Source organism: Equus przewalskii, chromosome 26 (assembly GCF_037783145.1).
Source record: "Equus przewalskii isolate Varuska chromosome 26, EquPr2, whole genome shotgun sequence".
NCBI classification, from domain to species: domain Eukaryota; kingdom Metazoa; phylum Chordata; class Mammalia; order Perissodactyla; family Equidae; genus Equus; species Equus przewalskii.
The window spans coordinates 10,332,626-10,404,714 of NC_091856.1; the positions used below are offsets into that span (position 1 = coordinate 10,332,626).

The 72,089-nt window shown below is 36.6% G+C and overlaps 3 protein-coding genes across 3 annotated transcripts; 1 reads left to right on the forward strand and 2 right to left on the reverse strand.

Moving 5' to 3' along the window:
- The first annotated feature begins 31,088 nt into the window (after positions 1-31,088).
- On the forward strand, positions 31,089-32,048 carry OR13F1 (olfactory receptor family 13 subfamily F member 1). Its single transcript, XM_008507897.2, has one exon. The coding sequence runs from the start codon at positions 31,089-31,091 to the stop codon at positions 32,046-32,048; it is 960 nt and encodes a 319-aa protein (XP_008506119.2).
- Positions 32,049-49,785: 17,737 nt separating this feature from the next.
- LOC103541171 (olfactory receptor 13C4) lies at positions 49,786-50,742 on the reverse strand. The gene has a single exon (XM_008507901.2). The coding sequence runs from the start codon at positions 50,740-50,742 to the stop codon at positions 49,786-49,788; it is 957 nt and encodes a 318-aa protein (XP_008506123.2).
- Positions 50,743-68,922: 18,180 nt separating this feature from the next.
- LOC103541170 (olfactory receptor 13C3) lies at positions 68,923-69,876 on the reverse strand. The gene has a single exon (XM_008507898.2). The coding sequence runs from the start codon at positions 69,874-69,876 to the stop codon at positions 68,923-68,925; it is 954 nt and encodes a 317-aa protein (XP_008506120.2).
- Positions 69,877-72,089: the final 2,213 nt, after the last annotated feature.

Genomic DNA, 72,089 nt, shown 5'->3' on the forward strand with positions numbered 1-72,089 from the left:
AAGACACAGGATGATTATGTTAAAAAATATTTTCATCCCATCCCTATCCAGAATGGATTATTATGTATTTGGAAGGACATTTTCAAAAAATTTTAAGACTTACTAAAGAAAAAGTAAGTTTAAACTTAAAAACTACCTTTTGTTAAAAGCATATGTGCCCAGCGAAGTAATTATAAAGACAGAAAAAACCCACACAAAGAGGTTGACTCAATAACAAAGCCGTAGTCATTGAAGAGGCAAAGAGATTCCAAATATAACATGTTGCCCATTCTAAATGTATTTTCTAGCTCAGTTTCTATTGTATACATATCTAAATCCCATGAAAAGGCAATAGATAAAACTGAAATAGCTAGTCTATAAAAATCCTTATAAATGAATAGGGCACATGTTGTACTCCTTTATGGACCTGAAAATGTAATTTTAGGAAAGGAAAGAAAGCTTTAGCTTCTGAGAGGAGGACTTCCTCACTTCTTTGTTTTGGCTCCAGAGTACCCAAAGCTGTCTTGTCACCCTGGCCTCACCACGGGAATAGAGGCACCCAGGAAAGGTCTGCGGTGCTGAAGGCATGAGAAAAGTGATTATAGTGTCCCTCCAGAAGAGGTGGCACTTTGTGGAAGTAAGCTCATAGTCAGAGGAAAAAAAACAAAAAACCAGGTGGTACCCAGTATTAGTATGGCACCAGAGGGGAGGCAGCCCGACTGTGAGTACAGGAGGGTTAGGCAGGGCAAACTAGCCTGGTTTACTGGGCAAAGGCAGGGCCATTGGAGTCCAGACAGACAAGGGAGCAAGGAAAATGGCAGATGCCATGTGACAGTGGGCCAGACTTGGTGATAAGCACATCTGAGATATATATCCAGAAGGTTACAGATGATGATGGAGCAAAGGGAAGGTGGGATTCTGCACTAGCAGAAGCAACATGAACCAGTGAAATAAAGCCTATTACTTATTACCATATTATCATGGTGTACTAAGAAAGTGCATGTATATGTGTATATTTATTTATAACCAGAATGCATAACAATATTTTAAAAATATGGCTCATATGATAAAATACCATGCAGCCATTTTAAATAATGCTTTAAATAAATATTTAAAGAGCTTATGATAAAGTTTAAGGAGGAGAAGAAAATTAAATTCTGTACACAGTATGGTCCAAATATTTATTTTAAAAATATGTAGAGGCTGGCCTGGTGGCATAGTGGTTAAGTGTGTGCACTCTGCTATGGCAGCCCGGGGTTCACAAGTTCGGATCCCAGGCATGGACCTATACATTGCCTATCAGGCCGTGGTGTGGCAGCATCCCACATACAAAATAGAAGAAGATTGGCACAAAAGTTAGCTCAGGGATAATCTTCTTCAAGCAAAAAGAGGAAGATTGGCAATGGATTTTAGGTCAGGGCCAACCTTCCTCACAAAAAAGAAAATACGTATTATATATATATATATACACACACACACCCCCTATATATATATATACATATATATAGGTAGGGATATAGAAAATATACGAAAATATTAATGCTACTACTTTATCATAGTAGAATTATGTTGTTTGCTCTTGTGTTTGTTATTATTTTAAAATAATAAACACAATGGCACTAAAAGACCAAACGTAACAAGCTGGACAGACGGACAAGTGTAAACAGTGTTGTGATTAATATTCTCACACAGACCTTTTTGCTAACTGGTCTCATAATTATTTTACGTAAAATGATATAAACTTAAGGCAAAAAACAGCTGCAAAAACTGTATAACAGGTACTTTAAAAACAGATGAATATTATTCAGAAAACTGTTAATGAAGTTTATTTCTGGACGGAAGTCTTACAGAAAATTTTTAAAAATAATTCTTCTCATGTTTTTTCCTTCTCTTCTTCCTTTTCCTCCTTTCCCCTCCGCCTCCTCCCCTTTCTGCTCTTCCTCTTTCCTCTCTCTTCTTCTTCCTGCTAATCAGGAAAATAAATATTATTAATCCCCTTGAATGTATCTACATTTTTACTTCATGAATATTTTTCTGCCTGGTGTCTTTTTGTGGCATTGTAGAAAGCAAAAATATCACATTTTTTAAAGGAAATTTGAGTCTCATCCATTCCGTGAAGTGTCCCAGGTGACTACTTTACCCTCCACCTCACAGAGTACTCCTGGAACACTCTGATATGTATAACATGTTGTGTCCTACACTGCCACTGGATTATAAGTCCTACGAAGGCAGAGTTCTTCACTCAATCTTCTCAGTTCATGGAATATAAGAGCTGCCTAATATTATTTGAGCAATTAATATTGTTGAATGCTCAATAGATATTGTTAACCCTAGGTTAACCATCTTAATACTAGGTTATTTAAAACATTAATTAAGAGAAAACCCATATATTTTTCCTCCCATTGATCCAAATTTAGGATTTTTAAAACACTTACCATATCACTTTCCAATTAAGAAAACAGTAAGCTGAACTGGATGCCTACTAAATTCCAAGGACTCCTGCTCAACTGTTGCCACTCCCATGTCTAGAGGACAGTGAAGTGTTTCTGGATTTCAGGAGGGTCAAGTTTACTTTACTCTTCTCTCTAACTCCTGTATGCTTGTGGAGAATGGGCATTTTATGCAAACATTTGGCAGTGAAGTATTTCTGCAGATCAAATATTGATTTCGTGTACATTTATTTACTCACAGTCAATCCATATTAAGTCTGCAAGCCTTGTTTAATGTCTTCTTAATATCTTTCCAGTCCATTCCCATCTCTCTCATTGTCATTTGCCCACATTACCATAATATTTTCTCAGACTTCAATTGCATTACCACACCTTTAATCATCCTTCATAATGTGATCAGAATGGCAAAGGAGTTTTCAAATATGCAAATCTGGTCTTTTGATTTTGATCCTTAAAATCCTTCAGTAGCTCTTTGTTTACAGGATAAAATTTAAATTTCTCATTTCACTGAACAAGACTTCTGTGATCCGCCCCTTCCCATCTTTCGTACTCTTTTCAGATGCCCACTACTCTGACTATACTTAATTACTATATTTATTTGATATAAATTAAATATATCCAGGGTATTTAAAGTGATATACTTAAATACTTGTGGTTATCCCAGCCGTTTTATGACATTGAACCTTTTCCCCTGATCCCATCTGACTGAAACATACTCCTATAGACACCCCCAAGTTAACTTAACTATACAATCATTTTTTCAAGATTTGGTTTAAGCATAATTTGCTCTGAGTTCCCCTTTTCAATTTGGGTTAAAGCTCCCACTCCCTACTGCCATCCTCTGTCTTTGTGTGTCTTTGTCTACAATTAGAAAGTGAGTGGATTAAAGATAATTTCAATTGTTTAACTCATCTTTTTATTGCCAACAGGAATTACATTGGATTATACTTTATGGGGTCTTCAAAAAGTGTTTATTGAAAGGGGCCGGTCTGGTGGCACAGTGGTTAAGTTTGCACGTTCTGCTTCAGCAGCCTGGGGTTCCCCAGTTCAGATCCCAGGTGTGGACCTATGCATCACTTGTCAAGCCATGTTGTGGCAGGCATCTCACATATAAAGTAGACGAAGATAGGCATGGATTTTAGCTCAGGGCCAATCTTCCTCAGCAAAAAGAGGAGGGCTGGAGGGAGATGTTAGCTCAGGGCTGATCTTCCTCAAAAAATAAAAAGTATTTATTGGAAGAATATACACATAGTCAACATCAAGTTTTTAAAAAATACCTCACTGCTAAGTGTTCTAATAAAATTTCCACTTTTCATGAGTGCATATGGTAGGAGAGAAAACCAAAGTGGTACTTTATTTTCTTAAAATCCAGAGCCTTTTCCCTATTGCCTGGTACATCAGATGGCAAAAGCTATGGAGTAGCGATTCTTAGCCTTTGGTTTGTATCAGAATCACCTAACTTCTCTCTCAGAAAATCTCATTCTTTAGGGTTAGTGTCTGACTTGGGCATCTACGTTTTAACAAATGATCCTGGTACACATAGAAATCTAAGAACCAGAGCTATGAAGAGTGCCTTGAATATTTTCTATTTGTTTTGCAATGTTTAAGAGGTCTTAAATAGTAATAAAATGCTGCTCCATTTTTACTAACACATTGTATTCTATCCTCTGTGACTATCATCTTGTCTACTTTCTTTGTCTTTGAAGTCAATAAATTGTTTTCTTTATGCTCTTGAAAAAATTTACGCCTCCATCCATTTTAATTAAATCACAAATTCTAGGTCTTTGAAGATTTCTCATGTCTTGTATTAGACTGAGCCATCCCTCCAGTGGCATCAGCTATGGGATCAAAACATCTCCCAGATGACCCTCTGGGATGCTGCTGCTCAGTTGCAGAGGCAATTGCATATGGCATTCCTCAAGAAGCTTTCAGAATAACCGGAGCATTTAGTATCTAAATGGACAGCAATCTGTGAATTTAGGAGCTCTGTCTCTCTAACATACAATATCTTAAATGGCATGTTTTCCCCTGAAGCAGGATTTCCATTAATTTTTAAAACTCATACAAATTGACATAAAGGAGTTCTTGGTCTGACCCAACAACATAATGCCCTAAGGGAAAGCATTTTCAGAAATATAAATCGATGGTATTCTACTTTATCTTTGTAGACTTAAAAGATGATTAAAAGAAACTCCAAGAGGTTTTTATATTTTAACTTTTGTAGTAATGATTGATTTGGAATTTCACTATCACTCTTACAACAGTACTTGAGAGTATTTATAAATCTATTATGCAGAAAAGTAGTTCTCATGTTTCATGTGGAAGCACTGATGGCTTCTCTTTACCACAGGAGAAAAAATGGTAAGGAATGAGTAGTTAACTATTTTTGTTGTCAAAAGACATTCACATGAGATCTATGTTTTGTTATAAATTTGTGAATTGTGTATTTGTTAATATACAAATGCCAAGTATCAGTACCAACTATTTAAAATAGTACAGATGCTTTTATTTATTCATTTATTCATTTATTTATTTATTTATTTATTGCTGAGGAAGATTAGCCATAAGCTGACATCTGTGTCAATCTTCCTATACTTTTTATATGTGGGTTGCTGCCACGGCATGGCTGATGAGTGAAGTAGGTCCATGCCTGGGATCCGAATCTTTGAATCCGAGTTGCTGAAGTAGATCATATGGAATTTAACCACTAGGCCATGGGGTTAGCCCCACTGATGATTTCTTAAAGCCAATAGTTCATATCATATTTGCGGCAACAAGGACTTTGGCTTGAATTCCGTGTGGTGCTCTATAAGAAAAGGGAAACATGTAACTTGGTTTGAAAAGACTAAGAAGAATGTCTGCTTCCTGATGATTCCCTGTGTTATAAATGGAAAAAAGATCTCTCTCACTCCCTTAAGATATGAACTCCTGAGGCCAGCCACAGTGTCCAGCCACTGTTTTCTCACCTGAGGATATAGGAATCCTAGGCACCAAGGATTCACTCCAATCCTAGAAGCCTAGAAGCCTATCCTTTAAAAATCGCTCAGGCAATAAACATTTTAATAACAATTTCACCCCTTACTGAATGTTCATGTATCCACAACCATGTTAGATGTAATTTGTACAAACTACATTAATCTGTACTGTATGACATAGACGTTGTACTATTCTCATTTTGTAAATAGAAAACAAATATTCAGAGAACTTCAATGACTTGTGTAAAGCCCCAGAGTTAGAAAATAGGGAAACCTGGGTTGAACCTTCATCTGTCTAACTCCAGCTCTTAACCTCCTAACCTCTGAGCACTATGCTGAGTTCAGGTATTATTCTCTGGATCTGGAACAGCCCGATCCAGTTTCCTCACTGCTGACAGTGAGCCTGTCTTCTCATTAGAATGTGAGTGTAACCACTGTCCTTGCCTATTTCTTGTTTAAATTATTTTTCTATGTAGAGTTTAGTCTACTATCCTTTAGCCAATTTTGGTATTCTTTAAAAAAATATTTCTGCTGCCTAGTTCTGAAATTTCTTAAGACCTTAAGTCCATGGAAAGTTTTGAAAATAATTCATTCCCTCAATAAGAAAAGTAGATATGTATTCTCTTCAGATAGCTACTCAGTATCCATCAGTAATCTATTTTGTAATTTACGTGAACCACTGAAGGAGAGCAATAGGAACTGCTGTGAAAATGCAATGCAGTAATATGTGTAAAAGGTAAATCTTGGTGCCTGGCAGAGAAGGCATTCTGTAAGTTCCCCTGTGCACCGCACTAAAGCTTCCCTCCTCATAGACTGGTCTAGAAAGGCCTGAGGCTCTCTGACCACACCGAATGTCTTCTTGAGTTATTTCTGAACAATAAGAACATAGACATTGAGATTCTCCATGTCCATTTCATTGAGAAGCAGAGCAATATGCAACTGGTATGTGCCAGAAAACTTAGGAATTGTCCTTTCGACATTACCTAAACAATCATGCTGTCTTTTTCTTTTTGTAGCCAGAGCTACACTGAAATAAAATTATAAATAAAAAGTTCTCAAATATCTTGATCATTGGGCATTGTGTTCTCTACTATTCAGGTCCATGTAATAATGTTAAAACAAATGTTAAATAAAGTTTAAGTTCAGAAGGAATTCTAGTTTTCTGGCACTCTCCACTGAAATATCAGTATTAACTAATACCTGGAATGGAATTATCATTGGTGTGCACATTCCAAAAGATCAGGAAAATGCAATTTTGTGTTTTCTCGTGGTCACTGATAAGTGATTCTATAGTTCATTTTTGGGAAACAATACAGTTAGTTGATTTGGAATAAGATCTGAATTTCCTAGGAAGTCCATGAGATTCACATAATTCCTATTTTAAAATAAGGAAGCTGAGCCCTTGAGAAGTTAATTTGTCAAAAGGCACAAAGCAAGTACTAGTAATGACTTTGTGCTTTTCTGCCTGGGTTTCCCAGAAAAGAAGCAGATTGAGAAACTGGTATGGGCTCGCAATAAAAGGAGCTCATGCAGGCTCAGTATCCTAGGTGTTAGGCTTCCTTCCCCCGAGAACTGCAATATTGCACAGGTCCCAAGGTCTTCAGGTACTGGGCCCTGAATATCCCAGTTGACTCCTATAAATAGCAAGTCCTCAAAATTCAAATGGTCTGTTTATTCCTCCCTCGATAAGGTCTACTTTCTCATGTTTATCCATTAGGAAGGAGGACGTAGAATGTCACCAGTGGAACCCTTGGTTCTGGTGTATCATTCTGTGCAATAGTGAAAGACTGGCAGACTGTGTAACTCTGTGCCACTGATTTTGCCTTGTGAGATTTCTTTTTCTCCAATAAAGCCTATTCCTTATCCCCTACCGCAAATTGATGTGGAATTCATCCCAGTCCTTTGCCGTACAGGGAGCAGCCTTAAAGGAGCCCACTCAGCCCATACTGCCTTGCTATCTCTTTTGGCAGAAGAAAGAATTCCTAAATTGATTATGAGCAAAAGAAGAATCCCCATTTGTTCAGAAACGTGGCCATGATAACTATGCCTGGAGTAACATCATTAAAATGCTCTACTCTTACTTCCTCTACTCTCCCCTGCAAAACAAAACTCATATACATTCATTCTAATACTGATTACATTTTGGACCACTTTAACTCATTACAAACAAGTTATTTTACCTTTTAAGGAATTTTAAAGATTATCGTATTGATCTTCTAGGAAATCACCAGAATTTTCTCCTACTCCACCTCTCATCTTGCTGCTATTTCACTCTTCCTTGCACTTAACTTTAAGTTGCTCTCACAATTTCTTTCCTGCCTGGGTTCCTCAGATCTTTATGGCTTGTATACTTCCAGAATTTGGAAATGGATTAACTTTTCAGCCTTCTTATTTTGTTAAATAAATATTTATTGAGAGTCTACAATATACCAGCACTGTGATAGATGCTGGGTACATATCTGAAAATAAAACTAACACAGTCTTTGCAGTCCTGGAACTAACATTCTACTGGAAGAGAGAGATAATAAACAATTAAACAAATTAGTGTTTATAAAATATTGAATTGTAAAATTTTCTATGGGAGGAAAAGAAACCAGAGAGAGGTAATAGAGAATGAGAAAAGTGAAAAAAATCATTCCTTCCTGGTGGCCTCTCTGTATCCTCTCTCTCTGTCCCTCTTGCAGACTTCTCCTGAGACACTTTCCCATCTCGGTGTCACTTCATATGGGTACCTCTACCTCTAACATGCTTCTCCTTCTCAGCCTTCTCTCCATCTCCTAACAGCTTCCAAAAAGATGCTTTATATTAATTTTTCCAATTAATTTTAATGGAATTGAAGTTATTTTCAAGAAATTAAATGCTACCATATTGGAAACAATTCACAAAGGACAGGAATTTGATTTGTGAAACATCATGGTACACTCACTGGGCCTCTAAGCTTATAATGCTCAAAAATTCACATGCACAATTCCATCTGGACAGAGAACTATCAGCCAAACAGGGCCAAATTTACACATTCTCTTTAGAACTGGTGCTGAAAAAGTAATTTCAAAGACTTAAACTGTGTTACTTTTTAAAACTTGATGTGGGCGAGTGCAATTGAAGTGCATAAATGACTTTCAGTGTAGCTTTAACCTACATTAATCAGAAGTAGTCTCGTTGTTTGCAGACGGACTTCACAGAAATGGCTTTGCAAGGTTTTGCTTACCCATTCTGGCAGTTGGAAGCAGCATAATTTATTTGCAAAGCATCCTTTATGCAAACTATATCCATTCCCCAAATGTTCCCTTGAATTAAATAAGGCAAGAGTGTAGATAGAATAAATTAAAGAAAATCATAGCATGCAAATATTATAGAAGGAATTAATTAAAACCAACATGGCATTTGGCCAGAAAAAGAGAGGGAGAAACTAATAAGTACATTCAAAACAGGAAAAATAACTTTAGATGATATTTGGAGGAAATGCAATGTTGATAGTGATAGAGAATAGCTGAAACTGGCATTATTATAAAGAGGTGATAGAGTATTTTACCAAAAAGGGAATAAACAGAATTCAGAGTTAAATGTCACTTCAATGTCAGATTAGTCTGTAGTTGAATATAGAACAGGATTTTCTTCTAAGAAATTACCACAAGTTACATTCAGCTAAGATGTAGTTGTAGTATTTCTGATAGGAAGAATTTTAGTAAAGTAGATTTCTAGGTCTCCTGTGATATATGCAACTTCATTTCAGAAGTATAATCACAATAATGGAATAAGAAAATTGGGGAAAAAAGAATGCACTGCACCTACTTGAAGAACTCTGCCTAAACATTTGTGAGTAAAGTCAAAATGGCTTTGCATTCTTCTAAACTAATGTCACAAGTTTTACTACTAAGATAATTAAGGAATTGGGTCTTTGGGATTATTAGATCTTCCATCTAACGTGAATTTGAGAGGATACTGTATATATCAAGCCAAGGTAAAAATTTCTTTTAAATGTTAAGTACTGAATAAATTTATACTCTAGTGGTGGAGATTTTCAAGTAAATAGCTGATTATAGTACAATGAGATAAGAGGTACAAGAGAGTTTTGCAAGTTGTTGGAGAGCAGAGGAAGAACTCTTAATCCAGTCTGGGAGGAGTCAGGGAAGATTGCACAACTGGTATGGTATTTGCAATGGGTCTTAAAAGATGGCCAAGAATATCAAATTGACAAGGACATATTAGACCTAAGGGAGAACATGTGCAAAGACACGGAGGTGTGAAGGTCTCTGTCCAACCACCTCCCAATATCTGGCAATGTTTGGGCATAAGGAGAATTGAGGAAAGAGCAGGAATGAAACTGGAAGTCAGGTAGTGGCCAGATGTGGAGCAGCCTTAATTCAGGAGACAGGACAAGTTCTGTGGTACAGGTAAGAGCCCAGGCTGGAGCAGGCTGAATGGGGTCTATGGTGAACTAGAGATCTTGGATTCTTTCCAGAAGGAGGCACCCCTAACTAGTTCCAGCTGTATATTGCTTTGTGTGAATGCCACATTTTGTATAAAATGTTGCAGTGTTGATATGTGGAAGTTAATTGAGCTTTTAGAAATTAGACTATAGGTCAAAACGAACATTTCTGTGGGCAAATTCCAGTTGAATGCACTTTCATTTTGTAGCCTCTGCTCAAATGTATGTAAGAATAATACCTAAGTTGAATTAATCCTAACCCTTGTTGTATACAGCTTTCTAGTTCTAGAAGCTATACTTGTAATTCTATATTAATGTCATCAATATGTTGTCTTGTGGTTTCTTTTAAAGTGAAGAAAAGTTTGAGTATATGAAAGTTCCAATTAATCAATGTAACTGTATCTTTTTGAGTTTTTTCTTATAGACAAAGGTACCCACATTTTTGTATGTAATAAGAATCTTGCAGAATATTTGTTAAAAATTTAGATTCCTGGGGGCTGGCCCCGTGGCCGAGTGGTTAAGTTCGCGCGCTCCGCTGCAGGCGGCGCAGTGCTTCATTAGTTCGAATCCTGGGCGCGGACATGGCACTGCTCATCAAGCCAAGCTGAGGCAGCGTCCCACATACCACAACTAGAAGGACCCACAACAAAGAATATACAACTATGTACCGGGGGGCTTTGGGGAGAAAAAGGAAAAAAAAATAAATAAAATCTTTAAAAAAAAAAAAATTTAGATTCCTGGCATTAAGTCAGACCAATAATATCAGAATTCCAGCATCCAGGAATCTGCCTTTCAGCAAGCTCTCCAGATTTTTTTGATACAATGGTCTTGTAACCACACAATGACAATCTCTTACCTAAAACATGCTCAGTGTGACTGAAAGGATCCATCTTTTTCTACTGCATACATTGACCCTGACCTGAAGTAGAAGCTAATCAAAGCCAAGGAAACTATCTCAATCAGAATTTAAAATTACAACATACTTGATGATGAAGGACCTCAGTGTGTCTCATTGAGTCTCCTTCTTTAGAGTGGAAGTCACTCATGGAGAGAAAACCTGTAATCAACAGAGAGTCAAGCACTTTGGCGAGTCAAGCATCATGATCTGGCTCTGGCTTGCCAGCTACCTATCTTAACCTCTAGCCAGTGTGTTCATAATCTCAAAAATCAACAAATAAAAACCTACCACATTGCATTTCTTATCTTCTATGGTCTTACAGAACTTTTTCACATGTTAATGCTTTTGTAGAATATAGGTTCACTGCCTGCAAAGCCCTTTCCCCTATTCAATTCTTCATTTGACAAACACCCATCTACCCTTTAAGGTTTGACCCAAATGATACTACTTCACTGGCAAAACTCTTCCACAAGCCCAGGTGATTCGTTGCTCTCACCTCTGGCTCCCACAGCAATTTGTTCAGATGGACATAGCAACACATTTCATTACAATTATATTTACCTTCCTATTTCTTTCATTAGACCTCAAGCTACTGAGAAAATTCAGCCTAAATAGTAAATTTAGTAGCCCTTCACAGACACCAGGTAATGGACTCAACTTTAAATATATTTGTGAAAAGACTGCCAGTGAGAAAGGTGCTGGAGCAATTAAGCCTGATGATCAACCCAACCCAACCGTGGCTGAGTTAGTGAATAGTTAAAAATCTTTTAGTTAAATGAAGGTCTTTTAGGATATCCTAAATTAGTTTAAATGCTGAATACTACATTTTGTATTTTATTGTTTTAACTGGTGAGATATATTCCACCTTAGCATCTAGATTGTTTACAATGTAGGAGTTTTCTTTATACCATAAAGTTATTGTACTAGCAAAGGACACGATCTCTATTAAAACTCATTTAATAAATTAGAGAGAGACAGCAGGCAATGCCATAAAGAGTATGGATCTTGGAGTCAGATATTTCTAAGTGCAAACCACAAATACACCACTGTGTGACTTTGAGTAAGTTACTTTATTATCCCAAGCCACTATTACTTCACCTGTAAAATGGAAATTGTTTCACAGAGCAAAGAGCTAATTAGATGACTAAATCTATGAGAAAGTACCCAGCATATTGGCTAACTCACAATAATTACTCACACAGTTTTTACTGCAGCTGTTGTTATTCCAAACGGTTGCACCAAGGCTAAGTCTTTTCCCTTGTAAAGCCTGGAAGAGCTAAAGCATGAAGACAGGATGTTCGCTGATTGAGCCCAGCTTTACACAGAGGACCCTAGCAGAAGAACTAACTGACATGCTAGGATGTGTAGTGTCAAAATGTTTCTTGTAGGGGGCCAGCCCCGTGGCCAAATAGTTAAAGCTCCACTTTGGTGGCCCGGGTTCATGGGTTCAGATCCTGGGTGCGGACCCACTCTACTCATCAGCCACAATGTGGAGGCATCGCATATGCAAAAGATAGAGGAGGATTGGCGCAGATGTTAGCTCAGGGCTAATCTCCCTCAAACAACAACAACAACAAAAAAGAGGACGACTGACAATGGATGTTAGCTCAGGGCAAATCTTCCCCACCAAAAAAAGAAAAAAATCCTTGTAAATGAGAAGAATTTACAAGGAGACTGTACCTCATCCATACATTTTTAAGTTGGTAGGTTTGCTTTAAAAACAAAAATCTGTCTCTGAGAAAATTTGGATGCTTAAAGTCACATACTAATCAATGGATGGATGTAATTAGATCATCCTGACTTTGAAAGAGCTCAGATATAAGAGAAGAGTACAAGCAGTGGGCCCTAGCCAGGCCTCTGCAGAGCCTCCTCAGAGCCTGCTGAGCTTACAGGGCCTAGAGTCTGGCCCTTGACTTTTTTTTAATAGCTATATTGAGGTATAATTGATATACAAGAAACCGTACACATTTGAGGTATGCAACTGGATGAGTTTTGACCTACATATACACCTGTGACACCATCGCGACAATCCAGATCCTAACTACATCTACCACTTCCAAAAGTTTCCTCCTTTCCAGTCCCAGAACTTTGCATTTGTCAGTGTGCCAAGTGTTAATTTGTCTTTGGGTCTGGTTCGTAACAACCAAATTCTCAAGAGTTAGATGGTAAAGCAGGTCTGGTAGACTTGTTAGTTTCCCACGCTAGAATAAACACTTCCAACAAACTCACACTCTTCACCTGGTATTAGACACCGATACTTCAGTAGTCTGGAAATAGATGTGTCATCAGAAGTTTGCTCGGTAACAAAAGAATCAGAGCAAAGGAATCAAATGCTCTTGAGGAATATTTCAACAAAAATATAGAGAAGCCAACAGTCTCTCCTTGTCCCCCAATCCTGTTCACTTTTCTGGTGGTCAGACTCTGTGTCTTTTGGGTAAAGGGTTTCTATCTTGGGTAAAATTCCTCTTTTCTAGAATGAAGTAGACTGCTTTTTTGTTCACAGGAACAAGCACACTGCAGATGATTCAGTGACAGCTTTCTCTTATAATAGTCTGGTCTCTTCAGTAAGGCTTGGACATTGTCCACAACCCAGTCCGTTGTCTTTGTGCCTGTTTGTAAACTGCATAGTTATGTCTACAGATGGTTAAACTCTAGGATATTGTGTGCTAAGTCCTATGAGATACCCTTACAGAGGATGATTTTATCCACCTACAGGCATTGAAGTCACCTTACCATGTCTCTTATGGAAATGGCAGTTCCAAAACTCACTGGTCCCATTAAGCCACATAAAACATTTTCATTTTACACTGCAAATGTACTGGCATCTTCGACTCTGTAATGTGACTTCACAGTGAACACTGTGGTCATTTCTCAAGGATACTTGCTGTTATGAGTAGTATTCTCTTCACCTTTGATAGATGATTTATAGTAATACTTAAATGTGTTTCAGCAAGTTAAACATGTCAGCACATGTCAAAACACTTACATTATAAAGAGAGTCCATGACCTTAGCACAAACATGATGTCAATATCAAAAGACCTCTTGCTATAATTAATGTCCCACATGAACTGAGTCTCTTTGAAATGACTTTTTACCAAGATTTTAAACAAGTTAACTGCTGCATATATTTCCTAATTGAAATATTCCTGGCGTTAATTTTTTATGAAATTAAAGAATTTTAAAGGCCAGAAATTATTTGATCTTTCTCACAGTGGGAAGGATTTTGTATCCAATAAAAGCTTAATAAAAGAAACTCTTGGTCTCTATTAATAGAGAATGATATACAATTTAATTTTGTATCAACATGGTAAGAAAAATTATTATTGTTGAATAATGAATGAAGTTCAGAAAAGGAAGTTAACATCTTAAGTCTGGATATTTGGTACATAGTAGGAACTCAAGTAACGCTAAATGAGAGCTTTAAATCTGTCATCACGATGTAAAGTTTTGATTACAAAAGGATTTTCATTGCTCTTGACTTGAGATTACTTTATGGACATTTCTCCTTAAATTTCAAATCGATTAATGGTTCCTGAGCACTGGCTAAGCTAGCAAACACTGTGTGCTCATTGTGAGCACTATGTTAGGCATTTTGGTGAATTAACAGAAGTTAGGGTTGCAGAGAATTTAAACTTATTCCATGATATACAACTTTTCTAGCTTATTGATTTACAAATTTTCAAATCTTATTTTATAAATCCTACTTCAATTATGTTTGTCAATTTCTAAATGATTTATTCTTAAAAATAAAATCAACGATAAAAACATCTGGACTTATAGTCTCAGGACTGCAAGGTCTCTTGCGACTTGCATGAAAATCAGTTGCCAAATACATTGCTGTTCCTTTAATTGGGACTCCGATTCCAAAACTTCTGTGTTCACTGTTTTCAATATGTTCAGTCATACGGTCAGTAAACATGTATTTATGTTGTGCTCCATGCTGGGAACACAGTGTGAGTGAAAACAAATGAGTTACCACCTTCAGTCTGTGTGACTCCTTGAAGGCTTTGACTATATTTTGTATAGTATGTAGACCTCCATTTCTGGCTAGGTCCTGCTACAAGGGCTCCTATAGGTGCCAGGTGTTTGGCAGATCACCTGAAAAACACAGTGTTCTCTGAAGAAGTATAGTTGATCTGGCATACAAATTAGGAAAAATTTTTCTGCAGAAATATGACTATTGCATGAATAAATTGTAAAATTATAATCAGGAATACGTCATTTCATATATTAAAAAGCTGTTGAACAAAGCAAAATTGGAGTTTTGAAAATAAATTCAAGCCAGTGAAAGAAGTCAAGTATTTAAATAATATTATTTGAGAATGCTAATGAATTGAAGAATTAATGAGCACATTGAGGTTAATAGAGGACAATCAAGAGTTGTCCTTCATTGGGGAAGAGGACACTAATTATGATGAAAATCATACTCAGCAAATGTGCTCAAAGATTCACCCAGGAGGTGTTCTCCAGGTGTTCTGCCCACTCTCTCTTGTCTGACCCATAAACGTGGCCAGCAGAATGGTCAGAGAGGTTTGAGAAAAGAGGCAATGACAAGAGTACAAGAATTATTTATAAGCTGGAACGGGATCCCCATCAACCACTTGAGGAGTTTCTAGTACTTGTCCTAGATTTGGCACTAGTTTCAGTGGATGTTCAGATCATTCTTCATGCTGCTGTAACGCACATGTGAGTATCCAGGTTGTTGAGTAAGCTTAACTACGTGGGGTTATTCTCCTGAAGACAGAATTATCTGAAGACAGGCATTATCCAGCTCAGAGTTCTGTGCTGAAAACTGAGCCTTCACAACAAAAGTATTCTTCAACCATAGTTAACACTATGTGAGCAAAGTCACTCGCATCTTGTTTTTGAGCAATCTTCCTCATGGCCACTTTGGCTGCTATAGACCACATCATTCCCTAATGGGCTTCATCTTAGATAGCAAACAGAATTCAGAATGATGTTACAAGAAGCACTTTGCCTTGCCAATGAAGTAAGCAGTTGGTGTCCTTCAAAGCTCAAAAAAAAAAAAAAAAGAAAGAAAGAAAAGAAATGGAAAGAAAGAAAAAGGCAGGAAAGAAAAATTGGGTCCAGTTGGCCAAGAAGCCTTAGACTATCTGTTATAGGAAACTTAGTTATTCAAAACTTAATGAGGCTCTATGTTGTTGTTTTTGGTTAAAGCATGAAGTATGAGTGCTAATATTTTGATAAATTATAAACTTCTTCTCCTATCCTTTCTTACTTTTATGCTCTTCCTATTTTCTACTGATTCAATATTTGCCAGTCATGTACCAGTTGTAATTTCAACATCATCATGTGAAAAAATAATAATGAAGGAAGGAAGGAGAAAAGAAGCAGATAATTATCATTGCATTTTAGAATAAAGACTCTGATACATTTTATACATTTCTACACAGGGGTATATTAGCCACCTTATTAAGTTTAACACTCATCCCCCACAAAAGAAGAAATCAACCAGAAGATACTTGTAATACCCTCTTGGGAAATAGTTTTAAAGCTTTCTGTTATGAGTTGAATTGTGTCCCCAAATATTCATATGTTGAAGTCTTAACCCCCTGTACTTCAGAATGTCACCTTATTTGGAAATAAGGTCATTGCAGATATAATTGGTTAAGATGAGGTCATACTGGAGTAGAGTTGGTCCCTAATCAATATGACTGATGTCCTTCTAAAAAGGGAAAATTTAGATACAGAAATGGACGCAGGAAAAACACCATGCAAAGAAGAAGGCAGAGATTGGGGTGATATTTCTACATGCCAAGGAATGCCAAAGATTGCCAAAATGCTGTCAGAAGCTAGGCAAGAGACATAGAACAGATTCTCTCTCACAGCCCTCAGAAGGAACCAACCCTGCTAACATCTTGGTCTTGGACTTGTAGCCTCCCTAACTGTGAGATGATACAGGCCTGTTGTTTAAGCCACCCAGTTTGCAATATTTTGTTACAGTAGCCCTAGAAAACTAATAAACCGTCTTTGAAGTTATTCACTAGAAACAATAGTTTCTATCTTGTCAAGACAGGTAACTTCCACACTTCCACCCCCACTGAAATCATGCTATGGAACAACCTTGAGTTCTGTCTCAACTAAAGCTGTAAAAATCACTTACCGTTGAAACCAACACTGTATCATTATTTTACTCCCTCATGATTACAGAGAACAGAAGCAGAAGTAGCATTAGAGCCACAGGTACTCCTCACAGAGCTTTCCTGTCATTTACCCTAAGCGTTGGTGAGGAAAGAGAGCTGTTGACTGATACCTTATGTTGATGTAAGAGTTGTCAATGACTTGAAGGGCAGGGATGAAACTTTCTCCTTTTTAGACCCCAGAGCCTGCAGCTCAATGCTGAGCACAGAATTATTCCTTAGTATTTAATCCTAGATGTAAGACATGATCAACTCTCTTCGATAGTTTATTTTTGTTTTAAAATCTTTTGAATAAAAATATAAGTAAAACAACTTTTTTCGCCACTTGTAAATATCAATAACAACAGGTAGGAAAACGAATCAGTGAATTTCTGTTTCCTTCTCTCTGAGAAAGCTTTACAGTAAGGCAGCTCAAAGACAGACAAGCTGGTCTCTGTTGCCATCTAGTGAAAATAGAGGGTTATAACAGTATAGTGCTTAAATTTAAATTGAATCCTTCCGAAGGAATAATAGTTAAAATTACACTTAGTAAAATGCAAGGCTGTGGAGCTCACATGTAGAGCTGTTTCTTATTTCTACGTGGGGCTGCCAGGCTGGCCTCTCCTTGGTTCTTATCTTGTGCCATGCTGCAGGAACATGACCTTTGCGATGAACTGTAATGGCAATCAAAAGCAATATAAGACACCTTATCCACAAAATGGGCAATTGTGATATAAGGGAGTAGGACTTAAATATCTGTTTAAATTAATTTAGTGTGCCCTTTCTATGCTACCAGAAATATTCAAAAGCCCACCCATTTGTGGTACTGTGTTCACTAATAGCCTTCCCTCCATCCTGTGGGATCCATTATTGCTTGCTTTCATCTCCCTGGACTTTCTAGCCCCTTGGTTTTCCCCCCATGTTCCTGGTTCAGGCTGAAAATCAACTTTTGTTTTGATGACTTTTTAGTAACTATTCTATGATTTTGCTTCTAGAAATTTTTCTTAAACATGATTTTTTTTTTCTTTCACTCTAGCTTCTATGCCAGCCTTAGAGAACCCTAATAACCCAAAAATTGTACTGAGAAGAAAAATGACACCACATTGAAACCCTTGCGCCTTGGGGTCCCTGTCCACTGCGCGTGAGACGAAGCCTTCTTCACTCTCTGTTCAGGAAATGCAGTGCAAACATATTCTGTGCACCCAGCTGTTGGCAATGGCCACTACACCTGCCTAAAGCATCTGCTTTGCTGGTGTCCCAGCTCAAGAAAGATGCCAGCAAACTTATCGGGTGGACGTGCTCCCTGCCACCAAGAAAGAAAACTCAATACCTATTCAAGAGCAGATCAGTATGGATTTTGGGGGGCATATTACTTCACAGGACCCCCACATTTTTTCCCACATCTAAGCACTAGCCTTAATAATAAGCCCTAGGTATGCTCCTGAAGAAGCATAAAACAGCCAGGTGTGAAGTGAGCATAGCTTTTGTTATGGGCTGAATTGTGTCTCCCAAAATTCATAAGTTGGAGTTCTAACCTCCAGTACCTCAGAATGTGACCATATTTGGAAATAGGGTTTTCAAAGAGATAAGCAGGTTAAAATGAGTTCATTAGGGTGGGCCCTAATCCAATATGACTGGTGTCCTTATAAGAAGAGGAAATTTGGACAGAGAGACATCAGATAGAAGCATTCAGAGAAATGCCAGTGTGAACACACACTGAGAAGGCAGCCATCCTCAAGCCAAGCAGAGAAGCCTCAGGGGAGCCTCCTCGGGGAAGAAACCAACCTGCCAACACCTTGATCTTGGGCTTCCAGCCTCCAGCACTAGGAGAAAATAAATTTATTGCATAAGCCACTGAGTCTGTGGTATTTTGTTATGGAAGCCTACCAAGCTAATGTATCTCCTACACGATAACCCTAATCTTGGTTCAATTGTTCTTTTCCCTCTAGAAAATTTAGCTCCATGGAGACTTCAACCTGAGTAACAGATGTACCTCTTAGAAGATGAGATTTTTCTTTCCCTTGATCTTGAGTCTTTTTGGAGGAACTATAATGAGTTTTCAGCCAAACTTATGTTCAGCCAGGATGAATGATTGTCTTCTTTAGGGGAGATCAGTAAAGTATCAAAGAAATTCCTTCAGCCCCACATATTCATCAGATCACTTCCCTCATAGTTGAACTATGCACATAGATCCTCCTGAGATCACTGAAACGGACCATCCAGCCCCCTGGTGCCCTTTATCAATACATCTATCACGTGGACCCCAAGAACTTCTGGAATGTGTCAAAATAAGACATTAGTTAAGCATCTTCAAGGCCACATTATGATCTCAGAAGAGAGCTCATTTTCCTCTTTTCCTAATTTTCTCAAATTATTTCAACTATGATGTTCTCTCCAACTCCCTGAATCAAGTTATACTGTCAAGTGAACACCAGATGACCTTATAACCCAAATAATATATAGCCCAGTCTATCTTAATATCTTAGGACTCAAACTCCTCCCATCCATTTTCATTGTCAGAGCTTTCATTTTAGTTTTATTTCTAATCCCTTTTCCTCAATCTCACCAAAGTGACTTTTTAAAAAATTCAAGCCATATTCATATTTGTTTTCTCCCGGTAAAAAAAAATCCTTCTTCAGTACCTAAAATGTGATCTATAAAGGTCCTCAATTGGTATAGACCACCTCATGTGACAATTCCAGCTTTATCACCCTCTACACCCTCATTCATGTTTAATGATCAGATCACACCGATCTACTTATCTTTCCTTGAATGTAAAATGACATTTTACAACTCCAAGTTTACATGCTATTCTCCTTGCCTGGAAGGCTTCTCTTTCACATGCTCATTTGACTGCCCTTAATAATCTTCCAAATTCAACTCTGGTATCAGGAAGGTAACCAGGTAAGTCCTTTGTAACCCATTCCCAGACCACAGCAAAGATTACTCACTCACTCCCACGCCTCACAAATAATTCTATCCTTATCCTATATCTCCCTAAGTAGACTGAGAAGACGCTAAGGGAAGGATTTGTACCTTTGTCATCTTCTGATCACCAGCACCTAAACAGTGATTGAAAATTGGTAGGTGTTAATTAAAAGATTTATTCAAGATCAGAATAGAAGAGTAGAAACATGGTGTCTGTTTACTTGCTTTCTTGTTTCAGGGAGTTTGGAGATGGGAGTATCAAAAATGTTGATTTTACAATACCTGGGTTGTCTAAGTTAGAGGAGTCCATCAGTGTAATAGCTCCTGTGCCCAAGCATTGGCAATGATGCAGAGAGATTGGAACCTTTGTGCACTGTTGATCGGAATGGAAAATGATGCAACCGTTATGGAAAACATTATGGAGATTCCTCAAAAGATTAACAGTAGACCTGCCATACGATCCAGTGATTCCACTTCTGAGTATATATATAAAATAACTCAAAGCAATATTTCAAAGAGATATCTGGACACTCATCTTTAATGAAGTATTATTCACAATAGCTAAGAGGAGGAAGAAACACAAATGATCGTCAACAACTGAAAGGATAAAGGATACATATTTATACATATATATATATATATATATATATATATATATATATATCATACACACACATATATGTATCTACCATAACAGAACATTAAAAGAGAAGGAAATCCTGTCACATGCCACAATATGAATGAAACTCAAGGGCATTACTCTAAGTGAAATAAGCCAGTCACAAAAGAACAAATACTGTATGATTTCCACTCATATGAAATAGTCAAAATCATGGACACAGGAAATAGAAAGTTGCCAATGGGTGGCGATTAGTGTATAGCGGGTATAGAGTTTTATTTTGTCAAGATGAAAAGTTCTAGAGACCTGCTACACAATAATGTGAATATACATAACACAACTGAACTCTACACTTAAAAATGGTTATGATGGTAAATTTAACTATTTTTTTCATAATTAAAAAACCCCTCCATTTAGAGACAAGAAAAAAAGGGGCTGAATGTGGGAATATGTCCAAGGCAAAACAGCAGGATAAAGTCAGTTAAAAGACTGAATGTTCTCCGAGGATCAAGAACAAGGCAAGAATGCCCACTATTACCACTTCTGTATAACATTGGATTGTATGTCCTAGGCAGTGCAACAAAAGAAGAGAAATAAATAAAAGACATTATAATGGGAAAGAAAGAAGGAAGCTGTCTTTACTCATAAACAGGTGGTGTAGGCAAACAACTACAAAAAAGCCCAAGGAATCCACAAAATAACTAATAAAATAATAAGAGAATTTACCAAGCTATCAGGATGTGTCAGATCACACAAAGCAATTGCATTTCTATTTACCAGCAGCAAATGCTTGGAAAATATATTTTTAAACACCATCTGTAATAGATTAAAATTTTAAAATAACTGAGAGAAAACAGAAGATGTGCAATGCTTTTATACTGAAAGCTGCAAAGCATTGTAGAGTGAAATTAAAGGAGATCTATTACAGAGATACCTTGTCATGGATTGGAAGACTCAATATTATTAAGATATCAATTTTTCCAAAATTGATTTACAGATTAATGCCAACCCATTTAAAATACAGGCAGAGATTTTGGAGAAACTGATAAGATGATTCTAAAACTGATAAGGAAATGGAAAGGACCTAGAGCAGCCAAAACAATCTTGAAAAAGAATAAAGTTGGAGCATTTACACTACCTCATTATTAAACTTATTATAAACCATAATAATCAAGTCACTGTGGTACTGACATAAAGACATAAATCAACGGAACAGAATAAAAGTGTACAGAAAGAAATCCATACATATATGATCGATTGATTTTCTACAGAGATATTAAGGTAATTCAATGAGGAAAGGATAGTTTTTCCAATAAATAATGCTGGAACAACTATATATCAATATCTCACATCATATACAACAATCGATTTGAAGTAGATCGTAGACCTAAACAAAAACATTCAGTCTATAAACCTTGTGGCGCTCACAGAAAGTCATTTTTAGCCTCGGGAAGGCAAAGATTTATTAGATAAGATTGAAAAATATCAACATCTATAAGAGAAAAATTCAAATTTTATAATTTTCAAAACTAAAAACGTCAGCACTTCTTTTATTATGTTTGATGTTAGCTAAAGTTTCCCACAGATGTCCTTTATCATGCTTTGGAAGTATCCTTCATTTTTGTTGTTGTTGTTAGGTGCTATGTTTTCCCCCAGCTTTTTATAGGTATAATTGACAAATAAAAATTTATATATTTACAGAACTATGTGATGTTTTGAAATGGGTTTACATTGTAAAATGATTATCACAATCAAGCTAATTAACATGTCTATCCATCACCTCATATAGTTATCATCTTTTTGTGTGTACAAAATATAGTATTATTAACTATACTTAGCATTCTGTACATTAGATCTCCGGAATTATTCATTCTGCATAACTGAAACTTTGTACCATTTAACCAACATCTCCCCATTTCCTCTAATCTTGAGCCCCTGGCACCATTCTACTCTATGATTCTATGAGTTCAACTTTTTCAGATTCCACGTATAAGTGAGATCAAGTAGCATTTGTCTGTCTGTGCCTGGCCTATTTTACTTAGTATAATGTCCTTGAGATTCATGCTTATTGTAGCATGTGACAGGATTTCCTTCTCTTTTAAGGTTGAATAATACTCCATTGTGTGAATACATCACATTTTCATTATCCATTCATCCATCGATAGACACTTAGGTTGATTCAATATCTTGGCTATTGCAAATGATGCTAAAATGAACATGAGAGTGAGATATCTCTTTGAGATACTTATTTCATTTCCTTTAGTTCTGTACCCAGAAGTGGGATTGCTGGATCATATGGTAGTACTATTTTTAATTAGTTTCTTTTTTGAGGAAGATTAGCCCTGAGCTAACATCTGCTGCCAATCCTCCTCTTTTTGCTGAGGAAGACTGGCCCTGAGCTAACATCTGTGCCTATCTTCCTCTACTTTATATGTGGGATGCCTACTACACCATGGCTTGCCAAGCGGTACCATGTCCACATCCAGGATCTGAACCGGCAAACCCCAGGCCACTGAAGCGGAAGTGAGAACTTAAGTGCTGTGCCACGGGGCCAGCCCCCTATTTTTAGTTTTGTGAGGAACCTCCATACTATTTTCCATAATGACTGTACTGATTTATATTCCCACCAACAGTATACAAGGGTGCATTTTTTCCACATCCTCACCAATACTTATCTTTTGTCTTTTTGATAATAGCCATTTTAACAGATGTGAGGTAATATCTCCATGTAGTTTTGATACACAAAATGACGTTGAGCATTCTCATATACCTATTGGTTATTTGTATGTCTTCTTTGGAAAAATGTCTATTAAGTTTCTTTGCCCATTTTTAATTGGGTATTTGTTTCTTGCTATTGAGTTCTTTGAGTTCCTCATATATTTTGGTATTAACCCCTTATTATTTTTATGGTTTACACATATTTTCTCACATTCTGTAGGTTGACTCTTCGCTCTGTTGATTGTTTCTTTGCTATTCAGAAACGTTTTAATTTGATGCAATGACGTTTTCCTTTTTTTTCTTTTTTTTTGTTAATAGGAAGATTAGCCCTGAGCTAACTGATGCAAATCCTCCTCTTTTCGCTGAGGAAGACTGGCCCTGAGCTAACATCTATGCCCATCTTCCTCTACTTTATATGTGGGAGGCCTACCACAGCATGGCATGCCAAGTGGTGCCATGTCCACACCCGGAATCCGAACTGGTGAACCCCGGGCCGCCAAAGCTGAACGTACACACTTAACCACTGCACCACCAGGCTGATCCCTCAGATGACATTTTCTTATGTCTAGCAAAGCCTAAAGACTCCACCAAAAAACTGTTACAACTAATAAACAAATTCAGTCTAGTTGCAGGATACAAAAATCAACATACAAAAATCAGTTGCACTTCTACACGCTAAGAATGAATTATTGGAAAGAGATATTAAGAAAACAATCTTATTTGCAATAGTGTAAATAATTTTACGCTATTGTGTAAATATACAATTTTACTTCTTCCTTTGAAATTTGGATTCCTTTTACTTCACTTCACTTGTCTTTCCCCATGAGGTGGATGTCTCTCTATATGCTGCACTGCTTGAGCTTAGGGGATGGGTGACATGGGTCATGCGAAACTGTTGTTCTTACCCTCTTCAATGTGTCTTTTCTTACTTCTGTGCTGGGTCTCAGTGGAAATCCAGTATTTATTTATTTATTTTATTTATTTTTTAATTGACATTCATAATAGTTTACATCATTGTGAAATTTCAGTTGTACATTATTTCTTGTCTGTCATGACATAGGTGCTCCTCTTCACCCTGTACCCAACCTCCACCCCCTTTCCCCTGGTAACCACGGAACTATTTTCTTTGTCCATGTGTTTGTTTATATTCCACATATAAATGAAATCATATGGTGTTTGTCTTTCTCAGTCTGGCTTATTTCACTAGCATGATACCTTCCAGCTTCATCCATGTTGTTGCAAATGGGATGATTTTGTCTTTTTTAATGGCTGAGTAGTATTCCATTGTATATATATACACCATACCTTCTTTTTTTTAAAGTTTTTATTTTATTGCAGTAACATAGGATTATAACATTATATAGCTTTTCAGATGTACATTGTAATATATTTCAAATTCTGTGTAGATTACATCATGTTCACCACCCAAAAACTAATTATAGTCCATCACCACAATGTGAACCTAATCACTCCTTTTGCCCTCCCCTCTGCTCCCTCCTCCTATGGTAACCACCAATCCAATCTCAATGCTATGTGTTTTTTTGTCATTGTTTTTATCTTCTACTTATGAGTGAAATCATATGGTATTTGACTTTCTCTCTCTGACTTATTTCACTCAGCAAAATACTCTCAAGGTCCATCCATATTGTCACAAATGGCCAGATTTCATCATTTCTTATGGCTGAGTAGTAGTCCATTGTGTATATATACCACAACTTCTTTATCCATTTGTCCCTTGATGGGCACCTAGGTTGCTTCCAAGTCTTGGCTATTGTGTATAATGCCGCAATGAACATAGGGGTGCATGTATCTTTATGCCTTTGTGTTTGCAAGTTCATTGGATAAATACCCAGCAGTGGGATAGATGGATCATATGGTAGATCTATTCTTAATTTTCTGAGGATACTTTGTACTGCTTTCCATAGTGGCTGCACCAGTGTGCGCTCCCACCAGCAGTGAACAAGGGTTCCCTTCTCTCCACACCCTCTCCAACATTTGTTGTTTCCTGTCTTGTTAATTATAGCCATTCTGACCAGAGTGAGGTGATAGCTCATTGTAGTTTTGATTTGCATTTCCCTGATAGCTAATGATGTTGAGCATCTTTTCATGTGCCTGTTGGCCATCCCTACATCCTCTTTGGAGAAATCTCTGTTCAGATCTTTTGCCCACTTTTTAATTGGATTGTTGGTTTTTTTTGTTGTTGAGCTGTATGAGTGCTTTGTATATTTTGGATATTAACCCCTTTCTGATATATGGTTTGCAAATATCTTCTCCCAATCGTTAGGGTGTCTTTTCGTTTTCTTGATGGCTTCCTTTGCTGTGCAGATTTTTAGTTTGATGTAGTCCTATTTGTTCATTTCTTTCGTCTCCCTTGCCTGGTGAGACATGGTACTTGAAAATATGTTGCTCAGACCGATGTCAAAGAGTGTACTGCCTATATTTTCTCCTTCTAGAATTTTCATGGGTTTGGGTCTTATATTCAAGTCTCTAATCCACTTTGTGTTGATTTTTCTGCGTGGTATAAGATAATGGTCTACTTTCATTCTTTTGCTGGGTCTCAAAAGGCGTTACTATAAGGTTGGACACTTTTATTGCTTAAAGGATGCATCCACATTGAAAAGGAACACAAAAGCAACTAGGAAACTCTCTTCTTTCGAACATTCAGTATTTCCCACAGTATAATTCCTTTCTCATTCGCTAAAGATAGATCCAGTGCCACCACACCAGGCCTTCAGTAATTTGAAATAGCCATCAGCAAAAAGTGAAAATTGCTTAGCATCACATACAAAGTCATCTCTAGCCATCTATATTTATGAACTCATTTCAAGCTAGCTTTTCTCTTACTTCTTCTGTGTTACTGGACTTTTCTGAAGAAACCTTTTGTTTTTTCACTTCTCGGCTTCTTGGTACGTCATTCCTTCTGTCTAGAAGTTTGTTCCTTTCTCCTCGCGATGATCATCAACACTGAACAATGGACACCTCCCTTAACAAACTCTTACCTACCTAGTCACACTTTCTTCTCTAATACCATCATGCTTTGCACTATCTCTATAACTTCTCTTCTCCAATGGAATTGCAGTTATGTGTCTTCAGGCTTGCTACTGCTAATAACTAGTCATTTTTTTGAAGGCAAGGACAGTGTTAAGTCAGTAAAGTTCTTATGACATTATGTATTTATTTATTAAGCTGAACTATATAAAACAGCTGATATTTAACCATTTTTGACCTACAAAAATGACAATACCTATATTATTTATACTCTACTTCATTCTAAAAATACTTTTCAAAATCCTGTCAAAAATACACTGAGACAGAGATAGTATGCTCATCAAGTAGCCAATTGAAACATTACATTTCCTGACTCCCTCGCTATTGGGTGGGGCCTTGCAGCCAGGTCTGTTCAAAGAAGCAACAAAAAGATGCTTCTCGGCAGCCCAGGGTTTGCCAGTTTGGATCCCGGGTGCAGACCTATGCACTGCTTGGCAAGCCATGCTGTGGTAGGTGTCCCACATGTAAAGTAGAGGAAGATAGGCATGGATGTTAGCTCAGGGCCAGTCTTCCTCAGCAAAAAGAGGAGGATTGGCAGCAGATGTTAGTTTAGGGCTAATCTTCCTCAAAAATAAAAAACCTCCAGATAAGATAAATTTGTCTATTTTCCCTTTAGTTATGTTAAGTTTTGCTTCAAGGATTTGAAGCTATGTTATTAGCTGAATGTACATTTTTTATTTCATGTCTTCTTGATGATTTGACCTTTTTATCATTATCTCTAGTAATACTCTAATTTTTGAAGTTAATTTGCCTGTTATTAATATAGCCAATCCAACTTTCATTTAGTTTTTAATTTTTATATCTTTCTCCATCCTTTTACTTTCAACCTATCCTTATCTTTGTACAAAGTGTATTTTTTAAAACAACATAAAGTTAGGTTTCCTTTTTTTATTCAGTCTGACACCCTCTGTCTTTCAATTGGAATTTTTAGTCTATTTATATTTAACGTAATGATTAATATGTTTTTGTTGAAATCCATCATGTTACTATTTGGTTTCTATTTGTCCCTTCTATTTTTCTTTTATTTCTGTATTTATTTGATTGATGATGTTTTTGATTATTAGTATTTTTATTCCATTGTATTTCCTCTATTAGCTTTTAAGCTAAATTTATTTTTAGTTTTTATAACGGTTGCTCTTGTGGTTTCAGTATGGTTCCTCAACTTTTTTCACGCTACATCGAATTAATAATAAATCACCTAATGTAAATTGTAAAAACCTTATGGCAGAAAATTTCCATTTGCCCAAGAATGAAGGACTTAAAGCAACTGAACTTTGATCCATTCACTCCCTTTACGAGGGGGAATCTCTCAGGGGAAAGAGAAGAAATAACAGGTTACCCAGTATAGGCTCCTTATCAACTGGATCTCTAAGTGGGAATTAACGATGTTTGCTGGGATGAAGTGACTTTGTCTGCTCAATGCCTTTTTCAGAGTGTCCCTGGATAAAGAATCACTTATAGTAAATAAATCCTTCTGGCATTACAGATTCTTGTATAACACATGGCTCCCTGAAGAATATTTCATATGCTACACAATGTGCTAGGGTATAAAATTAGATGTTTCTTAACCTAAATGCTCAGTGTGAGGTAACTGCAAATCTCACTTAAGACCACATCCATTATTCTTGGGCCAGTGTGCCTGTCTGAAGCATGGAGAAACAATCTAGGTTTCAATGTTAATCTGGAAGTATTCACCAAGCCCCTCTCTTTGGTAGAACTTGAATGCCAAACTCTGTCTCTGCTGCCATGAGCTTCTTGTTAAAATCTCTGCTCAACCCTTTCAGTCTCCTAATTGTCACTTTTCCCTGGGTTCCAAGAAGTCTCAATTTCTTCATGCCCAACTCAGTGGTCAGTCAGGATTTGATGGGAGATTTTACATATAGCTTAATTTCCTTCTTTGAGGTTTCCTCTTTTCCAGGATTTCTTCCTAAATTTTCAGCTGTTCTGGAAGCCCCAAATGCTAATCTCTGACTTCTTAGATCAATAAGACTGCTATTTTCTGCATGAGTACCATCTGCTACACAGACTGGGGAATGACATCAAGGGAAAAACAATATAAATGTGGATCTCACCCAGTATGGTTCATTTCTTTCAGAAGTTGAATCCCTTCCTGTTCTGCCTGCTCTGTGCCACTCTCCAGAGCCTTCAAACAGTTGCTTTTTATACTTGATTCAGGATTTACCATTGTTAGCAGTAGGAAGGTTCATCTGATCCAAACCACTCTGCCACAAGATGCTCCACCGTTAATAGAAGTTGGAAGTCTGAGATATACTTTTTAGAAGAATCTGACAGATTTCCTTTTGTACTGGATATGGGATAAGAAAGGAAAAAAGGAAGCAAGGGTGACTTCTAGTTTTTTGGTTTAGTATGTGAGTAAATGCTAGTATTATTGATGGAGGTGGGGAAGACTAGAGACTCATAAGCATCAGGAAAATTGCCAAGATTTTGCTATTTCTTTTTCAGACACAAAATTCCATGGAGGTTCGGACTATCTCTTCTTTTCAGTGTGCTTTGAGGAATCTCCAAAGCAGAAGTGTGGTCTGGTGCTTTATTCATTGTGGGGAGACAGGTCTGCAACATTCCTCAGTCTTGGTCGCTGCCTCCGTGAGTCTTTATGAGGGTAGCATTAATGTAGAGTCCTCTTCTGACTTTTCCCCCTAGGCACAATTAGCTTGGCCCGGATAATTTACTTCCAGCTTCACAAGCCTTGGTCTATAATAATTGAACAGGTGACTTGAGAATGGTACTGGATAAAAGATTCAGAGGGAAGTGGTACTCTGGGGCCAGATAGTCACTCTCTTTTCTTTCTTTTGTTTCAACCATTAGTATTAAGGTTGCAGTGAATCTTGTCTAAATGAGGAAAGAAAAGAAAGGTTATTGCTGTAGTCAAATAAGGAGGGAAACAGTGAGAAGGAGAAATAATGACAAAAAGGAAGAAAATTCAAGAAGCAAGCAGAAAACCACAGAAGGGAGAAAAATCTATTATTTATAAGTTCCTGCTATATATATCAGGCGATTACTATGTTAATTGCTTTACATAAAATATCCCTATTCCTCACAACAACTGTGATAAGGAAATATTGTCATTGCCCTTTTATAAATAAGCTGAATCTCAATGGGCACCATCAACTTGCTCTAGATGACAAAACTGAAGTGGTGAAGTGGAAAGTGTTTGTAGTACTCAATCTTAGCCTTTCCTGTGCACCAAGCTTTCCTATAGTTAAATATGCGAATCATATTCATCATCCCAGGGCCTCAGAGGATATACCATATGGGAACAAAGTAAATGAAAGACCCCAAGGCTGCATTCCGATTTCAATAAACTAAACAGTGAGGAGGAGATTTCTGGTGGTGTTTTTAAAAAACTTAGTAATAGTTCAAATGTATAACCTTCTCTGAGAATAAGGACACATTTGAGGTGATATAAGTAATTCAGTAATAATCATGATTACAATCTGTTACTGAAAAACGAGGCATCTAATCACAATTGTACAGTGATGAAATCACCAGTATGTTTTCTCCACACCACCATACACCATTCACCACTAGTACCTCACTTGGAAAACTGTGAACAGAGATTATGAAGGGTCACTCAAATAAATAGAGCTCTCAGTGGATATCTGAAGGGTCAAGATGCCTTTAAATGGTGAAGCTAACTTCTCAAAAGGGGTCTACCTTGAAGGAAGTGTTCCTTAAAACAAATATCCCTTCACGTTCCATGAAGAACATTTACTCTTGTAAGTGGTATCTTCAAGCCATAAGGAGCAATAGGACAGTTACTTAAGCTCTCCTTACCCCATCTTTGGCTGGTTCCACATCAAGTATAACTTCATGTTATGCATGTTATGAGACCCTCCTTCAATTGAAAGGAGAAACTCAAGATTATTCATTCCCCTTAACTTTGTTTAAATTAACCAGCTTGACTGATTTCATAACACAAACAGAAGTTCCCCTTCCCAAAGACAGCATAGTCAGAAACATGTTTATTTATTGTTTGAATAACGCTGCAATTAGAACAGACCAGCTACTGGTTATAATTGGATCTATGGGACGTTGTCCCTGGAGTTTCAGAATTTGTAATGCTGCACAAATAAATTTCTAACTTTAATTTGCTGCATGAATCAGAAACATTTCACAAGCAACAAATAACTTAAATTGCCTTACAGTGCAAATGGATGGTCTTTTAAAAAATGTTTCTGGAGCACAGATGTCAGGGCAACTCTGGCTATATGAAAAAATTATCTGCTGTATTTCTCTCACCATGAGAATATCTGTCACCATCATCTTGGATTTGAGACAGAAACTCTGAGCTTGTATCTAAATGTGCAAAGTTTCCAGTTAATTAATCTGTGCCTGAAGAAATCTATATCTTTTGGTACTCACTGAATCTTTCAAATTATTTTTGGACAGAGTGGCAGAAGAAACTGTGAACTTGGAAAGCAAAACAGTTCCTAAGTAAGAAGATTGTTACTAAACTAGGGGAAGAAAATCGTTCCAATGGTTCAGAGGTAAATGAGTGACTGTCATAGATTAGTCATAAATGTGGCTTTGGAAAATGAAAGAACACATAAGATTGTTTCTTTCCTCTATCTGTTATGATGTTTATGAAATAAACCTTCCCTCCTCCCCAGCATTGCCGAAAAAGGTCTTGCAGCAAAAATAGCAGCTTGAAGATTTTTTACCCGTTGACTTTGTGCTTGAAATTTTCACATTAATGACAAATTTCCTCAAACATACATTATTAATATTATCACCAAGCTGGAGAAGCATTTAAGCACAGACCACAAGTTTATATGAAGAAAAAAGTAACAGAAAATATGCAAAGAGGATATTTTATGTTTCATATATAATATGTGATGTTAATCCTTCTATGCATATATACAAATGAACATGACATAACAAAATGTTCCAGGCAAATTTGACATCTGTAACAATTTTTTTGTTCCTGGGATTTTCCCACTATCCCAAAGTGGACATCACTGTATTTGTGCTGTGCTTGCTGATGTACTTGACCACCTTGCTGGGTAATATGATTCTGATCTCCATCACCATCCTGGATTCCCGCCTACACACACCCATGTACTTCTTCCTTAGCAACCTCTCCTTTCTGGACATCTGGTACACCTCTTCTGCTCTCTCTCCAATGCTGGCCAACTTTGTTTCAGGGAAAAACACCATCTCATTCTCAGGATGTGCCGCTCAGATGTACTTCTCTCTTGCCATGGGCTCCAGTGAGTGTGTGCTCCTGTCCATGATGGCATATGACCGGTATGTGGCCATCTGCAACCCTCTGAAATACCCCATCATCATCAACAAGAGGGTTTGTGTGCAGATTGCAGCTGTCTCCTGGGTGACAGGCTGCCTCACTGCCTTCGTGGAAACAGTGTCTGTGCTGCAGCTGCCTCTGTGTGGAAATAGCATCATCAATCATTTTGCTTGTGAAATTCTGGCTGTCTTGAAACTATCTTGTGTGGACACCTCCAAGGTGAAGTTAATCATGCTGGTGATCACCATACTTCTTCTCCCTATGCCGATGCTCCTCATTTGTATCTCTTATGCGCTCATTCTCTCCAACATCCTGAGAATCAGCTCAGCAGATGGTCAAAGCAAAGCCTTTTCAACTTGTGCAGCCCACCTGACTGTGGTAGTTTTATTCTATGGGGTGGCTCTTTATGTATACTTGAAGCCCTCAGGTGTAGATTCAAAAGAAATAGATAAATTTATGACTTTGGTATATGCTGGATTAACCCCCATGTTGAATCCTATCATTTACAGTCTACGAAACAAAGACGTGAAAGCAGCTGTGAAAAAATTGCTGATTAGAAATCTTTTCGGTACTGCTTTAATTTCTGTCCTCAAATAATATTGGAGCAAGCATACTCATCTGGATAATCTCCAACACTATCCAGAAAGGTGAAAAATAGTTGGTTTAAATCAAACCCTGGAAAATACTCATTTTTCAACAGGAGTTCAACATTAAGCCTGATATCTTGATTTTCTTTGTAAATAAAACTTTTTTATTAATGAACCACTTAGGCAGAATGAATTCTATTTCCAGAAAAGTACTTGGCATTTATTCAATATTAACATCAAATTAAAATTAGACAATTGCTTGTTGCTTCATATTTCACTTGCTATATCACATAAGTGTTCAACTCTAGCATCACCATGATAATAACTGATATACCAAGAGTGTAAAATTTAAAACCTTGTAAATTTTGAAATAATTTATCCTTATATGATTCAAAATTATGTCTGAATTAATGGATAAATAAGTATTTTTACATGAATGTGTATATAATTCAAGGTATAAATATATTATAATTTATAAAACCAAGACACAATCAATTTTATAACTTTTCCTAATTTCTAAATGTTAAAATATGAAAAATATGGTTTTAGATTTGATAAACTATACCATAAATGATTTTGATTATTTGGGATATGTATATGGAGGATGAATAAATACCATTTCTGTGCAAAGATATCATGACAAGGGTTTGCACAATTGTAATCCTGTATATGAAGCAAAGTAAAAGAACAGCATTCAGGAAGTCTTGAAGTATCTATGATTATAAGGTCAGAATACTTTCACATCGAACTTTGAACGTCTCAGTGAATTCATCAAAACACACACACCATGTTGCTATTTTTGTTACAGCATAATGAATTGATCAACTATGACTGAGAAAAAGAGATTCTTACCCCATAGAGAATACACTGCAAAAGAAATGATTTATTAATGTACACACATATTGTGGGAAAAGATTCAAGGATATATTTAACATATGTGAGAAAAATTAAATTATAATTTCACAAATAATTGGATTTTGATGAGTCTTTCTTTGTCTTCTCCACCCTCACTGGAGCTGGGGAATAATGAAGCCAATGTGTACCCATTACTTCCTCTTTATGAGAGAGGTATTCTTGGATATATATGGATGATGGCTTTATTCCATGGAGAAGGTGATTGTTGCTGGCATATATATAATCTGTCTGATCCTTAAGTTTAGGGGAGATGAGACAATTGTCGATAACTATCACAGAAGGTCCCAGCCTGAACATGACAGAGCTTGCAAGGAATGATTCAGCTGAAGGCAAATGGATTGATAAAGGAACCATGTAGGCAGAAAGGATTCAGTGAGCAGGAACTGAGCTGGTGTTCTTAATTCAAATACCCTTAGTATGCATGAGAAAACTTTTTTCTTTCTTTATTAGATGCCCAGTTCTATCAATACAGAATCTCTCCAAAGATAGGGACTGGGAATTTGTATCATGAATAAAAGCAACACAGTTATTCTGATTTTTGTCTTTATTTAAACGTTTCACTACCAGACAACAATGACCACTTTGTGACAGTGTTATTTGAAGAAGAAAAGGTAATGTTAAACCTGTTACCCACCCCATCACGGCAGTAATTTACAACAAACACTGATTCCAGGTAATGACAAATATTGACCCTATACATATCCATCTTATTTGTTTATATGGGTGAAAAGAAAATCTGTAAACAAGATGTTGAAATTAAAGTTTCACACCTCATCAGCTCCAGTGGGTGTGATATTTTATTCAATGACTTTGTCTATCAATATTTTAAGGGATGTGCATGAGCTAGTTGCTGCCCGTGGAGCAGGCCAACCAGCCAACCAGAGGCAAAACTCAATAAAATGGGCTTACCCCACCTGCATGGATCACTATACACCTCGGGAGGGTCCTCAGATTTCAGATGTTTCTGTAAGAATCATCTTGTATAAACGACTAGATCCAGGATGGAGCTAACTTCTGCAAGATCCAAATGTGTTTTGTTTGTGATCTCCCAAGGACTGAATTGTACATATAATCCTGAATTGTACTTTGATTACTTCTTCATTATTCTACGTTCTATGATGAGCAGCCTCCATTGTTACAACATTCTTTATCAAGAGAGGAAACAGTTCATTAGAATGCAGCTTACAAAATTGCATCATATTCCAGTCCTGCTTCTCTGAGGTAAATCTCATTCACAATTTGTAATATTCATATTCGGTGTCCTTGGATGTTTCAGTCACACCGGAGATTAATTTCAATGGATGAGGTACTTCAACTCCTTGTGGAAAATTTACTATTTTATCTGTCAGAGAGTTAAAGTATATTTAAATATGCTTGGTCTATTTTTTAACAGAATTATCACTACATCTAGATCTCCTATCAATAAAAGCCAATCACAGCAGAATGATCCTAGAAGCTTGAGTTGGAAAAGCTGAGTTTGAGACCCTAAAATGGCATCTATAACTCTCTTCTTTAAGATGTAAATCTTCCTCATATATCATAGTATTGTTACAAGTTTCAAAAAAAATCATCTGCATATTGCATCAACATCTGTCTGTGGAGGATGATTTTAGAGTTGGGAAGACTTTGGAAAACTATGGTAGTAATTATGAGAAAAGACATTAGCCCAGGTCAGAGTGATAGTTGTGGAGATGGTGAGAAAAGTCAAATTCTGGGTACACTGATAAGGTAGAGCCAACAGGATTTCCTTAAGGATTAGATATGGGTGATAAAGGAAGAGAGGCACCAAAGATGACTTCAAGGTTTTGGGACTGCAAAGAGGGCAGGTTAGAGTTATAACTCACTGAAATAGGAAAGGCTGTATAGTTGGAATGAATCTGTGGGAGAATATCAGACATTCATTTTAGACATGTAAGGTTCAAATTGTCTATTAAATATGACAACTCTGCAGAAGAATAGACAAGTCTTATGTTTATAGAAGAAGTCTGGGCTATGGATATAAATTCAGGAATCGTCAGCATATAAATGGTATTTAAAATCAGGAGACTGGATAAAATGATGAAGGTAGTGAGTATAGACAACAAAAGAAAAGAGGTTGAGCCCTGGGGCTTCATATCAGCAATACTCTGTACTGCAGATCTTTATCTGTCACCATGAAGGGGTGGCAGATGATAGTGTGGCCTTTGCATTCTGTATGCCTAATTACAGATCTGGGCACACAACTGTCCACATAGTTGCCATTCTGTATCTAATTATCATTGTAGTAGCTATGTATTTATTCACACACATTTAAAACACACATTGTAATCATTCCTCTATTCAAGATTGTTTCTAATCACTGCCTGCTATCACTAATGCTGAAATGAGCACCTTCCTATGTTTTATTTTCTCTTCTTTTTGATCATATCTCAGAATAAATTCCCAGGAGCGGATTTACTTCATCAAAGGCAATGAACAATTTTATGGCTCTCAATAGAAAAGTTTTATAGTTCTTGATACATATCCCCAGATTACTTTCAAAGGAGGTTACACCAATTTACTTTACGCTACAGTTCTATTAAAATAGGTAATATAACTAAATGAACCTGCTACACTCATTCAACCCAAACCAAATTGTCTAAAACTATTTTTTTCACAATATATTCTATCTATAACTGTTTTGTTTCTCTTCTACCATTTAATATGTATCTTCATTGTTCTTATTAAATGATATCTTGAGTAATGGTATTAGTAGGCATTCAGATGCAGTGGGGAATTTGAAACAAATTGGGCCCACCTCTAGGACATGAAAATATGTATATAATAAGAAATAGAATAATAGCAAGAACTGTGGTAAATCAAATGTCTGGACTTGAAAGTCACCCTTTGGCTACTTCACAGAGCTGTGTATTGGCATCTATCCATATGGAGTATGTCAGCAGTAGTATTTGAGAAGCTGAGGCCATGGAAGTAGAATGATTCTGGTTAGTGATGAAATAATGAGGATTGGCCATGAAAGTCCATTTCTAATATGGATCCAGGGAAAGGTCATTGGAGTTAATAAGACTAAGGCCTATAAACCAATGACAACAAAGGAAGAATATCCAGGTAGATCCCAAACAGCGTGTCTCTGAGCACTCCTGGATTGGATATCTCTACCACCTTAGTTAGTAAGATTGTTAGTGTGCAATATACAGAAAATTATCTCTTGTGAGTTCAGTTCATCTTTTTTTTATTGTCAACGTTAAGTTCTGAGATCCTACAAGGAAAAACATTCCCTTTTGATCTTAGTGAAAACAAATTTTATCGGCCCTGCAAAACTTATGCTTGAGCTTGTCTGCGTCTCTTAATTTACGTGAAGGATGTTCAGGAAAAGATTGTGACACACTTTCTGAAAATGTGAAAGAATTTGTTATACATGTTTGTCTTCAAACTTTACCCTACTAATTTACTGTTAACTTGATTTTTAAACATTTTTATCTTATTGTACGTCAGTATTCATGTTAGGTATCTTATTTCTTTTATGAATGATATATTTGCATACATTTAAAAATAAAATTAAAACTACTGTTAGTTTCTCTTTTGTTCTCTTTTAGATAGATTTAGATTAGATAGTTCTCATTTGTTGTTTTGTTTTTATTGCTAAGGAGAGCTTGGACCCAAGGATTAAGATTGTCATAAGCTTGTTTCCCAGGAAACAGACTCTGAGAAGATTTGCCACTCGAGTTTTACTGGAGCATGTCCTCTGAAACAACACCTGTAAGAAGGTGGGAGAAGAGGACTGTGCAGAAGGGAAGTTAACTGCAATCCAGTATCATCAGCAGCCTCAGCCAATCTCATAGTGATCTCTAAAACTGAAACAGTCCTTTAGAGAAATCCCAAATTGAGGCTAAGGTATAGGGCTTTCATACCCTTATGGAAGAGTCATTGGATGTAGTCTCCTTCCAGGAAGGAGTAAAAACCTTGGACAAGGCAGCTTTCTCCAGCAGAGGGAAGTCTCCAAAGAGAGACACAGCTGTAGATCATCAGCTGCCAAAACTCCAAGCAGGTGGGGGAATGAGTGTCTCAAGGATTGAAGGTGAATCTGGGTGATATACCACAACATCCATTACAAAGAACATTTAGCACAGTGTAGATGAGCACTTTAATTTGGTTCATGATAGGATGGGGAAAAGGTGGAAAGAAGAGAGAAAAGACAAGATCAGAAGAAAGATCTGCTCAATACTTACAAGTGAATCTTGTAAAATCAAAAAACAAATAAATTGAAAAATTAGGTGGCCTCTGGGCCTGGCCCCTTCACACCCTTTTAAGAGAACCTAAGGTTTAGTCTGATAAGAAAATCTCCCAAGGTTAATAACCCATAATTAAGGTATAGTCTATGGGCTAATTGGGGAAGAAAGAAAAAAGTGAAGAGGAGACAAAACTCATATTGTGAAGTAATTTCATTCTATTTTGCCAGGTTCTGTGCTTGGTAATTAATAGCTATTATTTCATTGAAGTCTATCAATAAATCTAAGAAGCAGGTATTGTCATTCTCGTTTTATGGAGAAAAAGCTAAAGTTCATAGATTAAGTAAATAGCAAAGTACATAGAACTTGCAATGAGTGGATCTAGGATCCATACCAAGGTCTACTTGATTCCAAGGTACTTTTCTTTTCCTAGTAAGTGTTTCTTAGTCAAGGAGTACCCTGGTCAAAGTTCGATTGCCTCATACCTAAGAGAGGAATCCAATAAGTGAGGGGAAGAAAAAAATTACAATGTCCTGTCTGGGTTCCTGTTCCTGCACTGTCTAATCACGCAGGCAGAATTCAGAGGACTTTATAGAAGAAAGTCATCCTTGAGAGGAGAAGTGAACCTAGAAGGCTTTGCAGTTATGATTAGACTTGTGTTGAACTTCCTCCTATCTAGCATCAGGTTTTTCCAGAATGCTCGCCTATGCCCAAGATCCAAACATAATCCCCTGAGACTTGGTTTCCTGCAGACTTGAGCTAGTTCAGATCCCTCCCACCCTCACCTTTGAATCTTCTATCCACAGTCAGGCAAAGGTAGCACACCTGACTTTTCCCAGAGTTGAGTTGGAGAGGAGGGTACGCAAGCAAGGAGTCTGACATGGGAACACAGGATCTAACAGGTCAGCACCACCTGAATGCCATCTTACTGCGTATGCCTGTGACTAAATGCCAATAGGAGACATGACACGTGAGCAAAACTTGAGAAATACTTAGTGGTCATTGGTGCAAAATAATGCTAACGAAATGCTTATTTTTGGAGTGGTTAGGTCCATCAAAATTATATCTCAAATTTAAAACATTATGAAGAGTATCCAAAAGAAGATAAAATAATCTGATCAACCCTGGTGCCCTTGCTCTCATGAGTAATCACATCTCATACAAATATATTTTTCTAGGTGGATATCTAATCATGGGACAATGAACTATCATTAATGTAATTTCTGTAATTGTAAGCCAACAAATTTAAAGTGTTACATAGCAGGACTTTCTTTGAAGATATAATCAAAACTATGGTGGTTGTGAACCCATGTAATTATGTCAAATAAAATCAGAAACAGAAGAGGAGAAATTATAATGGGTACCACAGAAATACAAAGAATTATAAGAGAATATGAAACAAGAGAAAGAAGAGAATATGAAAAGCTATATGCCAACAATTGGATAACCTAGAAGAAATGGATAAATTCTTAGGATCATACAAACTCCCAAAACTGAATCAAGAAAAAATGGAGACTCTGAATAGACCAATCACAAGGAGATAAAAACAGTAATCAAAAACTGCCACAAAAACAAAAGTCCAGGACCAGATGGCTTCTCTGGTGAATTCTATCGAACATTCAAAGAAGACTTAATACATCTCCTTCTCAAACTCTCCCAAAACATTGAAGAGGACAGGACACTTCCTAACTCATTTTACAAGGCCAACATTAGCGTGATACCAAAACTAGAGAAGGACAACACAAAAAAGGAAAATTATAGGCCAATATCACTGATGAACATAGATGCAAAATCCCAAGAAAATATGAGCAAATCAAATAAAATGATACATAAAAGGATCTTACACCACAATCAAGTGGGATTTATTTCAGGGATGCAAAGATAGCTCAACATCTGCAAGTCTATTAATGTGATAGAACACATTAACACATGAAGAATAAAAATCATATGATCATCTCAATAGACGCAGAGAAAGCATTTCACAAGATTCAGTATCCATTTATGATAAAATTCTCAATAAAATGAGTATAGAAGGAAAGTACCTCAACACAATAAAGACTGCAGACAACAAACCCACAGCTAACATCATATTCAATGATGAAAAACTGAAAGCTATCCTCCTAAAAATAGGAACAAGAGAAGAAATCCATTCTTGCCACTCTTATTCAACATAGTATGGGAAGTCCTAGCCAGAGCAATCAGGCAATAAAAAGAAATAAAAGGGATCCAAATTGAAAAGGAACAAGAAAAACTGTCACCCTTTGCAGATGACATGATTTTATATATAGAAACCCTAAAGAATCCACCAAAAAACTTAGAAATGATAAACAAATACAGTAAAGTTGCAGGGTACAAAATCAACATATATACAAAAATCAGTTGATTTTCAATACACTAACAACAGACTAGCAGGAAGAGAAATTAAGAATACAATCTCATTTACAATTACAACAAAAAGAACAGAATATGTAGGAATAAATTTAACCAAGGAGGTGAAAGTCCTGTACACTGAAAACTATAAGACACTGTTGAAAGAAATTGAAGAAGAAGCCACAAAGAAATGAAAGATATTCCATGCTCATGGATTGGAAGAATTAATATAGTTTAATTGCCCCTATTATCTAAAGCAATCTATAGATTCAATGCAATTTCTATCAAAATCTCCATGACATTTTTCACAAAGAACAAAAAATCCTAACACTTATATGAAACAACAAAAGACCTGAAATAGGCAAAGCAATCTTGAGAAAAAAAGAACAAAGCCAGAGGTATCATCCTTCCTGACTTCAAAGTATGCTACGAAGCTATAATAATCAAAATAGCACAGTACTGGTAGAAAAACAGACACACAGATCATTGGAACAGAATTGAGAGGCCAGAAATAAACCCACACATTTATGGGCAGCTAACTTTTGACAAAGCAGCCAAGAACATACAATGGAAAAACGAAACTCTCTTCAATAAATGGTGTTGGGAAAACTGGACAGCCACTTCAAAAGAATGGAAGTAGCCATATCTTACACCATACACAAAAATCAACTCAAAATGGATTAAAGACTTGAATGTAAGACCTGAACCATAAAACTCCTAGAGAAAACATAGGCAGTATGCTCTCTGACATTGGTCTTAGCAAGATATTTTCGCATGTCTCCTCAGGCAAGGGAAACAAAAGAAAAATAAACAAATGGAACTACATCAAGCTAAAAAGCCTCTGCACAGCAAAGGAAACCATCAACAAAACAAAAGGCAACCTACTAATAGGGAGGAACACTTTTGCAAATCATACATCTGACAAGGGGTAATATCTAATATATATAAAGAACTCATACAACTCAACGACAAAAAAAAAAAAAACAACCTGATTAAAAAATGTGCAGAGGATCTGAACAGATATTTTTCAAACAAAATATACAGATGGCTAACAGACACACGAAAATATATTCAACATCACTAATTATTAGGGAAATGCAAGTCAAAACCACGATGAGATATCACCTCATGCCTATCAGAATGGCTATTTTCAAAAAGATAAGAAATAGCAAGTGTTGGAGAGAATGTGGAGAATAGGAACCCTCATACACTGCTAATGGGAATTAAATTGGTGCAGCCATTATGGAAATGCCTCAAAAAAATAAAAATAGAACTACCATGTGATCCAGCTATTCCACTTCTGGGTATTTATCCAAAATAATGAAAAGACTTATTCAAAAAGATACATGCACCCTATGTTTTGCAGCATTATTTACAATAGCCAAGACTTGAAAACAAAATAAGTGCCCGTCAATGAACGAATGAATAAAGAAGATGTTTTATATATATATATATACACACACACACACACAATGGAATACTACTCAACCACAAAAAAGATGAAATCTTGCCATTTTGGACAACATGGATGGACCTTGAAGGTATGATGCCCAAATGAAAGAAACCAGACAGAGAGACAAATGCAATATGATTTCATCCATTTATGGAAAAAAAATCCACATGGATATGGAGAACAGATTGGTGGTTAACAGTGTGGAACAGTGTGGAAGGGGTGTGGGGTTGGTGAAAAGTATAAAGGGGAACATTTGTAGGGTGACAAATGGCAACTAGACTTTTGTGGTAAATGCAATGTATGTATGTAGAAATATAATGGTGTATACCTGAAATTTATGTAATGTTATAAGCCAATGTTACCTCAATAAAAGAGAGAGAGAGAAAAGGGGGCAACTAGTGGCAAATTTAAGATTGACTTGAAACCAAGACAGAGCTCTGAATATAGGTGGGACACAAAAGAAGTGACTGTCCTGTAAAGCCATGGCTTTTGGGGGTAAACAAGTGAAAAGTGAGGAGAGGCACCTTTGGAGATGTAGAAGTGAAAGAGCAAAGAAGCAAAAATGAAAATTGGATTATGCCAAAAGAAGGTCTGGAATATCAAAGGACATACAACTCCTTCCTGCTTAGTCAAACAAGATAAAAAAGATAAAAAGAGAAGGAAGGTTGGGGAACTCTCAGGACAAAGGGTAAAAGTGGCTTTAACAAGCTAACGCTGTTATAAGTTTCCCTCTATTTCTGCAGCCACAGAAGGGGAGGGGAGGAGGAAGCCAAAACAATCATTTAGGGAAATTCTACTTCACAGCATAAACAGATGAGGGCACTCTTGACCTACAAATCTGGTAAACTAGTCCAAATCATGAAGTCGATGAAAGTAGACTATATGCAAAGCTACTGTAAAATGAAATAGAAAATGAGAATCAAAATGCCTCAGCTGATGGAAACCTCTACCCCTCATCTTCAAGAAAAGAAAAAGAAAGCAAATTAAAACTACAACAACCCTACAAGTTGATGCCAGTATCCTCAAACAAGCATTTGAAGGCATTAAAAACCACTTTGACTATTTAAAGCAAAAGTGTCAAGATTTTAGCTAGGCTACTCCACGATATTGCTGCCTCTGTGTCCATTTTATTTGGCTAAGCAGCCTGCAGAGACCTTACACTGACACTAGCCCCCTTACGCAAGCGCAAGCCCTAGATAACAGCCCACAGAGTCACAAGCAAATGTAAGTTCCTATATGACTTCCCCGACAGCCCTTGTGATCAATAGTCTCCCCTCTCTCCCAGCACTTTCCCTTTGTACACCCTTCATTTATTTATCTATCTATCTATCTATCTGTCTATCTATCTATTTATTTATTTATTGAGGAAGATTAGCCCTGAACTAACATCTGCTGCCAATCCTCCTCTTTTTGCTGAGGAAGACTGGCCCTGAGCTAACATCAATGCCCATCTTCCTTTACTTTATATGTGGGATGTCTACCACAGCATGGCTTGCCAAATAGTGCCAGTCTGCACCCGGGATCCAAACCGGCAAACACGAGGCTGACAAAGGAGAACGTGCAAACCTAACTGCTGCACCACCAGGCTGGCCCCCTTGTACACCCTTTAGATAAGACCCTTGTGAGGCTTACCCAAACCCCACTCTTTGGTTTGAGTTACCACTCCAGCTTTAGCCCAGGAACACAAAAGCACTCCACCCATAGACCCTAAGAAAGGCATTTGTCCTGGATCCTCTCTCTCTCTGTCTACACTCTGCCTTGACTTCCCCATGTGGATCCTCAAGGTGCTCTGGATACTTCCTCTAGGACTTGCAAGTAATAAACTTTCTGTTTCTATTTCAATTTCTCTCGTGGTCTGTTGTCAAACCGTAGCTCATCATCCCTGTGTCCCACTGACCAAGTGTTTATTTGACAGATTCCAAACAAAAAGCAATGACAAAGAATTGGGGGTTTAAACACATATAGAAGTAAAACATATGACAACAGTAATGCCAAAGATGAGAGGGAAAATGAAAGTATACTATGTTAAGTTTCATACATTACACGTAAAACGGTAAAATAATTACTAGAACATCGAGTGTCATAAATTAGAGAGCAACCAACACAAAATATAAATTTAAAGGCATAGGTAATAAGGTAATAATGAAAACAAAATGGAATTCTACAAAAATGCAAAAATAATCCAAAACAATACAGGAAAAGAGTAAAAAAGAAAAAAAGAACATGAGACAAATGGAAATTTGATTAACTAAATGTAAGCATAATTAAATTATAATATATGATGATTACATCAAATTTAAATGTTCTAAACACAGCAATTAAATTACAGACTGTCTTACTGGAGTAAAAAACTGCCCAAAAGAAACCCACTTTCATGTAGAGATGCAGATAGATTAAGATTATAAAGATGAAACAGATATGCTTATGTTTTCCTCTTAAAGTCTGTATTTTACTTTCATTTTGAAGGATACTTTTCCTGGATATTGAATTCTGGTTTACAGATTTTTTCCTTTCACCAGTTTAAAGATATCACTCAGTTGACTTCTGATTTTCCTAAATTCTGACAAGAAGTCTGCATTATTTACCTATTTTTATTCCTCCGTACTTAACATGTCTCTTTCCCCTCCCCCTTGGCTACTTTACATTTTTCTCGCTACTACTGATTTTCAGCAAAATGATTGTAATGTTTTTTCTTGTTGTGGTTTTCTTCACTTTTATCCTGCTTTGTTATCCTGAGGTTCTTGGATCTTTGAATTTATAAGATTCCATAAAATTTGGGAAATAGTCATTATTTCTTTGAATGTTTTTTCTGTCTTCCCCTTCCTTTTCCCTCTGAGACTTAAAATACATATATGTTAGCTTGTTGGAAGTTTCCCACAGTTCATCAAATGTCTGCTCACTTTGTATTCAGTTTTTTTGTGGTTCATTTAGGATATTTTCTATTGTTATGTCTTCAAGTTCACTGATCATTACTTCTGCAGGTTCTACTTTGATATTAACATCATCCAGTAAAAATTGAAGGTACTGTATCTTTTATTTCTCCAAATGGTGTTCGGTCTTTTTTCAATTTCCTTCACATTATATTCTTGTTTTCCTTTAAACACTTCAGCACATTTGTTTTATTTGTGGCATCTCACTTAAGTTCTTTGTCCTCTAATTTCATCATCTCTGCCATTTCTCAGTCTCTTTCTATCGACTGAGTTTTCTCTAGATTATATTAGCTAGCTCCTTGCATAACTTGAAATTTTTTATTGGATGCAAGATATTGTGAAATCTACTTTGCTGAGTGTGGGTTTGTTTGTCTTCCTATAAAGAATATTGGAACGTTGTGCTTTGTTCTGGCAGGCAGCTAAGTTACTTGCAGATTAGTTTCATCCTTTCTAGACTTTTGAAAATAATTTAAAAGGCAAATCTAAAATAGCCTTTATTATAAAGTTGCTTTAGCTCCACAACTAAGATGTGACTCTTCTGGTTCTATAATGAATATGCCACATCCAAAAACCAAGGTCTTTCTCTGACTGTGAGGCAATCAGGACTATGTGATCTCATAATTTGTTGGCTTTTACTTACTGGTGATTTTATTTCCTCAGCAATCGCATTTTGCCCTGTAAGTATCTCACTGCTGGAGATGGAAGGTACAAATATAAAAAGGGGAAAGATAGAGTGAAACTTTTAGGGTTGGATTGAATTTGAATGTATCAGTTTGAACTAATGGTTTTATATGGCTATAGATATATATAAATAGCTATTAAAATAGGTGTACATGTAAGTATATACATACATATGCTTCATAGCTGTAATTATTGAGAGGGCCTGGAAAGCAATGAGTTTTGGTTTCCAAGTATACTCTCTATTACAAGAAACCAGGGCTCTTGAAGAAATGACAGTTTCCAAGGAATGTGATTGGAAAGTGCAAGATGAGCTTGAAACATCTTCTTTTGCCAGAAAGTAAGAAAAAGTAAGGAAGTGCTTGAAGAATTGTGGGCATGTTTTAAAAGAACATAGAAGCCAGCTTGAAGGGAAGGCATTGGCAAAATTCAAACCAAACTGAGCATCAAAATTAATGATAGCAATAATGGATTGCAACCCACTGAATAAAATAAGTTGTGAGTTCAAATGGATTTAAATAAATTATTGGATAAATACATGAGCTATTAATTTATAAAGCTATTCCTTGGAGTAGAATGCCAATGGATAAATGTAGAAGAAATGATAGTGTTATAAAATCACCAGGTGACAACCACAATTGTAAGAATTGATTCAGGTAAGAATCATCAATTGATGCTAAACCTGGTGGTATAAGTTTGTCGAAGTTTAGGAAATTCATATAATCTCTCAATGTGTCTTCTTACAAGGTACTTATCAATGAAAAAGGGGAAAACAGTGAGTCTACAGAGGAAATTTCTGACTCACACCATCTTAACCAGTGATCAATGTTAATATTTCCTATGATGAATCAAATCAATATGATGTGTCTTCTGATATAAGATGCTGAAAAGGACAAAAATATTTTCTACCTTATTCTTGCCAAAAATGACATAACCTGAATCTCATCATGAAGAAACAAAACACAATTTGAAGGAAATTCTAAAAAATAATTGGCCCCTAAATATGTTTATGTCATGAAAAACCAAGATAGGCTAGGCAGCGCTACAGATTAAAGGAGACTAAAGAGACATGATCACTAACTGCAGCACTCTATTCTAGATTAAATCCTCAACTTGGGGAAAAAAATTTCTATAAAGAGCCTATTTTGGAAGTTGGTGAAACTTGAACAAATTTATTGCTTAAATCAGCACTCAATAAACTTTTTTTGTAAAGATCCAGATAGTAAATATTTTAGGCTTTGCAGGCCACATGATTTCTGTCATAACTACTCAACTGACATTGTAGCATGAAGGTAGTCATAGATGATACGTGAATAAATAAACATGCTATGTTCAATTAGGATTTAATTTATGACTATAGAGATGGAGAAGAGAAAATGAGTGTTTACCAGGAGACAAGGCCAAGTGAGGATGCAGATATAAAAGGGTATATATTAGTCAGGTTCTCCAGAGAAACAAAACCAATAGGATGTAGAGAGTGAGAGGGAGAATGAGAGAGAAGAGAGAAGAGAGAGAGAGAGACTGAGATTTATTTTAAGGAATTGGCTCCTGTGATTGTCAGGGCTTGCAAGTCTGAAACATGCAGGGCAGGCTAGCAGGCTGGAAATTGCAGCAGGAGTCGAAGTTGCAACCTTGAGTTTGAAGGCAGTCTGGAGCAGACTTCTTTCCTTTTCTGAGGACCTCAGTCTTTTCTGTTAAGGCCATCAACTGACTGGGTGAGGTCTACTCACATTAGGGAAGGTAATCTGCTTTTCTCAAAGTCTACTGACTTAAATGTTAATCACATCTAAAAACTGTCTTTGCAGCTTTTAGACTGACGTTTGACCAAACGACAGGATACCATGGCTTATCAAAGTTGACACATAAAATTAAATATTACAGTGTAGCAACTAGAGAGTTTCTTGGTAGTGATGGAACAGGTATATATTTTGATTGTGGTGGTGGTTACAAGAATTTGTACATAGGATAAAATTGCGTAGAACTACATACACACAAGAATACATGAAAAAATGGTGAAAACTGAGTAACCTCTGTAGTGTAGTTAATAATATTGAACCAAATGTCATTTTTGTGTTTTTAATATTGTAGTGCCATAACATAAGACGTCATCATTGGGGGACGCAGGGTACATGGTACTCTACATACTACTTTTGCAATCTTCTAAAGGCTATAATTATCTCAAAATAAAAAGTTTTTTAAAACTTTATGGACACAATTTTAATATTCACGTAATTTACATGTGCCACGAGTTATGTCATCATTTTAATTCTTTCAACAGTTTAAAAATGTAAACATCATTCTTAGCTCGTCGACCACACAAAAACACGTGCCAGGCTACAGAGTCATTGTTTGTGGCCCACTAAACTAGATAGTATTATTTCTCTATGTCAATAATGGTATTCTGGCTATGGTAACACCCTGCATTGTCTCTGGATGATTTTAGAAATGACAGAATGAAATGCTTAGTGGTAAAGAGACATAATATCTGCAACTTCCTCTCAAACAGTTCTCTCTTTATATATATGTATGTACACACACACGTGTATATATATAGAGAGAGAAATGATAAAGCAAATGTAGCAAACTTACTACATGAAGATTCTAAGTGAAGGCTTAAAGAAAATTCCTTTTGTGATTCTTGCAACTTTTCCAAAACTCTGAAATTATTAAAAACAAAAATTATTTACATATACACACATATATACATTATTTGCTTAAAAATATGGATAAAGAGGATGAGTTGGTATAGGTAATGATGAACCAATGAGCTGGTAATTATTTACACTGAGTGATTGGTACATGAGGTTTCATTAAATTATTCTTTTTCATTTTATGATTATTTGAAAATTTCCAAAATGAAAGTTTATACATGGACACACACATAGACCAGAGCTGCAAACGTTTCTGGAAACCTTTGCAGTGTCATTGACAGCAGATAATATGATTTGGGGGTAATATAAGTTAGGAAGAGAAATAAAATAATCATATCGCCTGACCTGGCCATTTTATTTTCTAGAATTTATCCTGTAAAAGCTAAAGATTTGTATGCACATTAAAAAAAAAACTTTCATAATAGCAACTTCAAGTGAAAATGGTGCATTAAAACAAATCAAGAGAAAAATGATTAATTTTATGACTCCAAATTAATTAGACAAATAATAAAATTATTAACACTGGTCACGTGTAGGAGGTAGCAACAGTGATAACTTTTTCTTCTTTATTCTTTTCCACATTTTTTGGAATTTTCTAAAATATTTATTATTTACCACAAAATAACATATTTAACAATCTTTTTGAGATTTCTCAATTTCCTGTGAAGGCAGATTAGTTTTAAAACTGTTAATTCTCTGAGCTTTCATCAACATGAGCAGAACTTGTCTAAATTGAAGCAACATTGCATCAACTTTTTATATACCAATGGAAAGAATAATTTTAATCAATTTTTGTAAGTAAGGTATTCAATCTGGTATAAACTTGCATGTACGATATTAGCACCATTTCTAGTGTGGAAGACAAATTAAGTTGCCAAAGAAATGACTAGGACAATAGAAGCAGGAGCTTTTACATACAGACATGTGTCTAAAACCTTGATGGCATAAGTCAAAGTTTGAAAAGAACTAAATTTGGGTCCAGTTGAAATGTAGGACTCACCCAATGAGGGTGCACAGAATTTAAAAAGTCTCACACTCAGGGTTTGGTACACTCCTGTCTAAACAGAATCCAAAGCAGCACCCATTGTGATCCAAGCCAGAGGAGAAGGACCAGTAGCTAGAGGCTTGCTGCAGTGACCACACTCCAACCCAGGGGAGACAGTAGATGGGTAGCAAGACTTTAGTGACCAGATCACTTAGGTCAAAATTTGGATTTACCCCCAAGAGTGCAGATTGCAGGAGGTACAGATCTCAAAGAGGAGGTCTGGGATTGTATTATGACTCTAGAACTGATAGGAAAAGGAAAATTTATGTAGGAAAATAAGGCTGAAACCAGCTGTCACAAGGGCTGGTGATGCAGATCAACGATATGCTGTGCTCAGCCATGGCAGAAGAATCTGCAGACAGGAAAAAAAAAAACAAACCTGTAATAGGTTTACAGAGGAGTTTTAACTGACTGGAGTAAAAGGGGAAGTAGTTTTCTCTTCCCAGTCACTAATTTCAGCCCTCTTTCAGAGCCTGAAAAATATTTCAGGCAAACTAAAAAATTTCTGGTTGTTTTCAGCCCTAAGGTACCCATCGTCCTCCAACCTTCTGCTAGACTAGCTCCTCTGCTTAATCTACAGCCTAGTATAAAAAAGTTCAGCAAGCCTCCACTCATCAAGCCAGACAATCAGTTCCCTTTTGCAAACCTCAAGAGGCTGTTTTGCAGCACCCCCTTACTTGGCTTATTCTTTTACAGGGACAGTAGTGAAAGGCCTCTCACTATTTACTGAGCATTCCTCATGATGTAAAAGTCTCCCTTGATTCAATCTTCCCCTTTCTTGATGTTTTCTTTATATAGATATGTGGGGAGAAGGGACAAGGAGGAGTGGTGATTGATATTAATAGTAAGACTTAAGGGAGAGATGGCTAACTCTAATAATTGATGGCTTAAAAAATAAGAGTTGCTAGTTACTGTCTTTTATCTTCAATTTGGAGTCTTCATTTTCTAAATTCTGAGTCAATAGGAGAAGTCAAGCTCAACATCCTTTACAAAGGAAATTACTATGAACTTGGTACTATGCAGGCGCTTTTTTGCAACTTACTGAATCTTTATAATAACACCATGAGTAGTGTTTAATTATTCCCTTTTTGAAAATAAGGAAATGACAGTTTAGAAAGGCTTAATAACTTTCCCAATATTAATTTAACTAGTTTGCAATAGAGCAGAATTTATACTCCTGCCACTCTATTTCCAAAGCTTATGTATGATGTTTTCCACTGTGTTGCCACACAGTACACCAGAAACACTCATTTCAATTCTCTCCCTGCATAAGATTCTAAAGGAATTCATTATCTTTGTGAGCTATGGATCAGAATCTATTAGAATCTAAGTTTATAGCAGACTACTCTTCTCAGTAATTGTAGCTAAGCCATCCTAAGTGAGGGCAAGGTATAAAAATCTCTCTATACAACTTTGCTTTCCCAAAAGGTCTTCAGTGATTGCCAATGATGCCATTTCTATTCTTTACACGCTAAAGACTCACATTTCCCTTTGGTCTTATTGTTTAACAGTTTTCCAACTCAGCAAATATTTCACAGCAGCTTTTACATCCTTATTTCTCAAGCTATAGATTATAGGATTTAGCATAGGGGTTACTACCCCATAAAAGATGGAAATCAGCCCCTCTGTAGCTTGCAAATTGTCTTTACCAAGGAGGTCTTGAGACTTGGGTTTAGCATACATAAAGAAGATGGTACCAAAAAATATGATAACCACAGTCAGATGTGCTGAGCAGGTGGAAAAGGCCTTGCGTCTCCCTGTGGCTGAGTTCATTCTCAAGATGGTGTAGAGGATGAACATATAGGAGAAAAAAATGACCAACAGTGGAAGAACCAAGAAAGCCATATTTGACACTGCTAGGGTAACAATGTTGAGGGATATATCAGCACAAGCTAGTTTAAGGACAGCTAATATCTCACATAAGAAATGATTGATAATATTATTCTCACAGAAAGGCAATCGCATGGCAAGAGATGTTTGCACAATTGAGTTGATTCCGCCGGAGAGCCATGACACAGAAGCCATTAGTACATACACCACCTTGCTCATGATAATGGGGTATCTCAGAGGGTTACAGATAGCCACATAGCGATCAAAAGCCATCATGCCAAGGAGGAAACACTCTGTTGACCCCATTGCAAATCCAAAGAACATCTGCACTGCACATCCAGAGAAAGAAATGTTCCTTTTCTTTGAGATTAAGCTCACCAAAGTTGAAGGAACCGAGGAGGATGTATAGCAGATATCCAGGAAAGAGAGGTTGCCCAGGAAAAAGTACATGGGTGTGTGAAGACGGTAATCAAAGATGCTTGCTATGATCAGAACACCGTTGCCAATTAGAATCAGTAGATACATTACTAGAATTAGAGCAAAGAAAATGATCTCAAGTTTTGGGTAACCAGAGAGTCCTAGAAGAATGAATTCTTTCACGAATGTCTTGTTTACCCTATCCATGTCCCAGCATTCAGGATATCAAAGGAAGAGCTAACATAAAAAATTTTCATCACGATGCAACAAATGTAACAAATGTCTTGAATAAGCATTATTCAAGGGTGAAATAGAGTGTTTTCTTTGAAATTCTGTCATCTGCTTCTGTTATCCTCAAGAATGTTTGTGCATAGAATATAGTGATACTAGGATGTTGAGAGTTTATATGCCCTATGTCTAATGTGTGAAGATTTACCGAGTATCAGAAACAAATTGAGAAGCAACCTTCCCTACTGTTGAAGACACCCTAAGTTGAGTTTTCTAAAATCTTAGAATATTTCAGACAACAAACTTGATTTCTTCGTTTAAGCATGTCCTCGTGTCCAGTGAGACAGTGGTGGGGAAGGCAAAAGACAACAAAGACTAGAATTTTGATTCAGTGTTTAACAGAAATGTTCAAAATTTTAAAGAAAGTTTGATTTGCGTGTATATTTGTCTGTCTGACATTCTGGATCTCTTTTCAATTAAACTGTGTGTTTTTATAAAGCAGACGTTTGATCATGGTAAATTGAATCAGGCACACTGTAATTTAACGTCTGCTCAAAGATAAAGTTAGTTGTTAATCTCAGTCACAGCCCACTCTTATTATCTTGTTGTTTCCCTTTATCAGGACAGTGTGTAGATCAGCTCTGCATGTATATGATCTGGAATCTTTGAAGAACAATAGTCTCTCTTTGTTTATTTTATTCTGTGGCTTCAGAGTTATTCTTCATAATTTATTTATTTTGATGAACCTGAAAAAACAGTAAAATGCTTGAATATACTTGTGTATATGTGTGTGTAGCACTTTATACTTTACAAAAAAACAAATTAATCTTCTTACTATCCATATTTTTTTAAATGTAAAAGACAGAATGTGGCCAGTTATTCACCTTCTAAGTGAAAGGCAGAACTTGAAGCTCAGATCTTTGCTAATGAACTCTAGAGCTCTTTGGCCTACGTCACCAAAAGAGTTTCTACCTTGTTCCCCCATCAACTACTATCCAGCATTTTTGGCCTTGGTGGAATAATGAAGAACCAACTATTTCAGTATTTCAAAATTTTCATCTGTATATAAATTACCCGGGGATCTTATTAAAATTCAGATTCTCTTTTAGTAGGCCTGGGGCAGGGCCTGTGATTCTGCATTTCTAACAATCTCCCATGGAATGCTGAAGCAGCTGGGATGGGGCCACATTTTGAGAAGCAAGCCTTTAGGTTACCTATAAGGAGTTAGCAGACTATCCAGATGTTTCTGATCCCAATAGAGTTTCTTTTGTTTTATTATATGGACTAGCTTAACAATGTAGAAAATGACTAGGAGCATACTTCTTTAGTGTTTTCTAGCAAACTCCAGGGCCACATCTCACTGTTCGCTACAATTCAGAAACTAACACTATTGAAAGACAAATTTTATAAAAGCAGGATAAACTTTTGCTAGACTTCTATATGAGTAGAATATTACTGATAGCCTAACTTGAGCCCATTTCTGTTCCAAGCCTGGTAAAGAAAGGAAAAGTACAACAAAGCATGTCTGTTGTCAAAAAGTTCACAGTTCAGTGAGGGAAATAGTAAAAATACACATGGAACCATTTGATATAGAATATAATTACATTGTGAGACCAGAGTGAATATTATAATTATTCCCAGAAGGAGAAGGTCAACAAGAAATAAAGTCAAGAGAGAGTTCTAGAAGAATCTCAGACTTAGGCTAGATATGTGAATTTCTACTTTCTAGGTTCTTAAGCAATTTCCCTGTGCAGCATTTTCGGACCCATATTCAAGAGAATTTTAATATGCCAAAATTGTTCATTTGCAGCAAGATCTGAGTTTAAAAAAATATTTTCAGTCAGTCCTAACAGGATGCTATCTTATAATATAAATCCACCAGTTTATGCAATGCAAGTACAAAAGATTCACCTAATACTCACTTGAATGGATATAGCATGGGGTTAGCCTAATGAAAAAGAGCTTGAGCCTTAGAAGCAAAAGGTCTAGGAATGATGTCCTTTTCTTCTAGGTAGTCTCAGTTTTCTCATTTGCAAAATGGTGATAAAAATACTTGCCTTACTTTTCTCACCTCAGGTTTGTTTTGAGAAAAATTCAGATAGCATATGGAAATTGATTTGTGGATTAATGGGCACTATCCAGATAATAACAATGATTATAAATCATAGCTGTTTGGTAATAATAAGAAATTAATAGCTGTATTGCCTCTTGCTGTTCACATTTTAAATCCATATTTAGTAATAGCTTCAATTATCGAATGAAAAGGTACAGTTTCATTGTATTCAAGACTTACCTTCATACTGATAAATTATTTTTGCCTCCTAGAAACACCACTCACTTTCTCCTTATTATTTATGTCAGCATTCTAAATTAAGGTCAGTTTCAGCAAGCTACCCCAGATTCCACAGGTGTGAAAGAGCAAATATTTGTTATGCAACAGTTGTAATTGTCCCCCAATTCCCAAAGCAATCTAAAGTTGGAATGAGCGATCTGTGGAATGGAGAAATTTCTGGTGCATTAGGGACAGTGTTCCACAGACCCAATTAAGAGTAGTGTTGAGAATACAGTGTGGCTGAACTAAAGCTCAAAAGTGAAATGACATTCTCCTACCCACGTAACTTTTGGAAATAGAGGTAATCATTCACCAAACTAACTTTATGAAATGCGAGAGCCTTTTAGTTTAAAATATTTACCAAAGCAAAGTTAATTGAAAGTAAGATCTTAATTCAAATGATAATTACCAAAATGAAATGGTAGAATTGAAAAATGATCTAGATATATGAATGAAATAAAACACACATTTGGGGTGAATTATATGCATTGTCATTTAATTTATCTTTTTTGCTTACTTCATCTTCATTCTTTTAGAAAGGTTAGTTTCATGCAGGATGCCATTGCCAACCTTGTTTGCAATAAAAAGAAATACAGATAAACGATAAAATAAATAAATTTACAAGACAAAAGTCAATTCATATGTTTAAGGCCAAAAAAGTTAAAAAAAGGTCCAGAATGGATAGTTTGGGGCATGATTTCAGAAAAGTAGATAGCACATTGTTGAATTAAAGTGTTTCAGAAAGTCTATTAAGCTTTATTATAGATAATAGCATTCAGATTCTGACTAATTTTATGATAGATATTACATTTCACTGTAAAATATTTGGATAGTGGAGGGCCAATTTGAGAAGGCAGGCCCATGCCCAAGTAGGAAACTCACCAACTAGTCATCTGGAAATAGTCCTGTACCCCTGTGGACTTGGCAACAGCCCTGTTTGGCCTTAATCCTGCCACCAGCACCATCTGCCAAGGGACCTGGCAGGAGTCATGTCACCTCATGCCCAGGCAACAAGCTCACCAACCTCAGTTCCTGCTGTGGACTCTGAAGCAGCTGTGACCCAGCTACAGTTGCTCTTAGCCGATAGTCCTGTCTATCTAGGGACCAGGTAGGAGACACACCCTTCTGTGCCCCAAAGCAAGCCCTCTGACCTCTATCTGATTGCAGATTTTGAACCAGTCCTGTAATTCTGTCCAGTACCTTGCAGCTTCAGTCTGGGAACACCATGCTTGCCCAGGAACCTGCCTAGAGACACACTTATCTGAGCCCCTGCAGGTAGACCTGCTGACCTCACTGTGATTATGGATCTTGAAGCAGCCCCACAACCCAGCTCCGGCCCTTCACAGATACAATCAGAGATTAGTTCTGTTCCACCAGGGACCAAGAGACAAATACTTCTGCTTCTCTGGAGGTAGGCACTTGACCATCTGAATGCAGATCTTGAAAGGGCACCATAAACCAGCTCTGGCTCCTCACAGCCATGGTGTAAGAGTGGTCCTGCCCACCCAAGGACCAGCCCAAGGAACTCTTGGAGCCCTCTCAGGGACACAGAGCGAACTACACACATGTGTGCACCTGATAATAGGCCCACCATCTGCAGACCCTGAAGCAGACCTTTGTCCCAGAACCAGAAATATTGACCAACGTCCTGGAGGCCATCTCATCCACCCAGGGACGTGAAAGTGGATGAAATGCAAATCCCCTTGCTTAAACATAAATATAAATACAAACAGACTGTCACAATCACTTTTAATACTAGCATATAAATTTTTTAAAAAGCAGTGAGAATAACTTATACCACAGAAATTTATTAATAGAAACACAATGTAGAAAGAAGTAAAACCTAACATAAATTAAATAAAGAAGAGGAGTAAAATTTCTGAATTTGATTGTGTTAAGTTAGTCTGAACAGACTAATAATGAGTAAGGATAGGAAAGCAATAATCAAAAACCTCCAAAGTGACATCAGCAACATGGTGGAGTGAGCTATTCCCTTTGTCTCTCCCCCTTTTGAACTACAACTAAATGGACATTCATTGACCAAGAGAGGAAGACCACACAGCACAACAGGACACCTGAGAGACATAAGTTTCTATACATCTGAGGGTGGATTGACTGGCCCTCTGGGAAGTGATGGAGATAGGTGAGCACTCCATGCTCTCTGGTAGCCTTATACACATGCATGAACTCTTTCCAGACTGGTGTGACTACCCAAAAAGTGGGAACATGCACAAAGTGACTGTAGGAAGAGATGGCAGCAGCCCTTAGCCCACTAGTGATCTCCTTCCTGGTGAGGGGGTAGCTCACCAGGCCCCTGTGGCCCCAAGGAGTGGCCCTAGCTTAGCTAATAAGGAAGCCCTGCCCAACAAGCACAGCAGCCTGTGGGACCACAAGCAGAGATGGCAACAGATCTACATGCTGGGTCAAAAGCACTCCAGACCCACACAAGCACACATAGTATTGCTGAGACCCAAAAGAGGGAATGTGCCTCAGGGAGACTGTAGGAAGAGGTGGCAGCAGCCCTTAGCCAAATTGTAATTGCTTTCTCTGTGACAGGGACCCCCCCCCCACCCCTGCAGCCTCAAGGAGTGGCCATAGCTTGGTTCCAGAGACAAAGTCCAATCCACTAAGCACAGTCTACACAAGAGCCCAAATGATCCCCAGGCTGGTGCAAATGCCCATAGTACTCCCATAACTTCCAGCTGATGGGATGGGACTGGAAACTCTGCTCCTGCTTCCCTCTTGTGGTAGCAGGTGGAATCTGCAAACTAATACTACCACTAATGCCCCAACAAAAGATTAGTTCATCAAATACAATGAAAAACTGAAGCAATAACTCAGACTAGAAGGAAAATGACAATCCTCCAGAAACAATCCTGAAGGCACAGAAATTTACAACTTAAATGACAGAGAATTCAAAATAGCTATCACAAAGAAATTCAATGATTTACAAGAGAACACAGAAAGACAGTTCGGAGGCCAGCTCCATGGCCGAGTGGTTAAGTTTGTGCACTCCACTGTGGCGGCCCAGGGTTCGGATCCTGAGCGCGGACATGACACTGATCGTCAGGCCACGTTGAGGCAGCGTCCCACATCCCACAACTAGAAGGACCTGCAACTAAGATATACAACTGTGCACAGGGTGGGGGGTGGGGTGTTGGGGAGATAAAGCAGAAAAAAAAAAAAGATTGGCAACAATTGTTACCCCAGGTGCCAATCCTTAAAAAAGAAAAAAGAAAGACAGTTTGAGGAGATCAGGAATAAAATGAATCTCTTCACCAAAGAGATTGAAACTATTAAAAAAAATCAAGCAGAAATTCTGGACATGAAAAACACTATTCATGAAATAAAAAATACTCTAGAATCAGTAAGAAATAGAGATGATGCTATGGAGGAAAGAATTAGTGATTTAGAGGATAAAAATATGGAAATTCTATAGGCAAAGGAGGAGACAGAACTAAGATTCTTAAAAAATGAAGGAATTCTTTGAGAAATATCTGACTCAATTAGGAAAAGTAACATAAAGATTATAGATTTTCCAGAGGGAGAAGAGAGGGATAAAGGAGCAGAGAGCTTGTTTAAAGAAATAATAGCTGAGAACTTCCAAAACCTGGAGAAAGAATCAGATTTAGAACTACACATAGATAATAGAAAGCCTATGTGCTTCAATGCTAAAAGCCCTTCTCCAAGGCATATAATAGTAAAACTGGAAAAAGTCAATGACAAAGAAAATATATTAAGGGCAGCAAGGCAAAAGAAAATAACCTACAAAGGAAATCCTACCAAGCTTTCAGCAGATTTCTTGGCAGAAACCCTACAGGCTAGGAGAAAATGGAGCAATATATTCAAAATTCTGAAGGACAGAAATTTTCAGGTAAAAATACTGTATCCGGTGAAACTTTCCTTCAGATAAGATGGAGAAATAAAAGTTTTCCCAGATAAACAAAAGCTGAGGGAATTAATCACCACAAGACCTCCCTCACAATAATTAAAGGTACCCTCACAACAGAAACAAAAAGGCAAAGGTCTACAAAGCTTTGAGCAATGAGATAAATAGACAGACATAATCAGAAAACTGCAACTCTCTATTAGAATAGGGAGTCAAAGACTCAATTAGAACTTAAAAGATAAAGAGAAAGAAAGCGTCAAAAGTAAATATGAATACTTCAACTTAGTCACAAACTCACAACATTAGAAACAGAATAATTTGTAACAGCAATAACTCAGAGGGGGAAGGGAACAGGATGGAACCTTCTTAGGTTAATGGAGATAAGAGGCTATGAGAAAATGGACTATTTCATCTACGATATCTCTTATACAAACCCCATAGTAACCACTAAAAAAAAAATCAGAGCAGAGCCACAATTCACAAAAAGAAAGAAAACTGAGAAAACCTCCTCAGAAAACTACCAGAATGAAATGACAGTCAGAAATACCAAGAAAGAAAAACAATGGAAATATAGAAAAACCAGAAAACAAGAGATAAAATGGCAGTATTAAGTCCTACTATATCAATAATCACTCAAAATGTAAGTGGATTGAATTCTCTAATCAAAAGACACAGAGTAGCTGGATAGATTAAAAAACAAGACCCAACAATATGCTGCCTCCAGGGAACACATCTCAGCTCTAAAGACAAACATAGGCTCAGACCGAATGGATGGAAGACAATTCCCCAAGCTAATGGCAAACAGAAGAAGCATGTGTTGCCATACTTATATCAGACAAAGTAGGCTTCACATTAAAAAAGACAATGAGAAACAAAGAGGGACAGTATATAATGATAAAAGAGATATTCCATCAAGAGGCCATAACACTTATCAATATATATGCACCTCACACAAGGGCACCTAAGTACATAAAGCAACTATTAACAGAACTAAAGGGAGAAATGAACAGCAACACATTAATAGTAGGGGAGCTCAACACCCCACTTACATCACTGGACAGATCATCTAGACAAAAAATCAACAAGGAAATAGTAGATTTAAATAAAATACTTGATCAGATGGACTTAACAGATGTATAGAGAACATTCTATCCCAAAATAGCAGAACACATTCTTCTCAAGTGCACATGGATCATTCTCAAAGATAGACCATATGTTCAGAAACAAGGCAAGCCTGAATACATTTAATAAGATTGAAATCATCTCAATCACCTTTTGAAACCACAATGCTGTGAAACCAGAAATCAACTAAAAGAATAAAGTAGAAAAGTCAGAAATATGTGGAGGCTAAACAGTATGCTACTGAACAATCATTGGATCACTGAATAAATCAAAAAGGAATTTAAAAAATACCTGGAGACAAATGAAAATGAAAATACAGCATACCAACTCTTATGGGATGCAGCAAAAGTGGTCATAAGAGGGAAATTCATACCAATACAGGTCCACATCGACAAAGAAGAAAAATCTCAAATAAGTAATCTTAAACTGAACCTAACAGAACTAGAACAAGAGAAGAAATGAAGCCCAAAGTCATTAGGAGAGAAATAATAAAAATTATAGCAGAAATAAATGAAATAGAGACTAAAAAAAGAGTAGAAATGATTAATGAAACTAGTGGCTGGTTCTTTGAGAAGATAAACAAAATTGACAAACTCTTACCCAGCCTCAACAAGAAAAAAAGCAAGAAAGCTCAAATAAATAAAATCAGAAATGAAAGAGGAGAAATTACAACAGATACTGCAGAAATACAAAGGATTACAAGAGAATACTATGAAAAGTATTCATATGCCCTCAAATTGGATAACCTAGAAGAAATGCATAAATTCTTAGACTCATACAATCTACCAAAACTGAATCAAGAAGAAATAGAGAATCTGAAAAGACCAATCACAAGTAAAGAAGTTGAAACAATAATCAGAAACTTTCCAGACAAGAAGTCCAAGACCAGATGGCTTCTCTGGAGAATACCACCACACATTCAAAGAAGATTTAACACCTATCCTTCCAAAACTATTCAAAAAAATTGATGAAGATGGAACAATTCTTAACAGATTTTCTGTGGCCAACATCACCCTGATCCCAAAGCCAGACAAGAACAACACAAAGAAGGGAAATTACAGACCAATATCACTGATGAACGCAGATGCAAAAATCCTCAACAAAATATTGGCAAACCAAATACAGCAATACATTAAAAGGATCATACACCATGATCAAGCGGGATTTATTACTGGGATACAGGGATGACTCAACATCTACAAATCAATCAATGTGATACACCACATTAACAAAATGAGGAATAAGAAACACATGATCATCTCAATAGAACCAGACAAAGGATTTGACAAGATCCAACATCCATTTATGATAAAAACTCTCAATAAAATGGGTATAGAAGGAAAGTATCTCAACATAATAAAGGCCATATATGACAAACCCACAGCCAACATCACTCTTAATGGTGAAGAACTGAAAGCCATCCCTCTGAGAACAGGAACAAGACAAGTGTGCCCACTCTCATCATTTATATTCAACACAGTACCAGAGGTATGGGCCAGAGCAATTAGGGAGGAAAAAGAAATAAAAGCAATCCAAATTTGAAAGGAAGAAGTGAAACTCTCACTGTTTGCAGATGACATATGATTTTATATATAGAAAACCCTAAAGAATCCATCAGAAAACTATTAGAAATAACCAACAACTCCAGAAAAGTTGCAGGGTACAAAACCGATCTTAAGAAACCACTTCCATTTATATACATTAATAACGAAGCATCAGAAAGGGAAATCAAGAATACAATCCCATTTACAATCGCAACAAAAAGAATAAAATATCTAGGAATAAACTTAACTCAAGAGGTGAAAGACCTATACACTGAAAAGTATAAGACACTATTGAAGAAGACATAAAGAAATGGAAAGATATTCCATGCTCATGGGTCAGAAGAATAAACATAGCTAAAATGTCCATACTACCTAGAGCAATTTACAGATTCAATGCAACCCTAATAAGAATCCCAATGAGATTCTTCATAGAAATAGAACAAAGAATCCTAAAATTTTTATGGAACAACAAAAGACTCCAAATAGCCAAAGCAATTCTGAGAAAAAAGAACAAAGCTGGAGGCATCACAGTCCCTGACTTCAAAATATGCTACAAAGCTATAGTAATCAAAACAGTATGGTACTTGCATGAAAACAGACACACAGATCATTGGAACAGAATTGAAATCCCAGAAATAAAACCACACATCTGTGGACAGTTAACCTTTGACAAAGCAACCAAGAACATACAATGGAGAAAGGAAAGTCTCTTCAATAAATGGTGTTGGGAAAACTGGACAGCTACATGCAAAAGAATTAAAGTAGATCATAATCTTGAACCATACACAAAAATTAACTCAAAATGCATTGCAGACTTGAATGTAAGACCTGAAACCATATTTGACATTGATCTTAGCAGCATCTTTTCGACTACGATGTCTACTAGGGCAAAAGAAACAAAAGAAAAAGTTAACAAATGGGACTACATCAGACTAAAAATCTTCCACAAAGCAAAGAAAGCTAGGAACAAAATGTAAAGATAACCTACCAACTGGGAGAAAATATTTGCAAATCATTTATCCAACAAGGGGTTGATCTCTAAAATATATAACGAACTCACACAACTCAACAATGAAAAAACAAACAACCCAATCAAAAAATGGGCAGAGGATATGAAGAGACATTTTTCCAAAGAAGATATAAGGATGACCAACAGACACATGAAATAATGTTCACATCACTAATTAATAGGGAAATGCAAATCAAAACTACAATGAGATATCACTTTACACAGGTCAGAATGGTTATAATTACCAGAGGATAAACAACAAATGTTGGAGAGAATGTGAAGAAAAAGGAACCTTCATACACTGTTCTTGGGAATGCAAACTGGTGCAGCCACTATAGAAAACAGTATGGAGATTTCTCAAAAAATTAAAAATAGAAACACCATACAATCCAGCTATCCCACTACTGGGTATTTATCCAGAGAACTTGAAGTCAATGATCCAAAGAGATTTATGCACCCCTATGCTCACTGCAGCCTTATTCACAGTAGCTAAGACATGGAAGCAACTCAAGTGCCCTTGTCCAGTGAATGGATAAAGAAGATATGATATATACATACAATGGAATACTACACAGCCATAAAAGAAGACAAAATCATCCCATTTGCAACAACACGGATGGACTTTAAGGGAATGATGTTAAGTGAAATAAGCCAGACAGAGAAAGACAAATACTGCATGTTTTCACTTACACGTGGAAAATAACAAATACATGGATAAAGAGAACAGATTAGTGGTTACCAGAGGGGAAAAGAGTTAGGGGATGGGCAAAAGGGGTAAAGGAGCACATATGTGCAGTGATGGAGAAAAATTAGACTACTAGTGGGGAGCACAATGAAGTCCACTAAGAAATTGATAAATAATAATGTACACCCGAAATTACACAATGTTATAAACAATTATGATCTCAATAAAATTCCTGGGGAAAAACAACCCTCCAAACAAAGAAGAGTCCAGGACCAGATGGCTTCAATGGTGAATTTTACCAAATATTTTAAAAAGAATTAATGCCAGTCCTTCTCAAATTCTTCCAAAAAATTGAAGAAAAAGGAACATTTTCAAACTCATTTTAAGAGGACAGCATTACCCTGATACCAAAGCCAGATAAGGACACCACAAGAAAAGAAAACTACAGGCTAATATCCCTGCTGAACGTAAATGCAAAAATTCTTAACAAAATACAAGCAAATCAAATTCAACAGCAAATTAAAAGGATCACACACTGTGATCAAGTGGGATTTATGGAGACATCTTTTATCCCTGGGATGCCAGGATGATTCAACATATGCAAATCAATAAACATGAAACACCACTTTAACAGAATGAGGATTAAAAACCATATGAGCAACTCAGTAGATGCAGAAAAAGCATTTGACAAAATTCAATACCCCTTCATGATAAAAGTCTGAACAAATTAACATAACAAAGGTCATATATGACAAACACACAGCTAACATTAAACTCAACAGTGAAAAGATAAAAGCTTTTCCTCTAAGATCAGAAACCAGACAAAGGTGCCCACTCTTGCCACTTGTATTCAACATAATACTGGAAGTCCTAGCCAGAGAAATCAGACAAGAAAAAGAAATAAAAGGCATCCATTGGAAAGGAAGAAATTGAATTATTCCTGTTTGCAGAGAAAACCCTAAAGACTTGATCAAAAAAACTGTTAAAACAAATAAACTAATTCAGTAAAGTTTCAGGACACCGAGTCAATGTACAAAAATCAGTTGCATATCTATACACTTAAAGTGAACTATCAGAAAGAGGAATTAAGAAAACAATCTCATTTACAATAACATCAAAAAAAATAAAATACTTAGGAATAAATTTAACCAAGGAGGTGAAAGATCTGTACATTGGAGACTATAAGACATCGATGAATGGAATTGAGGAAGATACAAATAAATGGAAAGATATTCCATGTTCATGGATTAGAAGAATTAACGTTGTTAAAATGTCCATACTACCCAAAGTGATCTACAGATTCAATGCAATCTCTGTAAAACATTCCAATTTTGTTTCACAGCAACAGAAAAGACAATCCAAAATTCATAGGATCCACAAAGGACCCCAAAGAGCCAAAGCAATCTTGAGGAAGAAGAATAAATCTAGAAGTATCACACTTCCTGATTTCAAACTACATTACAAAGTCTTAGTAATCAAAGCAGTACTGTACTCACATAAAAACAGACGCGTAGACAATAGAGTAGAATAAGTAGCCCAGGTATATATATTCAACTAATCTTTGATAAGGGCAATAAGAACATCCAATGGGGAAAGGAGAGTCTCTTCAATAAATGGTGTTGAGAAAACTGGATATCTGCATGCTAAAAAATGAAATTAAACCCTTATCTTATGCCACACACAAAAATTAACTTGAAATGGATTAAAGACTTGTATGTAAGACCTGACACCATAAAACTCCTAAAAGAAAACTTAGGGAAAAAGCTTCTTTGTCTTTGCAATGAGTTTTTGTATATGACACCAAAAGCACAAGCAATACAAGCAAAAAATAAATAAATAAATAAGTGGGACTACATCAAACTAAAAAGCTTCTGCACAGCAAAAGAAACCATCAACAAAATGAAAAAGCAACCTATGGAAAGGGAGAAAATTTGCAAACCGTATATCTAATAAGGGGTTAACATTCAAAATCTATAAGAAACTCATACAACTCAATAGCAAAAAAAAAAAAAAAAAAAAAAGAGCAAAGGAATTGATAGACATCATTCTAAGAAAGACATACAGATGGCCAATAAGCACATGAAAAGATGTTCAACAGCACTAATAATGAGGGAAATGTAAACCAAAACCACAATGAGATAGCTCCCCATATCTGCTAGGATGACAATAGTTAGATAGATAGATAGTAATCAAAAAGACAGGTCATAAAAAGTGGTGGTGAGGATGTGGAGAAAAGGGAACCCTTCTACACTGTTGGTAGGCAAGTAAATTGGTACAGCCATTATGGTAAACAATATGTATGTTCCTCAAAAAACTAAAAATGTAACAACCTTATGATTCAGCAATCTCACTTCTGGATATATATCGGAAGGAAATGAAATCAGTATTTCAAAGAGATATCTGCACTCCCATGTTCATTGCAGCATTATTCAGAATAGGAAAGATATGGAAACAATCTAAATGTCTCTTGGATGAATAGATGAAAAAAATGTGATGTGTATATATATACATATATATATAATGGAATGTGATATATATATATATAATGATATATATAATGGAATAATATTCAGCCATAAAAGTGAAGGAAATCTTGTTATTTGTTATGACAAAGATAAACCCAGAGGACGTTACGCTAAGTGAAATAAGTCAGACACAGAGACATAAATACTGTATGATCTCATTTATCTGTGGAATCTAAAAATAAATTCTAACAGATATGACCAGGGAATAGAATTTCCAGGGTCAGACAGTAGGGGAAATGGAGAGATATTGGTCAAAGGATGCAAACTTTCAGTTAAGTTCTAGGGATCTAATGTACAACATGACAATTGTAGTTAGTAATACTCTATTGCATTCTTGAAATTTGTTGCAAGAGTAGATCTTAATTGTGACACATACAAAGGTAGCTATGTCAGGTGATGGATGTGTAAATTAACTTGACTGTGGTAATCATTTCACTATATATATATATTAAATCATCATATTGCACACTACAAAAAATCATGTTTTACAAGCTAAATTATACAGTTTTTATTTGTAAATCATACCACAATAAAGCTGAAAAAAAATTTGGATTTTGAGAAATAAAAATTTACTTAAGAAAGAGCGGTATTTATGCATGCACATAGATACAAACACACAGACTTGCACACACACACTCACACCACAAACTATACCATGTGTACATTAAAATTCAAATGGAAATATATCAGAGTTGTTTATATATTGTAAGATCATAGAAGTTTAGAGCTGGAAAACTCTGTAAAAATCATCTATTAAGACTTTCCTTTCTTTAGATGAGTAAACTGAGGTAAAAGTGATAAATGATATTCCAAAGTCACTGTGAGTATTTCATTAGGACGAATTTAAAAATTATCATCCTTGGGGCTGGCCCCGTGGCCGAGTGGTTAAGTTTGTGCGCTCCGCTGCAGGCGGCCCAGTGTTTCGTTGGTTCGAATCCTGGGTGCGGACATGGCACTGCTCATCAAACCACGCTGAGGCAGCGTCCCACATGCCACAACTAGAAGGACCCACAACGAAGAATATACAACTATGTACCGGGGGGCTTTGGGGAGAAAAAGGAAAATAATAAAAGCTTTAAAAAAAAAATTATCATCCTTACTCACCAGAAGAACCAGATAATGACAATAATGATATAGTATGAATTTTTACCAAAACACAGACAGTAGTTAATGGACTAATAATACGGTCTGAAAATGTAGGCCTTATATGACTGGAAGATAAAGGACGCCTATATGGGGAGGTATGTTATGGAGCACTTTACGGACTTCAAGAAGGATGGTCAAAGTGGGGAATCTATGTCTATCATAAAATTTTCTTTATGAATTCATAAAAGGACTGGAAACAACACATGGGAGCCTTTATTCTATTTGTGGAAGTGGTCTCTTGGGGACATGAGATAGAGGGCATGGAGGCACTCAAGCAATGCAATTTGTGCAAAATATATGCATTCCACTGTTTCTCTCAGGAGCTGAAAATGTACCTAGCAATTGTTATGCTGTCAGCAGAAAAGTCTGAGACTAAACGCAGTTCTGAGCCAGTTACCGAAAGGATCCAGGAGGAGCCATAGATGGCAACTGGATTCAATTGGCCTAACCCTTATTTCTGGATGAATAGCAATGAGCCTTGACTGAGAGAGACACTCATTTTGGATTTGGATTTGTATACCTGGCAAATGAAGAAAATACCTCCCACCTTAAGGCCTAGAGCAATAGTATTATTTTAATTTGGATGTTGGTCATCTAATTAAGGAAGTCCAAGGGTAATTCAATGAGTTACAAGCATTAGACATCATAAACATTCCCATCCACAAAATGTGGACTAATAAAAATTGCAACTGACAATTGAAATCCCTTCTTACAAACTTAGAGAGTAATAAGAGACTAAAAGGATGGTTTGACAACTGAATGAATGTGTATTTAATGTGTATTAAAATCTTAATATATGTGGAATTAAAGACAGATCACTACTGGATATATTGTTGAGATATTTAGGGGGAAGATATAGAGAAGATTGTGGGAATGATACAGGCACTCATTGAAACTTCTTCCACATTTCTAAAAGTTTTTCTTTTTCTTTGCCTGCTCCTGTATTGGTGGGACATGGATTGCATTTATGAGCTCTGGAGAAAAGATCAGTTGCTGAACATGACACCATGACAATATGTCTAAATATTATTGCCCACATTTCTAAAAAGATACTATAGATCATCCCTTCCTTTACATTTTTAAAATGGGATTAATGATTTCTGTCTCTCTTACCTGGTCGATGAGGTAAACCTATATGCTTGTAATTATCCAAACTTAGTCTATATAATAGACTAGATAACAGGGGAATTGTTGACCATATTTAAATCGCTCTTAGCTTTATGAGTCAGTGTTCTAGATGAACCTATCTGTCCTACCCCAAAGAGGATAATCTGGGTAAAAATTAATGAAAAATGGAAGGAAAGGAAAGTGATGGTTGATATAAAGGGAGCCTGTGGGAAGCTCTTTGGCATACCCTAACGAAAGCGATTTTGGAGGCTACCACTATCACTATGATAGCATCATGGGGAAATCAACATTTTGGGCCTAAAATATTACTCAAACTCAATAAGCAGCTAATGGCAACATATCAAGTATATAAACCAACATGGACTGAAATGTTCTAAGAGACAGTTGTTCAATCTGGAGGAAGAAGATAGATAATGATGAAAGAAAGTTGATTATGTGTTAAGCTATGTGATTGGCACATAGGATTTTATTCAATTACTCTCACTCTTTTGTTAAATGTTTGCAAATGAAAATTTCCGAAAGTTTGCTTTAAAGAAAAAATATATTTATAAATGTGTGTGAATGCACATAGAGAGAGATAAATGTATGTGTATGTATGTATGTAAACAGAGCTGTAAACATATTTGGGGAAACTTATAGGGGTATTTAAGATGACCTTTCTCAGGATAGCTTAGCTAGAAATTGAAGAAGTTCATATCACTTGCTCTATGAACTTCAATTCTTAAAATTTATCCTGTGAAACCACAGATGTTGTACAACAAAAAAACAAAACAAAACAAAAACTTTAATCTCAAGTAATCATAGTACATTGTGACAAGTCAAAATAATAACATGAATGTATGACTCCTAGTTACTTGAAGAAATATTTAAAATGATATCTTCCGGAGGTGGCCATAGCAGCAACTTTTTTTATACTTTTTTATATTGTTTTGAATTTTAAAAAATATTTATTTGTTAATCAGAAAATAATACACCTAATGATATTTTTGAAATTTCCCGATTTTTCACGGAGGGCGTTTTACTATAGAATTTGTTGATTTTTTGAACATTGATTAACATAAGCATGCTTGTTTATATCAACACCCTACTGAACTCATTTTGTATACCTGTGGAATATGTTGGCAGATGAAGAGTTCAACTTGATATAAGCCTGCATATAAGATGCTGACACTCTTAGTATTGTTGGGGAAAAGTTAAAAATTAAGGTGCTAAGGAGTTGATTAAGACAATATAAAAAACATTTTTTACATGCCTAAAACTTTGTTGTCATAGATCGAAAGTTAAAAAGGATTAAACAAGGATCATCTAGAAATGCAGGGCCTCTGGTGAGGAAGGAGGAAGAGAAGTGCTAGAAGTTCAAAAGCTTCACCTACAGGATGTGTCTGGTACACAACTTTCTGAATAGAATCGAAAACAATGCCAATGTGATCCAACCCAGAGGAGAGAGAGCAGCAGCTGGAAGTTTTCTGCAGTAACAAGACTCCAACTCTGGTGGAACAATGGCAGGACAGCATTTAGTGACCAGATTATTTAAGTTGAAATCTGAGTCAACCTGAAGGAAGTGGATTGGTAAAGAGTGAAGCCTCTGAGTAGGAGATATGGGGTCACGTTGTGACTCTAAAATAAACAGGAAAGAGGAAATTTGACTAGGAAAATAAAATCAAAGCCCAGCTACCATAATGGGCTAAGAGACTATGAGAAAGCTGGATGGCATGGCCCAAAGGTATCCTGTGCTCAGCATTGGCCTTCTACCCAGGGAATCTACAGAAAAAGATAAAAACTGTAATAGATTTACTGAGGAGTTTCAATTCATTGAAGAATGACAAGAACTGATTTTATTTCCCAAATCACTGTTTCTATCATTCTTTCTGAGTCTGTAAGAACATCTCAGGTGGATTTGAAACATTTTCAGTTATGTTTGGCAGAGAATAGTCACCTTCCTCCCTCTTCTAGACTAGCTCCAGTGCTAGTCTGCAGCCTTGGGAGCACAGCAGTCCTCCTCTCATCAAACCAAAAGGCAGACTCTCTTTCTTTGCAGGCACTCAAAACCTTAAGAGGCTCTTTTGCAGCATCCTCTCACTTGGCTTGGATTGTAATAAACAACTTTCCGATTCTTCCACAGAAACCACCTCCCATCACTCACTGTGCACTCTCCATAGGTAGGACACTCCCTTAATTATTTATTTCCTGACCTGAGCTTCTCTTTATATAGATATGAGGGGAGGGGTAAAGAGGGTGTGATTTCTATTAACAGAGTGACTTTAGGGGGAGAGATCTAGCTCTGTGAAGCTGGTGCTATGCTAGGTGCTTTATCCGACTTATTGAAACTTTAAATGATACTGAGCCCTGTTTTTTTCATTTCTTCATTACAAGGTAAGGTAACTATGGTTTACAAAGTATAGTCTATCCAATGTGATTTAGGTAGTTTGTGGAATTGCAGATTTTATGCTCTTGCCTCTCTATTTCCAAAGCTATATGTGATTGTTTTCTACTACGTTTCAACATAGTACACAAGAAACAATCATTTCAGATACTACCGGGAGTGAGATTCTAATGGAATTCATTGTGTTTGTGAGATCTAGATTCACGATATGTTGGAAGCTGAGTTTACAGTGAACTATAGTTCTCAGTAATTCTAGCTGAGTAGGGCTACTGAAAGGGAAGGATAAAATATCTGCCCTTAAACATGTTTTCCCCAAAGAAGGTTCTTACTGATTCATCTATGAGTCCATATTTGTGCCTGTTACACAAAGACCTATATTTTCTGGATAGGAAATCCTTACTGAATAGGTTTTCGGTTCAGCAGATATTTTACAGCAGCTTTTACATCCTTATTCCTCAAGCTATAGATTATAGGATTTAACATGGGCGTCACTACCCCATAAAATAGAGAAATGAGCTTGTCTGAAGTTTGCAACTTGTCTTCTCCATGCAGTTCTTGAGACCTAGGTTTAGCATACATAAAGAAGATGGTACCATAAAATATGATCACCACAGTGAGATGTGCTGAGCAGGTGGAAAAGGCCTTGCGTCTCCCTGTGGCTGAGTTCATTCTCAAGATGGTGTAGAGGATGAACATATAGGAGAAAAACATGACCAGCAGTGGAAGAACCAGGAAAGCCATATTTGATATCACCATGGTGATAATATTGAGGGATATATTGGCACAAGCTAGCTTGAGGACAGCTAATATTTCACATGTGAAATGATTGATAATATTATTCTCACAGAAAGGCAATCTCATGGCAAGAGATGTTTGCACAATTGAGTTGATTCCACCAGAGAGCCATGACACAGAAGCCATCAGTACATATACCACTTTGTTCACGATGATGGGGTATTTCAGGGGGTTACAGATAGCTGCATAGCGGTCAAAGGCCATCATGCCAAGGAGTAGACACTCTGTTGACCCCATTGCAAACCCAAAGAACATCTGCACTGCACATCCAGAGAAGGAAATGTTCCTTTTCTTTGAGGTTAAGCTCACCAAAGTTGAGGGAACCGAGGAGGATGTATAGCAGATATCCAGGAAAGATAGGTTGCCCAGGAAAAAGTACATGGGTGTGTGAAGACGGGAATCAAAGATGCTTGCTATGATCAGAACACCATTGCCAGTAAGAATCACTAGATACATAACTAAAATTAGAACAAAGTAAATGATCTCAATCTTTGGGTATCCTGAAAGACCCAGAAGAAGAAATTCTAACACAAATGTTTGGTTAATTTTATCCATGGAATCTGCTTTCAGGATGTCAAAGGAAGATCTAATATAAAATATACTCACTGCCAAGAAACAAATGTTACAAATTACCTGAACAACTAATTTTTTTAGAATGTAACATAAGGAGTGTTTGCTTGAAGCTCTGACATCCAGTTATCTTCAACAACGTGTGTGACTAGAATTTAGTGAAATTGGGAATGACCAAAGTACCTATGGCCCTTGCTAACATATGAAGATCTACCTATGATCAGACAGAAGAAACCTTCCCTGCTGTTGAGGACATGTTCCTGAGTTGAGGTTTCTAAAACTCCTAATTACCACCTGGAAGACTGACTTCTTCATCTGCCCCAGAAAGCAAGCAGTGGAGATGGCAAAAGACTACTCAACAAGGCCTGAAAATTTGATTCAGCAGTTAACAATTATGGTCAAAATTTCACAGCAACTTTGATATTTTTGGTGCATATTTATTTCTATGCCTGACACTGCATACTCTATATCAGTCAGTTTAATTGTGTATTTCATAGACATTTACTAGTAGTAAATTGAATAGCATAAACTGAAATTTATCTGTTTAAACATAGTTCTCGATATCATATTCCAACCACTCTTAACATTTTGTGTGACTGTTCCTATGACAAGACCATTGCACAGATCAGCTCCACATAAATGTTCCAAACAACCTTTGGAGAACATTATATAGACTCTGCAGTTATTTTATTCTGTGGCTTCAGAGTGTACCTTGATAATTCACTCATCTACGTCAACCTAAGAAAATAATAATAAGGTTTAAATATCTTACATAACTGTGTATATATGTGTGTACATGCACCACTTTATATTTTACAAAATATAATCATTCTTTATATTACCCTCATTTTTTTTCAAATATAAAACATGGAACTTGTCAAAGGTTAAGTAAATAATAAAGTGGAGCTCAAAGCTCAGATCAAGTCTAATTCACAGCTTCACTAATTTTCATGTACATGTGAATCATCTGGGTATCCTGAAAAACCTTAGATTCTGTTTCAGTGTTCAGGGCAGCTTCTGAGATTCTGCAATTCTCATATGTGCCCAGGTGATACTCATGCAACAGCTCTTGAAAGCAGTTGAGTAGGAGGGGTTTAATGTACACTGAATTGGCAGATTATCCAGATTTTTCTGATCCAAATGGATTTTCTTTTGCCTTCTTATGGATTGACATGCCAACCTGGAAATGACAAGAACATACTTTTGCATTTCACAGAAAGCTCCAAATTCATTTCATAATGTTAAATACTCTTAAGAAAAAAAATTATTGAAAGATACATTTTTTTAAAAAGCAGGTTAAACTTATGCCAGACTACTACAATAGTTTTGTATTATTACTGATAGCCTACTTTGAAGCCAGTCAAGTTCCAAGTACAGTAAGGATAAATAAAAGAATAATGTAAAGTGCCTTACATTACAAAGCTCACAATTCAGTTAGGGATATAGGAAAAGTACATATGAAAATATATTATAATATATAAATATAATTATAATTACATTATGTAGCTTGGGAGAAAATTATCGATTTTCCCAGAAGGAAGAAGGATATGAGAAATAAACCAGGAAAGGGAGAATTCAGGAAGAGTTTCAGACTTAGGCCAGATCTGGAAGCGTGGAGAGAATTACACAGGTTTGGAAAAGATGGAAAGTGGAGCATCCCAAAAGTGAGAAGCTGAGCCAAAGTCAGGAGTAAACAGATTGTGAACACATCCTTTTGGGACAAGGGATTTTCTCTGGAGGAGCAATGGCAAACACATCTGTGAAGGAAAGTATGGCAGGTGAATGGAAAGGCTCTAAAGTCAGGCAGAGAAACTGACACTTCTTATGGTGGGAAGGATCTGTCATTAGAAAGCACAGAGTAGGGGCTGGCCGTGTGGCCGAGTGGTTAAGTTTGCACACTCCGCTTTGGCGGCCCAGGGTTTCGCCGGTTTGGACCCTGGGCACAGATATGGCGCTGTTCATTAGGCCATGCTGAGGCTGCATCCCACATGCCACAACTAGAAGGACCCACAACTAAAATATACAACTACGTATTGTGGGTATTTGGGGAGAAAAAAGCAGAAAAAAAAGAAGATTGGCAACAGTTGTTAGCTCAGTTGCCAATCTTTTTTTTTAAAAAAAGAAAGTAGGGAGTAGGGTGAGTGTTTAGACTCTACGATGTTAGTACCCTCCAAACTCAACATCATACTATACGATTT

Bases quoted from the DNA above. Each gene is read 5' to 3' on its own strand.
- OR13F1 (XM_008507897.2), top strand. From the start codon at position 31,089: ATGTTCCAGGCAAATTTGACATCTGTAACAATTTTTTTGTTCCTGGGA.
- LOC103541171 (XM_008507901.2), bottom strand. From the start codon at position 50,742: ATGGATAGGGTAAACAAGACATTCGTGAAAGAATTCATTCTTCTAGGA.
- LOC103541170 (XM_008507898.2), bottom strand. From the start codon at position 69,876: ATGGATAAAATTAACCAAACATTTGTGTTAGAATTTCTTCTTCTGGGT.